This window comes from Scyliorhinus canicula, chromosome 3 (assembly GCF_902713615.1).
Source record: "Scyliorhinus canicula chromosome 3, sScyCan1.1, whole genome shotgun sequence".
NCBI classification, from domain to species: Eukaryota; Metazoa; Chordata; class Chondrichthyes; order Carcharhiniformes; family Scyliorhinidae; genus Scyliorhinus; species Scyliorhinus canicula.
The window spans coordinates 234,311,626-234,383,714 of NC_052148.1; the positions used below are offsets into that span (position 1 = coordinate 234,311,626).

Sequence of the window (72,089 nt, forward strand, 5' to 3'; positions counted from 1 at the left end):
TAGTTAAGAAGGAGTTGAGATATTCATCTTTACCTTGTAGGCGTTGTTTGAATATATAGCGCTCGAAGATTTCATTGGTGTCCACTTCACACTGACTATCAAACTTGTCCAGGATGGTCTGAAACTTTGTCTTGTCCTGGCCTTCGGTGAAGTTAATCGAGTTGAAGAGTTGGATGGCTTGATCCCCCGCAGTTGAGAGGAGAACCATGGTCTTCCTGGCATCAAACGCCCCCACGAGGTCTGAAGCTTCAATATACAGCAGAGACCTATTTTTGAAAGTCCACCAGTTGGCACTGAGATTGCCGGAGGTCCGCAGCTGTTGAGAAGCATGGATCTTCTCCATGGTGCCGGGATACATTTGCTGGTCGTCACGGAACAGATTAAGATAAACCACCAAGGGATAGCAGTCTCCTGGTATCATGTTGTGTTAAGCACACTGAGATAACACGGGCTGCAACTGGATGCAGCTTTAACTGAAAGATACTTCAGACCTTGAAGTTCATTCAATCTGATTCATTGAACCTGTCACATAATCAGCACAGTTCTCTGTGAGTTCGACTCTCTGCTAACCTAAGTGTGATTACTCTGTCTGACTGAAGCAGAGTAGCTCTCAGCCACGTGCTGGAGGTGTTATGTGATATATACACCATGACACACTCTAGATGTCTCCCCGGTGGAAAGAGGCGGAGTGTGGGTGCCTCGTGCCTTTTATAGTGGGAAACCACCCCCAAGTGTTCTGCCTGCTGATTGGTTATGTCCTGTTCTCTGTGTTCATTAGCTGCCTGTCTGAATCTCATTATTTGCATGTCATGACAAAGTGTTGGTTGAGGGAAGTATGTTGGGCAGAACCCCAAAAGAATTTCCTGTTTTTATTCAAATATTGTTATTCGATCTTTTACATCCAACTGAACAAACAGATTAAACATAGGGACATAGGAGCCTTTGACCTTGATCTGTCATTTGTTTAGATCATGGCTGATCTCTATTTTAACTCCAATTACCTGTCTAGGTTCCATATTCCTTCATGTCTTTACCAAACAAAACTCAACCTCAGTTGTTGGATTTTCTGTTGATCTAACCTCTACATATCTGCTACCCTTTGTGAAGGTTTCTTGACATTAGCCCTAACACTTGGACCGCACCTGCGATCGACGCCAGCCAGGTTTCCACTTTGGAACTAAAGAGGAAAATCTCAGGCAAGTACGCTTCAGTTGTCTCAGTGGTATACCATGAGTTGGGCTGTTTAAGGCCACTCGCCTGCTAGTCTTTGCACATGCCACCTACAACATTGGTTGAAGTTTCCATACCATCTTGTACCAAGGCTTCCCAAGATAATGCGGAAAAAATTGCCTCCAGCTACAGCTATTTTTAAGTTTTGAATTGCAAAAGAAGAATTGCTGATCATTATCTTAGTAAAGATATTTAAAATGAATTGACTGCCAGACGAGGAAAGCACATCCTTCAGGTTACTGTTGATAAGGTTAATTTTGTAAAAGGTTTTGAAGTGATGGTGGACAGACATGGGGCTTGGATTTAACTCTCTGTCAGTGAATGGGTTTTGAGTGAGCTGAGGTTAATTATATAGATGCATAAAACATACAGTGCAGAAGGAGGCCATTCGGCCCATTGAGTTTGCACCGACCCACTTAAGCCCTCACTTCCACCCTATCCCCATAACCCAATAACCTCTTATTGTTAATTGTGAGTTATTGGGTGGAATTTTGGAATATGTTACTGGATTTCGTGAGGTTGAGGCGGCTACCAGTGAGGCCTTATTGGGTACAATTTTGGGCCATTGCAAGAACATAAAAATAAATATTGATGACTGCCAAGAAGGGGAATGCAGCAAAAAAAATAATGTGAGGGCAAAATCAGGATATGTTTGAGTGCTGGACTTTACCAATGAACTCTGTAGCAGTACCAGCCTGAATGATGCCATTTTAGATGCTGCTAAGAAACCTGTTGCCTGCGGTACCTTTCTGATGTGTTACACCATAACTTCACTTTCTTCAGTATTCTTGTCACTGTTCATCCAGAAAATCATCTTGTTTTTTTTTGAGGGAATTCTTTTGTGACTAACAAGACCTGACTCCCTGTTTGGGAGTCTATGTTCCCCTGCCGGGGATTCATTGCCTCTGATTTGCGCTCTCTCCAGGAGCGACAACGAGAGACAATTCAGTGGCCCTGCCATGTAAATTTACGCATGGTGGGGATTGCAAGGGATTCCCTCGCAAAACCGGCTATCGGGCTGCCATTTTAAGCAGGCGGCTCAATAGTGTGGTCTGGAGGCTGCCCCCCCCCCCCCCCCTCTCCTCTGCAATGCAATTCTGCCCACCTCCTCCCACCACGGGATTTGTATACCACGAGGAAGGTATTGGTGGTCTGATTAGCAAGTTTGCACATTACACTAAGATTGGTGGAGTAGCAGATAGTGAAGGGGACTGTCAGAGAATACAGCAGAATATAGATAGATTGGCGAGTTGGGCAGAGAAATGGCAGATGGAGTTCAATCCGGGCAAATGCGAGGTGATGCATTTTGGAAGATCCAATTCAAGAGCGAACTATACGGTAAATGAAAAAGCCCTGGGAAAAATGGATGTACAGAGAGATCAGGGTGTTCAGGTCCATTGTACCCTGAAGGTGGCTGCGCAGGTCGATAGAGTGGTCAAGAAGGCATACGGCATGCTTCCTTCATCGGAAGGGGTATTGAGTACAAGAATTGGCAGGTCATGTTACAGTTGTATAAGACTTTGGTTTGGTCACATTTGGAATACTGCGTGCAGTTCTAGTCACCACATTACCAAAAGGATGTGGATGCTTTGGAGAAGGTGCACAGGAGGTTCACCAGGATTTTGCCTGGTATGGAGGGCGCTAGCTATGAAGAGTGGTTGAGTAGATTAGGATTATTTTCATCAGAAAGACGGAGGTTGAGGGGGGACCTCATTGAGGTCTACAAAATCATTAGAGGTATAGACAGGGTGGATAGCAAGAAGCTGTTTCCCAGAGTGGGGGACTCAATTGCTAGGTGTTTCGAGTTCAGGGTGATAGGGGAAAAGTTTAAGGGAGATATGCGTGGAAAGTTCTTTACGCAGAGGGTGGTGGGTGCCTGGAACACATTGCCGGCGGAGGTGGTAGAGGTGGCACGATAGCGTCATTTAAGATGTATCTTGACAGGTACATGAATGGGCAGGGAGAAGAGGGATTCAGATCCTTAGAAAATAGCGACAGTTTTAGATAGAGGATCTTGATTGGCGCAGGCCTGGAGGGCCAAAGGGCCTGTTCCTGTGCTGCAATATTTCTTTGTTCTTTGTTGCGTCACCCCCCCCTCCCCACAGTATGAGGGTGACCCAATCCCCCCCCCACCAACACCCCACCAAAGACCCCAATACCGAGCCACCCCCTACCAGAGACCCTCCCATAACAGAGACACCCCCATAACAGAGACCCTCACCAGAGACCGCATAGCAGAACCTCTGCCCCTCACCCTGGAGGTGATCGGTCAGCAGCTCTCTGGTCCCTCCAGATACAGTGCTGCAGTGGCTGGAAGAGGCACTGCGGGGAGCTGCCTGGCACTAAATCCTGGCAACCGGAGGGCAGATAAGAGACAGGGGTCCCGGGGCGAGGAGGGTAGGGAGCACCTGGGGAGATCACGAGAATGGCGATTGGTGTGTTGGGGGATAGGCCATGAGGAGGGGAAGAGAAGTCCGGAGTTCACCAAATTGGGCTCTAATGAGTCGCCACCCTTCTTGTGCCTGAGATCCAACAATGTTCATTGATATTTCCCTTACCCCGAGCTATCATCCGCCTGGCAGCCTAAACATTGAGGCTGGGTACGACCCTTAAATGGCCATTGAGTGGCCACTTGAGGTCCTCAACTGGGGCAAAGCCAGGCTTCCCTGCCCCCCCCCCCCCCGAGGCTTCCCAGCCCTGCTCCCCTGGGGGTAAAATTGCTATCAGGTAGGAGCGGGTGGGAACACGTCGGGAATCCCATTCATGCCATTACATGATATCGCGCCCCCCCCCCCCACCCCACCAAAGAACCTGCCAAGTTTGAAGCACTACATTCTGTGTTAAAATAAATCTATACTAACTATCCGGGGGTGCATCATTGGTGATGCCGAGAGACATTCCTTTACTGCTTTCCAAATTGTCCAGCCCATTTTGCATTCATATGCTTTCCCATTATAATGTCTTTGTGTTCAGCTGCCATCTTCCTTTCCATCCCGACAGAAAGCAATAAGGAGGAAACGCTGAAATGTAACACCATTGTACAGTCTTATTAGAAGGTCATACATTAAATAATCTCTTTATTTCTTACTTTGTCATATTTTGAACAACAATACAGCACCTCATTTATCATGTCTGGTGACTATAACCATGAAGCTATAAAATAGCCATGCTAATCAAGTAATAAATATCCCATACAGCTAGGTGGGAGGACTGAGAATATGTGCCAGAATTCAACACGTCATTATTTAAACTTGAAAGCAGTACTTTATACCAGACCATTAGAGCAGAACACAAGGTTTATTTCATTCCTGGATCTGACATATTAGATATGAAGACTGTTGGGCTCCAGAAAAAAGCTCTTGTAACATTGCATTCAGGATGAAGCTAACAATGGTCTAAAAAGTATTAGAATGTTCAACGAATAAAAACATTGATGATGATCTCTGGATGTCCCAAAGCCCTTTACAGCCAATAGGTACCTTGGAAGTGTAGTCACTGTTGTAATGTAGGAAATGTGGTCGTCAATTTTTTCACAGCACAAACTGTAAAATCAGCAGATAATCTCTTTTAATGATACTGAACGATGGTTAAGTATTGGTCAACACATCGGTGATAACTCACCTATTCTTCTTGGATATTGTGCCACGACATCTTTCACGCCCACCTTGGAAAGCAGATGGGGGTCTTGTTTAACTTGCCAGCTGATAGAATCATTCCCGGTCTCATTTCACATCTGCAGACTGACACAATGCAAATTTCGCCCTCCATATTTTTGAACACGTTGCTTTTCTTAATGGTTGCGGTGTGTAATAATTTTGATTCCAGCGGAAGGAAATAAACGTGTTTGGCAGGTTCAAAAACTTGGCATAACAATTGAAGGCAGCGCGAATCCAGCTGCTGCTACAATGGTACCACAATAAACGTTAGAAATACAGTCTGGGTCCTGGACGATCCGTGGGAAATACCATTGTGTCTTAACACATTTATACAATAAAATGCAACTGGTGGAAATTAGACAATAGAGTGTAATGGGGTAAAATATATGTAAAGTGACCTGTGCCTAAGTAATACCATATCAACGTTTGATTTGAATAAAACTTGAAAGTCTCCTTGTGTTAAAGTGATTTCAAACAGTTATAGTGAAGTATTAACCATATTAGAGCTGTAGACAGTTCACTATTGGATAAAAAACAGCCAAGTCTCCATTGATTCAACTAATATAGCAACAGTTTTTTTTTAAAAGTTATAATGTCCTGCAGTTATCTGGAGCAATGTTTCAGCTCAGTTAAGCAGACTGATAGAGCATCTTATTTTAAATTCAGGCTTCACATGATGTGCCTTGATATGAAATGTGTATTGTATTGGCTAGCTTAGAATCATAGCATGCAGATTAAATTAATGCCAATGGCATAGGGTTCAGTCAATCGCCACTTGACATTCAATGATGTAGCCATCGCTGACTCCCCCACTATCAAAATCCTGGTGGTTACCATTTACCACAAACTGAACTGGACTACCCATATAAATACTGTACCAACAATGCAGGTCAGAGGCTAGGAATCCTGTGGTATGTGTATCATCCCCTGATTTCCCAAAGCCTGTGCTCCGCCTACAAAGCACAAATTAGGAGTGTGATGGAATATTCTTCTCTCATCTGGATGAGTGCAGCTCCAACAAAACTCAAGAAACGTGACACTATCCAGGTCAAAGCTGCCCGCTTGATGGGAACCCCATCCACAAACATTCTCACCCTTCACCACTGACGCACAGTAGCAATACTGTGTACCATCTAGAACAGGGGTGGGCAAACTACGGCCCGCGGGCCGCATGCGGCCCGACAAAGGTTTTTATGCGGCCCACCAATGAGTTGCCCGGAATCATAACCGGCATTTTTGAAAAGCCGCCGGGGAAAAGCCGCTGAAGTAAATGCGCTTATTCAATAAGCGCATTTACTTCAGCGGCTTTTCCCCGGCGGCTTTTCAAAAATGCCGGTTATGATTCCGGGCACCTCATTGGCGGGCCGCATAAAAACGCGCGTCGTGGGGTGGATGAGTGGGGCTGTCTCATTGGTTGGTTGAGTTGGGTGTGCGATAAATAGGAGTCCAGGTTACAAACAATAAGCCTTATTATTGTTTGTAACCTGGACTCCTATTGGTCGCACACCCAACTAAACCGACCAATGAGACAGCCCCACTCATCCACCCCACTACGCACGTTTTTATCGTTGACTCGGATAGGCTGTGCTTCTGTCAGTGTTAAGGATCAGCACAAGCAACTTGACACCTGATTTCAACAAACTGGTAAATGACTGCAGTCAGATGCATCATTCTCATTGACATTGTTCTGTTACTTACTGAGTTACTTTGTTTTTCAAATAAATGTGCTTTTTTTTCTTTAAAGACCTTTTATTTTGGCTATTTAAAATATTAATTATTTTACTTAATATACTATGCGGCCCTTTAAAATTGTGAATTTCTGAATGTGGCCCTTGCACGGAAAAGTTTGCCCACCCCTGATCTAGAAGATGCACTGCAGCAATTTACCAAGCCTCTGTGGATTAAAAGCAAACTACTGCGGATGCTGGAATCTGAAACCACAGAGAATATGCTGGAAAATCTCAGCAGGTCTGGCAGCATCTGTAGGGCGAGAAAAGAGATAACGTTTCGAGTCCAGATGACCCTTTGTCAAAAGCTCTGTGGACTGCACCATCCAAACTCATGACTATTGCCTCTTGAAGCAGAAGGACAGCAGACACATGGGAAAACCACCATCTTGAAGTTCCCCTCCAAACCACTCACCATCCTGACTTGCAAACACATCATCGTTCCTTCACTGTCGCCTGGGTTAAAATCCTGGAACTCCCTCCCTACACCACATGGACTGCAGTGGTTCAAGAAGTCAGATCACCATCATCTTCCCAAGAAAAATTAGGGATGTGCAATAAATTCAGGCCCAGCCAGCAATACCCACGTCCTGTGAATGAGTAAAATGTCCCTGGCTGAGATAGACCTGCTACCTGACTGCTCACCCTACTCGTGATAGAAATAATCACCCTGCTCAGACGTGGTTCAAAGGGTAATCTGCAATGGCCTGATTTCAGGCAGAGCACTCCAGAAGAAGCAGATAATGCATCAGGCATTTTGTGATTTGGTTTTGGTTTTATTTTTATTGACGTTTTCCCCCCTCTTCTGGCCCATCTTTCTTCTACTCTAGCTGGGGCCTAACCAACATGTTATACAGTTTCAGCATAACTGCCCTACTCTTAAACTCTCTGCCTCAGCTAATAAAGACAAGTATACCATATGCCACCATAACCACTGTATCCACCTGCTCTGCTACTTTAAGGGACTGGTGTACATGCACACAAAGGTTCCTCTGATCCTCGGTGCTTTTCAGGGTCCTGCCGTTCATCATGTATTCCCTTGCCTTGTTTGTCCTACCCAAGTGCATCATCTCACACTTATTTCAACTGAATTCCATTGGCCACTGATCAGCTCATCTGACCAGCCCGCCTATATCCTCCTGTAATCTAAGGCTATCCTCCTCACTATTTACCACCCCACCAATTTTCGTATCATCCACAAACTTACTGATCAACCTTTCTCCATTCATGTCTAAATCATTTATGTAAACCACAAATAGCAAGGGCCCCAACACTGATCCCTGAGGGACCCCACTAGACACAGACTTCCAGTCTGAAAAATGCCCCTCCACCATCACCCTCTGCTTCCAGTTATTCAGCCAATTTTGGATCCAATTTGCCAAATTTCCTTGGATCCTCTGGGCTCTTACCTTCACTATCAGTCTCCCACGTGGGACCTTATCAAAGCCTTGTATGAAGGCCGGCCCGGACAGGGACCAACATGTTGGTAGTCCTGACTGGCATCAGGGAGAGGACCAACACAAGGTAATCCTCCTGACTGCCTGCAGGCCCCCAACCTTAAAAGCCTCATGTACCTGGCCGCCTGGATTCAAAGTCTTTTGATAAATTGGTGGAGTTCGTATCTAACCATTATGACCCAAAACTGTCACTGATTATGCAACAATACAGATTAAATATTGCGGTGTGGACTCCGGAGGAGTCAGTTACAAACTTTCTAATTTAACTCTGCCAGCTGGCTGAACATTCGGAGTTAAGTCCATCCTTTTCAGAAATGTTAAGGGACCGTTTGGGGTGCGGAATTAATAATATGGCCACTCAGTTGAAGCTTTGGCAATGAAGGAACTCCAAGGTTCTGTGGACTACAGCATCCAGTGTTGGGCGACCCTCGTATAGGAATACAGCACCCTCTCAGGGCAGTGCTTACATGACCAGATCGCTGCCAAAAGAGCAAGCAACTGTGCAATAACGCTTCCGAACTCAATGGTTAAGGACCACCACTGACCAGCATGACACCTTCCCAAAGTCAACAGGGAGTACCAGCGACATTGCCATGCTTGCAGTTACAGAACTTACAGCAACCAAGGCCACCAGAATCAGGAAAGAACACGCCGCCCACGGCAGACAAGGAGGCCACCTTGAGCCAGGGCCTTGCACATGGCCCACCCTGAGGAGGATGACTTGATGCAACTGAATTGCATCACAGCCCCTAAAGTGGCACCGATTCAGATCAAACTGCTTGTAAAAAGTCACCCCTCAGTAATTGAGTTAGACACAGTCGCCGTTTCCATCATCAGTCAGCTTTTCACGGAAATTCTGCCATTAAAACTGCGATACCAAGGCCAGTTTGGTGATGCTGGGGAACCACTGCACATTATTGGAATCACTGTGACTCTGGTGACCCTCAGGCAGCAGACAGATACCTCAGAGCATGACCAGTCTCCTAAGCCTTGCTCATGAAGGTGGAAACTGAATTATGAAACCTAGAGAGTTGGGTATCATACGGCCAGTGTGATTTGCAGAGAGGGCTGCACCAGCAATCCTGGTTTTGAAGCCAGATAAGTCTGTTCTCCTCTGCAACAATTATAAAATGACCATGAACAGGGCCTTCCATCTGGACCGATATCCTATGCTGTGTGTGGAGAATTTGTATGTGAAATTGGCACGTGCTACTGATTCACAAAACTAGATATGAGCCACACAGATCTCTAGTTGGAGCTAGATGCCACATCTCAAAAGTAGGTGACCATCAATACCCACAGGGGATTATACGAGTATACTTGACTCCCCTTCGGGGTCTTTTCTACTTGTGCAATATTCCAGAGAGTAATGGAAGAGTAGTCCATCAGGGGCTACCCAAAATGGCAGTATTGCGATTTGGCAGTAATACGACAGAATTAAGATTAGTTTTGGGGCTCGGAAATTATTACGAGAAGTTTATTCTGAATTTGGCCTTGAAGGCCTTATTAAAGAAGAATCAAAAGTGGGCTTGGGGAGCTCCAGAGGAGGAGGCATTTGCCAGGGTGAAGAGACAGCTATTATGCTCCCAGCTGCTGATACATTATGGCCTCACATGTGATGCCTCCCCATACAGCATCAGAGCATTGTTGTCCCATTGATGAGGTGATGGTATGGAGTGCCCTATAGTGTATGCTCCCGGAACCCTGACAGATGCGGACGCCACAACACCCAAATTGAGGAAGACGGCCTGGCCATGATATATCCAGTGAAAACATTTCATCATTATGTCCACGTTCATCATCATGGGCCATAAGCTTCTGCTGGGTCTTTTCAAGGAGGACAATGCCTCCACCCAAATTCGGCGCTGAGCTTTATCACTAATGGCGCACAAATACACTTTTCAGCATCACCTGGAGGTCCGAATAGCACATGCTGAACCCCCTCAGTCGTCTCCCGCTGACTGTAAGCCTTCCATCTCCACCAGTCATGGACAAAGTCATGTTGACACTGAATTTGACGGAAACTCTGCCAGTAACAGCCCCACAGATTCATACATGGACTCAGAGAGATCCCACATTGGCAAAACATCACCATATCATGTTATATGGTACCCCCTGGCAGCCTTGCAGCCCTACATTATGAAGCAGCAGGAAGTTAAGGTGGAGCTTGGCATCCTCCTGTGGGAAGCTCACATGGTCATCCTATTGCCGGGCCAAGGATTAATCCTGTAGGACCTGCATAGTGGGCACCCTGGGGCTTCAAAGATGAAGATGCTTGTGAGGAGCTTTGTCTGGTGGCCAGGGATTGATGGTAACATCAAGAGAATGGTGGAAAGATGGCCGGCATACCAGATGCACCAGAAACTCACTCCGCCGGCCCCGCTTCAACCCTGGGAATGGACAGGGTGCCAGCCACTGGATACGGTTGCACGCTAACTTTGACAGACATTTCATGGGGTTCATAATTTTACATGCCCACTCTAAGTGGCTAGATGTGCAATGGATGGCCTCCATGACCTCGGGAGCCACTATTGAGAAATTACTGCACTCGATTATTACCTATGGGATATCAGAGGAACTAGTCACAGATAACAGGACCTTGTTCACGAGCGAGGAGCTTTGAGCGTTTGTGCAAGCCAATGGGTAAGACACATCCAGACAGCCTTGTGCCACCTGGCTTGGCAGAGTGGCTTGCAGAGTGGGTAGTTAAAACGTTTGAGTGAGGCATGTGAAAGCAGACCATGGGCTTCCTAGATGCATGACTGATGAGATTCTTTTTCATTACTGGACCATCCTGAAAATCACGGCAGGAGTAGGACCAGCAGAGCTTCTGTTGGGCTGGTGCCTCTGAACGCGCTTGAGTCTGACTTTTCCAAGCCTTGGCGGAAAGGTAGTGTCAAAACAGGACAGTCATGAGAAATATGATGACCGCAGGATGCCTGGGAGAAGTTTCCAACTGGGGGACGCTGTATATGTCCGGAATTTCGCGACGAGAAGCATTGGCTTTCCGGGATTGAAAAAAACAGAGCCCGTATCTACAAGGTCAGAAAATTAGGGAAGACGATAAGTAAACACGTGGACCACCTCAAATGTGTAGAGAGCCCACCTTTGAGGAAGCCATGCCAGGGACATTGGTATCTCCACAGCCTATGGGACCACTTTGTAGTCAATGAGAACAACCCGCTGTGGTCCAATGTCCGAGCCGTCAGGATGAAGATGACACAGCTCGGAGATGGACACTGAAGCATCCGCACTTATGGACAACCTTGTGCCCAGAGTTGAATACCTGGCAGTGTCTCTTTGTCGTTTGTTTTGGAAAAGGCAATCAACGAATTGCTACGTGCCGCCCAACCCAGACCCACCGCTGGCAGAAGCACAACAACGTGAAAAGCAGCGAAGAAGGCCTCCTCAGTTGGCTGCTGAAGGAGAATGTTTGGACCTGTAGGGGTGAGGAGTGTAATGACTCCCAGGAGACCCACAGGGATACCCTAATTGATGTCCCCGTGGGACTCCACCCCTGCTAGTGAGTGGAGATCCGCCCATCTGGGGCTCATAATTATCTTGTATAAATTCCAGCCTGGATAGGGACTTGCAAGTTGGTAGTCCCAACTGGGACTGATCCTGTGTGCATTTGCCGCCTTTGCAACTGTTCCTTTTGACCTTGAATGAACCAGCATTCACCCAGCCTCCTGGGTCTTTATATCCTGCCTTAGCTTCTCCTCTTTAACTATTCTGATACTTTCTGTTCATCGTATATGTCCTTAAATTTTTTGATTTATCTCACAATGCCTCAAGTTCCCCCCATACTAATATCACTTTGAAACATCTCCTGTTCTTTACGTAAGTAATTTATAGGCCATCCAATTGCAATGATATCCATGTGGTTCTGTTTTCTGTTAGTTTCCTTTTCTCCTTGTTCCTCAGCAGCACTGTACAAAGGAATCATCAATTAACAATTTAGTTGTTGGAGGCACATGTCTTCAATACTATAGCCAAGAAGTTGTCAGGACTCAATGCCTCTTCTATGTCTTGTGAATTCTGTATGGAGGGAATCAGATTGGCGGAAGACTTACATCTGTGATGCTGGGAAACTCAGGCTGATATGGATTATAGGAACATGGGGATATAGAAGTTAGGAGCGGGAGTAGGATATTCCTGAGGCAGGCGTACAAAACTTTGGGGCAAACTTCCTTGCAGCCATCCATTGTTGTTGACTAAGGAGTGGCTGGTGAGATGGGGTGGCCTTTAAATGGTTACTGCACTGAGGTGATGGTGGGGTGGGCAAATCAGAGGCCGCCCGCCATGCAACCAGTATGAATCCCCTAGCCTAACACTTTTTGTCTAAGTGGCTAACCATATAGCACAAAAACCCGCCATCGCCGCTGGTCGGAGGAAGACCGCTTTACCTGCTCACCATTCGCCGTTGCCAAATTTAGGGAAAATTCCATCCCTTGCTTCCACTGTCTTTTGAAGAAGAGTTCCAAAGACTCACCTATCTCACTGTTTTTTCACTTGCCTGCCCTTTACATCAGAGGTGCAAAAAGCAGTATCTGTTACTGCATAGAAAACCAAAACTACATCACATGGCTTTAAACTCCACAGATCCTTTGATCTGCGATGCTTCTATTCACTTTTAAAGAAAATTAGCTTTTAATAGGCTGTAATTGACAGGTTAATAGCTTCCAGACAGCCAGGTGTCTGGAATGTTTACTTTCATTTCCCTTCTTGATTCAAGGCATCTCAATCTTTCAACTTAACCCCACTGTATATAATTATCTAGCAGTCGACTGTTCCTGGTCACATCAGAACCACTCAAGAGCTTTCTGCTGAGAAAAAGACGAGGTGAAGTGAAAGTACTTAACTCATGGAAATTTATGAACATTGTGGTTAGGTCTCTGCTCGGGGTCTGTGATGCGGGGTTCGGGGGTGATGTGGGCAGGATTGCATTGTGGGGGAAGGGGGACCCTCCGATGGACTTTGGGGGCACCTATGTTAAATACCTACCCCCTTAGCCCACTGTGAGAGCCACCACGCCAGGGCCATGCTGACAAACGTTTGACCAATCCACACCCAGGTAAATCCTAACCAAGAGGGTCAGAGCATTACGCAGGCATGGAGAATCTTCTGTCCATTCCATTAATAGGATGGAAATGGGTTCAAATGAATCCTGGGCCTCACGGTAGCATGGTGGTTAGCATCAATGCTTCACAGCTCCAGGGTCCCAGGTTCGATTCCCGGCTGGGTCACTGTCTGTGTGGAGTCTGCACGTCCTCCCCGTGTGTGCGTGGGTTTCCTCCGGGTGCTCCGGTTTCCTCCCACAGTCCAAAGATGTGCGGGTTAGGTGGATTGGCCATGCTAAATTTCCCGTAGTGTAAGGTTAATGGGGGGATTGTTGGGTTACGGGTATGTGGGTTACGTGGGTTTAAGTGGGGTGATCATGGCTCGGCACAACATTGAGGGCCGAAGGGCCTGTTCTGTGCTGTACTGTTCTATGTTCTCTATCTGGTATGAAAGAGAAAATGCAGGAAAATCTCAGCAGGTCTAGCGGCATCTGTAGGGAGAGAAAAGAGCTAACGTTTTGAGTCCAATGACTCTTTGAGATACTCTGCGGCTAAAACCCAGAAATGCATATTTAATTGAGTTTAACTACTTATATAATATGCTCATCTGATTCACGCCCAGCAAGGATGTGAAGCAGATTGCTCCAGGCGCCATGGATCCCGGAGCATTGCGCTCTGTTTAGTGCCTGCCGCAGATCCTTTTAAGGACTCGCCCACCAAACAAGGAGAGAATCCCTCCCCACCGCCCCCCAGATTTAATGCATAGTATGTGACTTGATGAAGCCAAACAAGAAATAAAAATAGGTTGTGCACTACTGTGATGTATTACCAGACCAGAAAATAGTACAAGACAAAAAATACACTGTTGAATTGTGGGAAGATCATTGAAAGTGTTCTCAGGTCACAGAGACTCTTGAACATAATACTGCCAAGAAATTGGAAATTCTAAATCATTAATATGTCATTTACTGACATTAACAGGAAAGGTAAGGAAGGGCATCATGGTCGGCACAGGCTTGGAGGGCTGAAGGGCCTGTTCCTGAGCTGTACTTTTCTTTGTTTTTGTGCTTTATTCTTTGTAAGTTGGTTTGAATTCCTGCCTGCATCACCAGGCAATACAAAGAGTTTGATGAATACATTTGTCAGTGTATATTAGTTATGGTTGTGTTAGTATTATTATAGCAAATTTCAGAAGTGTACGGTTAAGATATTTGAAAATGCACACAAACAGGAGTGCTGCTTATTATTTCAGTTACTTCAACGTCTATTGCTAACGACCAAATGCCCAAAAAATCAGTGTGTTTATACATTTCACTTTTGAAGGAACTGTTTATAAGCTGGGAAATAGTTGGTGATGCTATTATAGGGAAAGCAATGGATGAACATTCATTCACTGTAACCAATGACAACATTGCTGCTGACACTAAAGTGATGCTGAAGGGCTTGGAAATCCAGCAGGAATTCCTTTCCGTGGATTTCTGCTTAACTTGTTTCTGGTTTATTTAGATTGATGTGAAACCTGCACTTTCACAAAATCTGCAAAAGCAGCTTTAACATAACCTTAAGTAAGTTGCTATTTTCCTTTAGAATTGAGTTTTTCATGTTAATGTGTGCATGAGGACAGCTATGGAATGCTATGTTAATACAAACATAGCTGAATATTATTGACAAAATGATCAAAAAGTTGCAGAAGTGCATTAGAACAGGAAGATTGCAACAAAAAAAACCAGAAACATAGAACACACAGTGCAGAAGACCACCATTCGGCCCATCGAGGCTGCACCAACCCACTTAAGCCGTCACTTCCACCCTATCGCTGTATCGCACCCTATCGCACCCAATGATTTCATGCATGTCCGAACTTTCTGTGAAGGGGCCGCATGGATCCCGGACGTTGTGTTGGCACAGACTGGGCCGATTTCATTTTGGGTATGGCCACAGGGCCTTGAGTCCAATTGGCATGTGGATCATCTACGCGGCCGTGTTGCCGACGTCCCAGACACAGTCCAGAAGCCCCAATATGGAACTCTCTCCCGCCTTTGTTACCGCCACTGCCACCACTTCCTCTACTGCCCCCGGTGGTGTATAAAAACCCTGACCCAGGTGCAAATCAGGGAGGAAGACCCTTCAGGGAGTGGAGAGTGTGATTATATAATTAATAATCCTTGTTCATCATTTTTTATCTGCTGTTTCATGCGTGCTGATTTTTAGAACATAGAACATACAGTGCAGAAGGAGGCCATTCGGCCCATCGAGTCTGCACCGACGCACTTGATCCCTCACTTCCACTCTATCCCCGTAACCCAAAACCCCTCCTAACATGTTTGGTCACTAAGGGAAATTTATCATGGCCAATCCACCCAACCTTTGGACTGTGGGAGGAAACCGGAGCACCCGGAGGAAACCCACGCAGACACGGGGAGAACGTGCAGACACCGTACAGACAGTGACCCAGTGGGGAATCGAACCTGGGACCCTGGCGCTGTGAAGCCACAGTGCTAAAGTGCTAATCACTCGTGCTACCATACTGCCCTAATGAATTTCAGGAAGATTGCTGACGAACAGGACTTCTGAAAGGTGATATAAGATTGAAATTTAACACCTCACTTCAAGGACTACCAAAACATATAGGGCGGGATTCTCCAGGCTCCCAGCCATCTGTTTCTCGCCAGAGGGAGGCAGCACGTAGTTCGCTGGCGACGAGATTCCCTGCTTCCTCCCCTGTCAATCGGAATCCCCATTGAATCCATCCCACTCCGCCGGGAAACTCGCAGGCAAGGATGTGCTGCTGGCGGGACCAGAGAATTCCGCCGCCAGAAAATGGCTGGAGCATTCCGGCCTTCCATAAGCTGGAAGTAGATGGGTTGGTGGTGCCCTCCTGATGGCAGGCCATATTGGCGCGAGGCATAGCCTCCAAATCAGTCCAGGAGCAGGCCACAGTTGTAGCTACAGGTCATTATATGGAGGGGTCATGATGGCCTGGCACCTATGACCATTGTATATTTTGATCCATCCACATGTCTTCAGAGGACTCCTCCATCTTGCGGTGTCCTCGTGATTCCGCACTTACAACAGCAGTCTTTGCCTTTCCTGATTGGGCTGCCAGGCACCCAAAGATGGCCCTTCCGTCTGTGGAGCCATTCTGAGTTGTTGGGGGGACCTGGAGTTGGCCTTTTAATTGTCCACCTTCCTGAAACCGAAATCCAGATCGTGACCCTGGAACTAATATTCAGTCCAATGGAAATGCCAGTTTCTGAGCTACCCTGCAAGATAATAAATTATTCCTGAACAAATCTGTTTCCCAACATATAATTAGTGTGTTTAAGTCAAAACATTCCAAAACAAATCTCTTACAAATAAAAGAATAAGGTACCCTCCCAAACATTTTCTATCTTAAAATGCACTGCTAGAATTACACTGATTCCTAAAAGAAGCTGAGTATCTGCCCCTTAGAATTGTGTAAAGATAACATGAGGTCCAGGGGAAATGAGAGGGTTCTATTCAATTACTATATTTCAATCTGAAAATAACAGGATGCAATAGAAAAAGAATTTGCTGGGGAGTGTTATTATCAAAGCAACAGTTCAGAGATTAATAGGCTGGCGTTGTGCATTGAAGGGCAATGATAATACACTTGGAAATGAAAATTTGTGCTGGTCTATCTTTTTGTTTCAAGCGATAGACAGACAGCCCAGAGTTACGAGGAGGCACACGGCCAAGACCTTTGCTGAAGAGCTGAATCTCAATAATTGGTCCTGATCTCGGTGGCTCTCTCATTTAATCTTTTAGAACTAATCAGTTCAACTGGCATAAGCTCTACCATTAAATCTGTCAAGTTTGTAAGATTGAGTATTGAACTTGACTCTTTGCTTCCAGTAATGAACTAGTTAGCTGTAATCAATGACAGCTTCCAAACATATCATATTCGAGTGCATAACTCCCGTTTTTAAGGCGGTTTCCCAAGAAACATTTAACTGGAATGTCTCAAGTGAGAACATTGGATTGTTTGTGAACAACAATTGCCTGCCAGGACAGTACTATTTGTAGACATTACTATATATATTAACGTGCTCGCCAGTCTCCTGCACCTCCCACACAACTTATCACCAGACACTGCAGCTCTTCTGCATTTTGATAGGATTGCAATAATCTTAAAATGGATTATTTAACAGTAATTAGTTTTATATCATATAAATAAATCTTTTTTGCGACAGCACAGTGGCACAGTAGTTAGCACTGCTGCCTCACAGCTCCAGGAACCCAGGTTCAATTCCGGCCTCGGGTGACTGTATGGAGTTTGCACTTTCTACCTTTGTCTGCGTGAGTTTCCTCCAGGTGCTCCAGCTTCCTCCCATAGTCCAAAGATATGCAGGCTAGGTGGATTGGCCATGCTAAAATTGCCCCTTAGTGTCCAAAAATGTCAGGTGGGGTTACTGTGTTACAGGGATAGGGTGGAGACATTGGCGAGAGTAGGGTGCTTTTTCCAACTGCTGGTGCAGACTCGATGGGCCGAATGGCCTCCTTCTGCACTGTTAATTTTATGATTCTATGATTTTAGAATGATTTTCCAGCTTTATGTGAGAAATACATGATTCCAATTTCACGCTCATAATTTCCCTTAATCTCTCTCTATGTAAACCAATTATTTTGCGGTAAATTTTCAGTACAGTGCAGATGACAGCACAGTGAAGAAATATAACTACTGTACTTGCAATATGGTTGTCGTAGATTCCGCAATGAAGTATTTAATTAGATTATGGTTGATCTGCTCCTCAAATCAATTTGCCCATCTTTGATCCAGATCCCTTGATATTTTAAGCTGACAAAAATGTACCGCTCTTCAATTGAAAATTTCAATTCTTGTGACGTTGAGATCTTTCGGGAGAGGGTTTGGGGTTTATATTACTGTTTGTGTGAAAGAGTGCTTCCTGCTTTTGTTCCTGTATGGCATAGTTCTAATTTTAAGTCTGCTCTGTTATGGACATGAGGGTGAATCAGTTAAACAGCCCTAATTTCCCCTCTCACCACTGCCTGTGAACAAAAAGGTGTTTTTTGATGATATTTTGATTTCCTCCTTTATGAGTGGTGGCATATTTTCCCCAACCTTTCAACTTGGAATGATCCAATCCTCTATTAATGACCCCACAGTACTCCCTATACACACGACTGTGTGCAAATTCTGGCTCCAACTCCATCTACACGTTTGCTGTGACACACCCGTAGTGGGTCGGATCTTGAACAACGATGAGTCAGAGTACAGGAGGGAGATAGAGAACCTAGTGATGTGGTGTAACAACAACAATCTCTCGCTCAACATCAGCAAAACTAAGGCGCTGGTCATTGGCTTCAGGAAACAAAGTACTGTACACACGTCTGTCTGCATCAATAGTGCTGAGGTGGAGATGGTTGACATCTTCAAATTCCTAGGTGTGCACATCACCAACAATCTGACCTGGTCCACCCACGTCGATGCTACAACCAAGAAAGAACAACAGTGCCTATACTATCTCAGGAAATTCAGCATGCTCACATTGACTCTTACCAATTTTTACAGTTGCACAATAGAAAGCATCCTATCTGGTATGGCAACTGCTCGGCCCGAGACTACAGCGAGTCATGAACAGAGCCCAGTCCATCATGCAAAACCGCCTCCCATCCATTGACTCTATCTACACCTCCCATTGCCTTGGGAAAATGGACAGCATAATCAAAGATCCCTCACACCCATTTATTATCTCTTTAAACCTCTTCAATCAGACACTGGGCTACAAAATGGAGAACTGCTAAGGCTGCAGGGAGAAAACAGTCTTAGCAAGGACAAGCAGTTTGCAGAAGGCTAATTAGCATTCTGCACGTACAGAAACCAGTTTATGGCCAGGTGCAGAATCTCAGCTAAAGGTGTAAATGGCAACAACGATTTACATAGTAATGAGGTGATCCAGATCTAGGCCCACACAATAGAAACATTTAGGTTTGAATGGATACTTTGAGTGGACGCCCAGACGAAACGGCACCATAAGTATCCATCACAAAGTACCATAGAGACCGCCCCACCCATCGAGAAGCGACCCTCAGATTGGGGGGGTTTGGAAAATATCGATTGGGAGAACACCCAATCGATATACAGCAGGTAGAGACCGCCCCGAAGAGGCACGGACTTTGGGGGGGACCTATAAAAGTAAACCCCGCACATGGTCCGGTCTGTTGTTTGGCTCCGGCTCTGCTGTTGTTGCTCCGGCTTGCTGTTGTCTTGGCTCCGGCTCTCTGCTGTCTTCATCGCTTGCTGATACATCGCATCCTGACTCCAGTTCCATCACCAGCCGTTGAGCCACCAGCCATCGAACTGTAAGTTTCACCACAACGATCGCTACGTGAGCCAGACTTGCTAGACCCTGACGACCTTAACACTCTGAGAGTTGCAGACCAAGAACGGGACGAAGGCCTCGATCCCTGACCTTGCCTGTTCCTGTTTTAGATAAGTATTTTAGTCGTTTAGTTTAGAAGTAACTTAGTCTCTTTAGCGTATGCATGTGTATTTATTATATTGGTTATAATAAATATCAATCGTTTGAACTTACTAATCGGTGTACAGATTTATTACTTTGAACCTGACCTTGATATACTTGTGAGGTGTCTAAATACGGCACCTGGCGACTCCGAGCAGAATTACATACACAGAGCTGTAGTAGTGTTAAGCACACGGCCTTTAAACGGAGTCGTGTTAATACACTCCAATAAAACTCAAGTAAAATGTGCAACATTGCTCAAAACCTTTTTTCGATGCTTGGGCAGATCAGGAGGTGCTCTGCAATATTCACCTGCCATTTATGGTTGTTGCCTTCTGTACCTTGCACAACGTAGCCCACCAGAGAGGGGAAGTGCCAGCAGAGGACGATTTGATGGAGACAGCTCCGTCCTCTGAAGGCGAGTCTGATGATGAGGAAAGTGAACCATGTCATCCACCTGCGAGAGGGTCTGAATGCCTTAGAGACATGAGATTCTCTTATACTGCAGAGTGGCATGTCAGCATCATGCTGCCTTCGACACATGGGCAAGACAACAGGCATTTCTCATACTGGACCCACATCACACCCTCACATTTTTCCATATAGGTCCATCTCTGAAATGGTTACACACTGACCCTGGCACATTTAAGAGGTACTTGAGCCTTTTCCGGCACCAGGTTTTTTGGATGACCCCATGGTGGCTGACCTCCTCTGTGACATCTATCCAGACTGCTTTGGTCTGGTTAAGAGGTCTGTCAGTGTAGGTACCTCCTGTTTATCCCTCAGAGCTTGGAAGAGGACTCACAGGAAGTCACCAACAGCCCATAGGGATGTCCATGGTCATGGTCCCTCAGCAGCTAGTGGCCCATCAACTCTGCCATCTGTGGGGAAACAAAGAGAGTTAAGGGGTAGAATTTGGATCTTTTCTTCAACACTTGTTAATGGTAAGGGTCAGCGTTATTCAAATGTTGTTTCCTCGCTGGCAGGAATCCTGAATAATTCATTGCAGGCACAAAGGTCAGATTTAGAAACAAGCAGCGGCTGCTACTCCAATTAGTCCAGGGATTTCAAAGCAAAGGTACGGTGTCTCCACCCTTCAGTCTGCAGAGCACCAATTCTGCTGCAGGTGCCACCATCCCTTGCCAGGATCCCTTTAAATGGCTGGCCATAGCTGGCTTCCGGTTGTCAGCCTGCCCGCTCTGTTGCCACCTTAAATGGCCAATTGGGCATGTTGCCCACCATTGCTCACGTCTGTAGTATAGCATCCCACAAGATGCTTTATCTGGCATCTTTAAAGGACAATGACAGGAGATGGTGATTGTGCACTTCTGGGTTGAACTCTCACCTACTGCCCATCGTGCCTATAAAAGTAAAATCATCGTTTTTAAAATTTAAAGTGCCCAATTCTTTTCTTTTTCCAATTAAGGGACAATTTAGCGTGGCCAATAAAAACTACTCTGTACATCTTTGGATTGTGGGGGTGAGATCCATGCAGACACAGGGAGAATATGTAAACTCCCTAAGGTCAGTGACCCAGGATTGAACCCGGGTTCTCAGCACCATGCGGCAGCAGTGCTAACGACTGCGCCACCGTGCCACTAGAAATTCATCGTTTAATAGTAACTATACTTGTCTTTGAATTAATTCAGACTGGGAGATAGCTTATATGATGTCATTTAAAATGTGTGTCTTTTATACACATGATTCATGCCGCACTTGCAGCATTCTCAGAAGAGAATGGGTGGCACAGTGGTTAGCACTGCTGTCTCACAGCTCCAGAGATCTGGGCTCGCTTCTGACCTTGGGTGACTGGCTGCGTGGAGTTTACACGTTCCCCCATGTCTGGGTAGGTTTCCTCTGGGTGCTCCAATTTCCTTCCACAGTCCAACAATGTGCAGGTTAGGAGGATTGGCCATGCTAAATTGTCCCTTAGTGTCCAATGGTGAGGTGGGTTTGCTGGGATAGAGTGGAGGAGTGTGCCTGGGCAGGGTGCTCTTCTGGAAGATTAGTGCAGACCCAGTGGGCCAAATGGCCTCCTTCTGCAATGCAGGGATTCTACAATTCTAAGATTGCTTGCATTATTTCTTTCATGAAGGCTGATATTTGTGTTCAGTTTCAGGAACAAGCACATCAGACAGGCCTGACATCAACCCTTGGGAAATGTTTGACATTTTGAAGTGTATCTAGTCAGCCTCCATTGGTTTGAAGTATCTCTGTTTACCTCAGCTATCCTTGAAACATTTTAAAACATGAACAACCTTGGCATTGCATTAAAAATAGACAACCACCCATTCCACACTCTGTAAAATGGTTGCTTTTGTTTATAAGCCGTCAATAAAATATAAGGACAGTAATTCTGAAGGTCATAGAATTACCAAGGAATTTTTAGTTGGGTGAATTCCCTGAATGGTTGGAAATGTCCAGTCCGATATCTCAGCCCAGAAGGTAATACGTTAGCCCCATGGTAACCAGATTCTGTAATTATATTGAAAATATACCCCAGCAGCTTCTTTATTGACTACACTAAAAATATTAAATATAACTTTATTTTGATTATCAATTATTCTTTTCAAATATATTTTTCAAATGATTCAAGGATATCATTCCATGATCTGTTTGTAAACTTAGTTAAAACTGAGGGATAACATGTGACACAGTTCCTTTTAATAGACACGCGAGTACATGGGGCGGGATTCTCCAACCTTCCGCCGGGTCGGACCCCGTGATCATTCCACCGTGAATCCCGCCCCCGCCGGCTGCCGAATTCTCCAGCGCCGGAGATTTGGCGGGGGCAGGAATTGCGGCGATTGGCGGCCTCTCTCCGGCGATTCTCTGACCCGCGATGGGCCAAGTTCCCGCCTGTTTTTGCCGGGTCCCGCCAGTGTAAATCAGGGTAGGTGCCTACCGGCGGGACCCAGCTCCGTGGCCGGCCTCCGGGGTCCTTGGGGGGCGCGGGGCGATCTGGCCCCGGGGGGGTGCCCCCACGGTGGCCTGGCCCGCGGTCGGTGCCCACCGATCCGCGGGCGCGCCTGTGCCATGGCGGTACTCTATTCCTACGCGCCGGCCGTGTAAGCCTCCGCAATGGCCGGCGCGAAGGTGAACCCCCCTGTGCATACGCGGGGATGACGTCAGCAGACGCTGACACTCCTGCGCGTGTGCAGACACGCGCCGGCCGGCGGAGTCCCTTCGGCCCCGGCTGGTGCAGCGCCAAAGGCCTTCCACGCCGGCTGATGGGACGCAAACCACTCCGGCGCCGTCCTAGCCCCTGAAGGTGCAGAGGATTCTGCACCTTTGGGGCGGCCCAACGCCGGAGTGGTTTCCGCCACTCCACTGTGCCGTTTCTGCCGCCCCACCAATTCCCGGAGAATCCCGCCCATGGTTCATGATTTGGGTTAAAATCCGACGGTGGGCTGGATTCTCCGGGAATTGGTGGGACGGGCAGAAAAGGCGCAGTGGAGTGGCGGGAACCACTCCGGCGTCAGGCCGCCCCAAATGTGCCCATCGCGGGCCGGAGAATCGCCGGGGGGGAGGCCGCCGATCGGTGCGGCGCGATTCCCGCCCCCACCAAATCTCCGGCGCGGAGAATTCGGCAGCCAGCGGGGCGGGGTTCGTGCCGCCCCCGGCAATTCTCCAACCCGGCGGGCGGGGGGGGGGGGGGGGGGGGGGGGGGGTCGGAGAATCCTGCCCTGTGTCATTAGACACCTCCCCTCCCCCCCCGCTACACCCCACCCCCATCCCCGTCCAGCCTCATCTATCTGAAGCACCACAGCTGGTATTTACACAATTTACTATTGGATTAGTGCTATAAGATGAAGACAAAGATAAATTTGCTCCACCTCATTTCTAATCATGCAGTGCACTGGGGCAGGTATTAGGCCCCAAGTGGACCATAAATCAAAAGGGCGACCAGAAAATACCTGGAGGGCAAGGGAGAGAGGTAGGAGGTCTGGAGAGGGAAAGATGGGGCCTAAATTGCCTGCAGAGGTTGTAGTGATCTGCCACAGCAGCAGGATGGCATGGTGGTACAGTAGTTAGCATTGCTGCCTCACAATGTCAGAGGCCCGGGTTTAAATCTGACCTTGGGTGATTGTGTAGAGGTTGCACTTTCTCCATGTGTCTGCATGGATTTCCTCCAGGTGCTCCGGTTTCCTCCCACAGTTCAAAGATATGCGAGTGAGGTTGATTGGCCATGCTAAATTGCCCTTTAAAAGGTTAGGTGGGGGTTGGATTGGATTGGATTGTCACGTGTACCAATGTACAGTGAAAAGTAATGTTCTGAGTGCAGTTTAGACAGATTATTCCATACATGAAAAGAAAATACATAATAGGGCAAACATAAAATACACAATATAAATACATAGATGGGGTTCTGGCGATAGGGTGGAAACATGGGGCTAGATAGGTGTTCTTTCAGGGGGGGGGAGGTCAATGCAGACTCGATGGGCCAAATAGCCTCCTACTGCACTGTAGTGATTCTATGATAACTTACCGCTGTATAATGAGGCAATGACAACACCGGTATAGCTCGAGGCAGCGAGAATGCCAACCAGATCAAATAAATAAATATGACAGAGCCAGGCCTGCATGTCCTCCTAACAGATATTGGGGACATTAGAAACAGACTGTTTGGCCAGTCTCACCTAGCATGTGGCATACAGTTTGTAGAGGGAAGCAGCGGTGGTATTGAGCGCCACCTCCTTGAACGCTGTCTGAAACTGCTGGTAGGCATTGTGCAGACACCAATCTCAGCAGGAGGGCGGAGCCATATATTTCTAATTATATAAAAGCTGACATTCCAGTCAAAGAATATGGACATTCAAACCTCACGAACTCAAGGATTTTCAAGGATTTTGTAGTTTAATAGACACACAGGTAACATGTTCCTTTCCTTAGTTTAGGTATAAATGGTGGAATTCCAAGGCAACACTTTTCCCTAATTTTCCCCGTATTTACATGCTGCATTTCAAGGGAATACACAACATTATCTGTGCACAAAGCCGGAATTTAGCCTACTTCAGAATGGATCTATCTAACTTAAACGCCAAATTCTGATCTTTGCCAGAACTACATCACTGTTTGCATCATTTTTAAAGAAAGTGGGTCTTTTATAGGCACGTTGTAAAAATGTGTATCGAAACATTCAGCTAACATTACCGTATCTTTCAACATGATACAATCAGGCTTTGAAATGGTTGTTAGCTGAGGTGAATAAAATTTTAATGACTGTACCAAGTTTCTGTCTCCTTACGTTCCCATGGAATAGAAAGAGTTTAGTTATAACTAACTCTAATGTTTCCTTCTTTAATCTTTGACAGGATCTTTTGATCTTCGGAGAAAAAAATCTAAGCTTAATGTGAAACAGTAATTCTTAATGTGGGGACGACTCACTCGGGTAATTTTTCTACGTTGAGGTTCTTGGCTTTTATGAGAATTTGAGGCTATACATATCAGAGATAAAGGTAAGTAAACTCTTTCACTTATTGAGGGTACCCCGATTAGTGGAAATGTAAATGTAAGTCGTCAAAAGCGCTATAGGCCCGACTGGGGCTATAAAGTTTCAGGCAGAACTTAGTCTCTCCAGTTAATACACCTGACAGGAACAAAGGACTAAAAAATAATTGGTAAAATGAAACACCTTTATGTTGATAATCGCAGCAAAATTCTGGTTTGGCAGAATTGTGGTTTAAATCAGAGTTAGGGAACTTTATTTTCAATGAGGGATAATATTAAGAAAAAAAATAAAGCTAACGTGTTTTGAAGAGGTCTCTGTGTGAAACAAGGTAGTCCAAAAGATTGAAAATAGAAATCAATGATATTTAAAACTAAAGAAACTATGAGCCAGCAAAGGCAGCAGAGCCCCGGATGCTGTTGTTTAGTTGAAACCGGTTAACCAGGATAATATTAATAAAGACGATTTTCTACAAAGGAACTTTCAGAAAGGTTCAATATTTCTTGCTTCATCAGTTGGAATGCGTTTTGCTTGAGGCCATTTGGTAAATAAGAAAAATCAAGAAGAAATCATTAGCAATAGTGTTCGCATAAATTGAACAATTGTAAAGGATTATGGGCCTGAATGTTACCCTCGGGGTGCGCCCGAAGTCAGTGCAGTCAGAGGCGATTGTGCTGTAGGCCACGATCGCGTTATTACCGCGATGTTAAGTTGGGTGCTCAATTAAGGTCTGCCCAGAGTAAAACGTGCCTGCTGGTGGGTTTGTACGGCGTGGAGGTGTGGTGGGAATGGGAAGGGTGCAAAGTCCAATGGGCACCCGGCAGGGGTGTTTAAAAACTGAAGATACAGCTCCCTGAAGCCGCCAGGGGTGTGTGTGAGGCTGAAGGAGCTGCCTGGAAGGATTACAATAACTGCAGTCATGGCTTCAACCCCTGATGTGCATCGTAGGCAGAAGAGCGAGTCGGCTGGGCACTCTGTCCCCCTGTTTCTCCGATGGTGCAGAATGTCAGTACCAGGTGGTACATTCTCATGCCTAGGGGCAGCAAGTGAAGGTCACCCCACCTGACCAAAAATGCCTGGGCAGTGGTCGCCACCCTCAGATCAGCGGGCACAACATGGTGTGCTGCACTTGGCTTCAGTGCTGCGGGTTCAATGACCTTCCGCAGTCAGCAAGGGTTAGCGCAGACATGGCATGGACCTGTACAGAGATGTATAGTCATGTGCCTGATCCCCTGTGCGCTCAGTGATCTGAGTGTGTATGACTGGCATCGCAGTCTTCCCTGCCAAGATTTGAATGTCAGCATGATTGGCCTCAGTACATTGGAGGGTGAGATGTGCCACAGTGAAATGGCTGACTTAATGCCTGGGTGGATGGAGCTGGAGTGCATCTTCAAGGAGACAGTGAACTACTGAGACTTTCTCTTGTTCCCTGTTAGGAGAAGGCAGGTCATAATTTTGTGGAGTGTCACAGAACCAGTGGGGTAGTTATAAATCTGTTAGTCCTCACAGGGTGTGAAAGCAATGCACCGGAGCTGAAGTGCCACGAGCCAGCTTTCTCCTCTGGTCATGGTGAGGCAAGGATCTCAGACGAAGGTAAGAGTGCATGTCACAGATGCATGTGCTGCGGGTACAGGCAACATTACTTAATTCAGCTTCCGAAAATTCAATTTAATTACCTACCGCCTACAAGCAGTATCTCAGACATTACCCCCCACAATGACTTAGAAATTTACATTAGAGAAGGAATCTTCTCTCGAGAAAGCCAAAACTATCTGCATTGCCCCGTTTTTTCACCATTAATGATCTGTAGACATGAGTATAAATCACCCCATGGGAGTTGGGGAATTTAAATTCACTTAATTAAATAAATCTTGAATAAAAAGATAGCAATGTAATGGTGAAATTGAATCTATGGGATTGTTGTAAAATAATTGGTTCACCTCGGTCTTGAGGGAAGGAAAACTGTCATCCTTAAATGGTCTGGCTAATATCTGGTTGAATCTTAACTGCCCTTGGAAATGGCCTGGCACACCACTCAGCTTTATTCAGTCATTTGGTTTATCATTATCTTCTAAAGGACACCGAGGGGTGGGAAATATATGCCATCCTTGAAAGTGATGTCCATGTCCTATGAATGATTTTTTAAAAATGATCCTGAGATGAGTTTCCAACCACACATCTGTGCCATCACTGAGGCTACGGATTTCCACCTCTGTAACATCACCCAACTGTGCCTGTGCATCAGTTCATCTGCTGCTGAAACATTCATCCATGTCTTTGTTGCCTCCAGACTTGATGATTCCAATGCACTCCGGGTTGACCTTCCATCTTCCATAAAACTGAGGTTGTTCAAAACTCTGTTGCCCATGTTTAACTCATATCAATCCCATGTCACCTATCACCCTTGTGTCCACTCAATTGCATTGAGTCACAGTCAAACAAAGCCTCCATTTTAAAATTCAAAGGCTTTTTTCAAAACTCTCTGCACAACCTCGCCCTTCCCTACTTCTGCGATCTCTTCCAGCACCCTACAGCTCTCTAAGATGTCTGTGCTCTTTAACTTCTGACCTCTTGAACATTCCCCAGTTTTAATCACTCCATCATTGAAGAACACTTTACCGATGTTAGGTAAACTTTTACCTGTTTTAATTTGCACTTTTGTTTCTCGGTCCAGAATCATCGAGCAAAGGCAGGAGACATCGGGAGCCATGTTTGGTGGGTTAATGTTTTATAATATTAATGTTTATAAATATGTTTAAAATGAAAATAAAGTGAAAGAAAGCTATATATATATTTTAAACTTTGGTTTGTCATAAAGCTGTAATTCCATTAAAAAAGCACTTTACTGTGTAAAGTGAGTTTGGAGACATCAAGTGAAAGAGAAAGGTTTTTTCAAGAAGTTGGTTTGTCATGAGAATGTTAATTCCATTAAAGAAACTATAATGAATCGAATGGTTTTGGAGTGTATGTAATCTTCCGCAATTGCTTGCTAATGAATATGATTTTCTTTTAAAATAAATTCAGTGTACCCAATTCTTTGTTTTTCCAAATATGGGACAATTTAGCTTGGCCAATCCACCTAGCCTGCACGTCATGAATATGATTGTCCACCTAAGGAACTCTGTGGTACTGGTCATGGGTTCTGTGGGTCCTGCATGGCTGATGAGCCCGATCTTAGAGTCACAACTCCGACCGCACACTTGGCAGGTGTTTCCGGGAGGTGGGATTTATCCTTGGACTCTACATCATGGGTATTCCTTTCTCAGTCTTCTTTTCCCGGCCTCCTCTTGCCATCAGGTGTCCTTGAAGAATTGTGTCCCTTCCATCAGGAGGTTCTTTAAGTTCTGAGCAAGTGTCACCCAGACGTTGATATCTATGTTGTATTTCTTGAGGTGAACCTTCAGGGTGTCTTTGAAGTGCTTCCTTTATCCCTCCTCTTGTTTGGTAGCCTTCATTGAGTTGGGAGAAGAAGATTTGCTTTGGCAGTTGGGACTCTGACAACCTAAGCATATGGGCGACCCAGCAGAGTTGGGTTTGGATGATCATGACCTTAATACTGGTGCTCTTGGCGTCTTCAAGGAGGCTAATGTTACCAAGCCTGTCCTGCCAGCTGATGCAGAGCTAAAATACTTCTGGATTTTGGAGTCCCCTGAAATAATGTTGAAATTTACAAGCCTCAGTGATGACTTCAAATGCTTTAACACAGGTTAACGCCTTAGCTAATATATAGAAGCCTCCTGTAAGCTAATGTGAGCTATCTCTCTGACAGATATTGCAGAATCCAGAGCAGATTCAAAATCTAACAACAATAAAAATCTTTTAATGTCACAAAGGGGCTGGTTCAGCTCAGTGAGCTAGACAGTTGGCTTGTAATGCAGAACGAGTTCAATTCCCGTACTGGCCTCCCTGAACAGGCGCCGGAATGTGGTGACTAGGGGCTTTTCACAGTAATTTCATTCAAGCCTACTTGTGACAATAAGCGCTTATTATTATTAAGTCGGCTTACATTAACACTGCAGTGAAGATACTGTGAAAAGCCCCCAGTTTCCACATTCCAGCGCCTGTTCGGGTACGTAGAGGGAGAACTCAGAATATCCAAATTGCCTAACAGCACGTCTTTCGGGACTTGTGGGAGAAAACAGAGGACCCAGAGGAAACCCATGCAGGCACGGGGAGAATGTGCAGACTCCAAACAGACTGACCAAGCCGGGAATGTGGGACCCTGGAGCTGTGAAGCAACAGTGCTACCCACTGTGCTACCAAAGCTATATATCTGACTGGTGAGGAAGTGAATCAATTACCCACCTCTTAATGTGTGCAGACAAAGGACATCATATGAAATGATGTCAGAGGAGATGTCTGTCAGGGGACTGCGCTTCAGCAAGAAAGCAATGGGATGCCTATGAGAAATGTTGAAAGAAGACCTGAAAATGAACTCTAACTGCTGCACTGCCCTTACTGTGGAAATGAAACTCGTGACAATTGTAGTTGTTTGTTCAACGTGGACTGGGCATTCATCCAGACTTGCCACCAGAGGTAGAGGAGGGCAATATGGAGCCTGATGCAGTCTTCCCTCCTGGTGCAAGTATGCAAGCCCAGGCTCCAGGTGTTGCAAGTGTAGGAGTTAACAGTTTGACTCAGTTATGATACAGAAACAAAGGATGTACATGCACCTTCACATGAGGTTTAACTTCTGTTAGTGGATCATTCGTTTTGGAACTATCCAATCCATTTGACTTTAATCACTGTGACTGTAGCAACCGGAACTGAATTTGTAAGATATTTTACCCAGCAGCCCATCTTTTATATGTTCACGATTGTAATTCACTTATGTTACACACACTTTGTTAGGAGTTTTAAAGTGTTACCCACTGCGTTATCCTCTGCATTATGTTGCTTTGTTTAAAATTTGTGGTAAACCCCACTAGTGATATATTGCATGTATTACGGCACTGCTCATGTATTACAGGTACTATGGTAAATCCTCGCCTGCTGGCTCCTCCCAGCAGGTGGTGTATAAAAGTGTATGCTCTCCTGCGCTGCTCCCATTTTGGTTCCAGCTGCAGGAGGCACAACATCTTGTGCAATAAAGCCTCGATTGTTTCACCATTCTCGTCTCGTGGTAATTGACGGTACATCAATTTATTGCACAAGATTTTAAAAGATTAACATCTTAATCAAGCCTGATCACCTGGAGCTGAACCCTCACGCAGCCAATGCCACGTCCACCTTCGAGCGCTGGCTAGCCTGCTTTGAAGGCTACCTCAGAGCAGCCACTAAAGAACTCTCGGACCCACAGAAGCTCCAAGTCCTCTACTCACGGGTGATCCCTGAAATTTTTCCCCTCATCCGGGATGCGCCAACTTACACAGAAGCGATGACGCTACTATAGGGACATTAAGTTTAGTCGGTTAATCAACTGTACGCCAGGCACCTCCTGGCCACAACACAGCAACTCCCCGGGGAGACTCTGGACCATTTCTTGTGGGCCCTACAGATTCACAGTAGGAGCTGTGACTGCCACGCAGTTTCAGCAGTCCAACACACCGAACTATTAATCAGAGATGCTTATTTCACAGGCATGGAGTCTATGTACGTTCGCCAGTGACTATTGGAAGGGGGTATGCTCGATCTTGTGGAGACTAGGCAGCTTGCTAATTCACTAGAAGTTGCCTCCCGTAATCCGGAGGCCTACACCCCTGACCGCGCGGTACCCTCGTGGGCATCGTCGGCCCCACCAGCTGCCAACTCCCGCTCACTGCATGCCTGCGCCGCGCGGAAGCCAGCCAACTCCGGGTGGTCCAAGTGTTATTTTTGTGGACAGAGCAAACACCCCAGGCAGCGCTGCGCAGCGCGACCTGCATTGGGTGTGGGAAGAAGGGACACTCTGTTTCCGTTTGCCAGGCAGGTCGGTCGCCGCTGTTTCCAGGCCCGGCATTACTACCACCCATGTGCGATCCAGGGGCGCCGCCATCTTCTCCATCACAAGCCATGTGCGGCCTGTGGGCGCCGCCATCTTGGATGCCGCCCGCCATTTGCGTCACCCAGAAAATCTCCCTGGCCTCCGGATCCCATTCCATTGAAATCCGGGGGGGCTGTGTTGCGACCCTTACCATTCAGGGCGTAGAGTTCAGCAACTTCAGGCTCTATGTCCTCCCCCACTTCTGCGATGCCCTGTTACTAGGCCATGATTTTCAATGCCATCTCCAAAGCCTTACTTTGAAATTCGGCGGACCCCCCCCCCCCCCCCCCCCCCCCCCACTGTCTGCAGCCTCACGACCCTTAAGGTCGATCCACCTTCACTGTTTGCGAACCTCACCCCGGACTGCAAACCCGTCACCACTAGGAGCAGACAGTACAATGCCCAGGACAGGACCTTCATCAGGTCGGAGGTCCAACGGCTTCTGCGGGAGGGGATCATTGAGGCCAGCAACAGCCCCTGGAGAGCTCAAGTAGTGGTAGTGAAGACTGGGGAGAAGCACAGTATGGTCATTGACTACAGCCAGACCATCAACCGGTACACGCAGCTCGACGCGTACCCCCTCACATGCATATCTGACATGGTCAATGAGATTGCGTAGTATTGAGTCTTCTCCACAGTTGACTTGAAGTCAGCCTACCACCAGCTCCCCATCCGCCCGGAGGACCGACAATACACTGTGTTCGAAGCAGATAGCTACCTCTATCACTTCCTTAGAGTTCCCTTCGGCGTCACCAATGGGGGCTCGGTCTTCCAGCGAGAGATGGACCAAATGGTTCACCAGTACGTGCTGCGGGCCACCTTCCTGTACCTAGATAGCGTCACCGTCTGCGGCCACGATCAGCAGGACCACAACGCAAACCTCCACAAATTCCTCCATACCGCCAAACTCCTTAACCTCACCAACAATAAGGAGAAATGCGTGTTCCGCACCAACCGCTCAGCCATCCTTGGCTATGTATTGGAAAATGGAGTCCGAGGGCCCGACGCCAACCACATGCTCCCCCTCCTGGAACTCCCTCTCCCCCACTGCCCCAAGGCCTTGAAACGATGCCTGGGGTTTTTCTCGTATTACGCCCAGTGGGTCCCGAATTATGCGGACAAGGCCGACCCACTCATCAAGTCCACAGTTTTCCCCGTTACGGCTGAGGCCCGCCAGGCCTTCAACCACATCAAGGTGGACAATGCCAAGGCCATGATGCACGCGGTCGACGAGTCTCTCCCCTTTCAGGTGGAGAGCGATGCATCAGACATAGCTCTGGCCGCCACCCTCAACCAGGTGGGCAGACCCGTGGCTTTCTTTTCCCGCACCCTCCATGCCTCCAAAATTCAGCACTGCTCTGTCGAAAAGGAGGCCCAAGTCATTGTGGAAGCTGTGCGACATTGGAGGCATTACCTGGCCGGCAGGAGATTCACTCTCCTCACTGACCAATGGTCATTTGCCTTCATGTTTAACAATACGCAGTGGGGCAAGATAAAAAATGACAAGATCTTGAGGTGGAGGATCGAGCTCTCCACCTATAACTACGAGATCTTGTATCGCCCGGGGAAGCTCAATGAGCCCCCTGATGTCCTATCCCGCGGTATATGTGCCAGTGCACAAGTGGACTGACTCCGGGCTCTCCACTATGACCTCTGCCATCCGGGGGTCACCCAGTCAAGGCCCACAACCTGCCCTACTCCATTGAGGAGATCAGGACCGTAACCAGAGACTGCCAGGTCTGCGCAGAGTGCAAGCCACACTTCTACCGGCCAGATAGAGCGCACCTGGTGAAGGCCTCCGGCCCCTTTGAGTGCCTCAGAATGGACTTCAAAGGGCACCTACCCACCAATGACCCCAACGTGTACTTCCTCAACGTAATTGACGAGTACTCCCAGTTCCCCTTCGCCATTCCATGCCCCGACATGACTACTGCCACGGTCATTAAAGCCCTGCACAGCATCTTCACTCTGTTCGGTTTCCCCACCGACATCCACAGCGATCGGGGATCCTCCTTCATGAGTGATGAGCTGCGTCAGTTCCTGCTCAGCAAGGGCATCACCTCGAGCAGGATGACTGCTGCAACCCCCGGGGCAACGGGCAGGTGGAGAGGGAGAACGGGACGGTCTGGAAGGCCGTCCTGCTGGCTCTTCGGTCTAGAAATCTCCCGGTCTCCCGCTGGCAGGAGGTCCTCCCCGACGCGCTCCACTCCATCCGGTTGCTCCTCTGCACCGCCACAAATGAGCCCCCACACGAACATGTGTTTGCCTTCCCTAGGAAGTTCACCTCTGGCGTCTCGCTCCCAAGATGGCTGACAGTTCCTGAGCCCGTCCTCCGGATGCTTGTGCGGAGCCACGAATCGGATCTCTTGGTCGAGAACGTCCATCTCCTCTATGCAAACCTGCAGTACGCCTAAGTGGCACACCCCGGCGGGCGCCAGGACACAGTCTCTCTCTGGGACCTGGCACCCGCTAGGTCCCCACCACGACCCCCGACTTGTCACCGCTCCTCCCTCCCCCGATTGCCTCATTCACCCCTGTGCCACCCACCCTCCCTCCAGTGAACCTCACCGCAGCTCCCACCCCAGCAAGATCCGTCCTCCCACTGGATCCACTCAGCGGTGACGAGGACAACACGCTCCCGGATTCGCAAGTGACCACGTCAGCGCCCACATCACCAACAGGACTGAGGCGATCGCAGCGGAGGATCAAAGCCCCAACAGACTTAATCTGTAATGTTTTCGTCACCCCTGCCGGACTCTTTTTTAAACAGGGGGTGAATGTGGTAAACACCACTAGTGATATATTGCATGTATTACGGCACTGCCCGTGTATTACAGTACTACGGTAAATCCCTGCCTGCTAGCTCCTACCAGTAATTGACGGTACATCAAAATTATAAATAGCTTTGCAATCTGTCCTAAAAGTAAAACAGCTACTGTAAACATTACAGCCGCAGTAAAATATATCACCCAGCAGGAGGCCATCCAAAGAGCTGACAGACATTTAGAAAGTGATCTAAGCAACAACACTTACTGACAATATATGTGTCTGATTTAATTTGGGAATTCACTCTAAATACGCAAAATCTGAGACAATGAGGTCATCATGCTTGCTAGGGTGGAAGAATTATCATCCGGAGATGACCAATCACTGTACATGTCTCACCTAGCCAACCAGAAACTGATTATGTGCCACATGGACCAATCATAGTTCAGAGATACCTCTGGTCAGGCTGTGATTTGGAAAGGGTTAAGAAGACTTGATTTTGAATGATACAGGAAACAGAAAGAATATAGAAGATAGAAGAAAGATGAACTTCGCTGAGAGAGAGCATCTCAGCAGAATGAGATTCAATATTCCACTGTGAAGTAGCTGCATCGAACATCGGGCATTTCTGCTGTCATTTTGTTAACTCAATAATTGGTGAATCTTGCTTGCACACACTTGTACCCGGAGTGTTCCTGTACTTAGTCAAATCCTGAGTCTAAGTTAAATTTGATTTCAGAATCCTACAGCAGTTTGAGTTCACCTGGCAGCTGCTACATATGGACATTGAAACCTCTCTTCTTCCCCCTCTCCTCTCCTCTCCCTCATCCCTCCCCCCCATTTACAAAAAGGCAACAGAACCATTGTGTCCAAGTAAAAAATATATATTTTATTTATTGTTGTGTTAAAGTGAAAAGATATATTTTATTGCAAAGTGTTTTGAAAAGTTGTGGAAGTTATCAAAGCAAATGTCATCCAGCAGCTGTGAACGTTAAACATTACCTTAAATGTTAACATTGTATCAAAATCATCTGTTTATAACATTATTTTTGTTAATAAATGTTTTCCATTAAACTTTACAAGCTTCGACAAATGACTTACTAAAACTTCAAAAACAACATTTAATTTATGAGATAATTATAAATGAATAAGATAATTGAAGTAAACAATGTAGAAACATAATAACACGGGTATATTAACACGGTTAGCACTGCTGCTTCACAACACCAGAGACCCCTGTTCAATTCGGACCTTCGGCGACTGTGGAGTTTGTATGTTCTCCCTGTGTTTGTGCCTGTTTCTCCGGGTGCTTCAGTTTCCTCCCACACTCCAAAGATGTGCAGATTAGGTGGATTGGCCATGCTAAATTTCTCCTTAGTGTCCAAATGTTAGGTGTGGTTACAGGGACAGGGCAGGGCGTGGATCTGGGTAGGGTGCTCTTTCGGAGCGTCGGTGCAGACTCAATCGGCTGAATGGCCTCCTGCTGAACTGCAGTGATTCAATAAACACCAATCGAAAAAAATCAGATGTTATAAGAACAGTGACAACAAAAAGCCTTGGGGTGCTTTTAAAATCTTATGACCATAATCTAAATTAAAACATACTAACGCTTTTTAAAAAAAAATGTATTTTATTACAAAAATGATTCAAAGCAGATTATAGCCAATAATCACCCCGGGAAACATACTCCCCAACAATCAACTGAACAGTCTGTACGGAAGTTTTCACTTTTTCACCTTCACGTCTCCCCCCACCACCCACCCCCACCCTCCTGCGACGAACAGCTCCTCAAACACGGTCACATAATCCCCCACTTTTCTCAAACTTCCCTGCTGAGCCCCTTAACTCATACTTTATCTTCTCCAACCACAGGAAGTCGTACAGGTCACCCAATCATGCCGCTACCCCCGGTGGCGAGACTGACTGCCACTTTAGCAAAATTCGCCGCCGTGCAATCAGAGAGGCCTTCCTCCTCTCCATGAGCTCCGGATTCTCTGAAACCCCAAATATCGCCACCAAATGGTCCAGGTCCACCTCCTCCTCCACTTTCCTGGCTAAGACCGCGAACACTCCCACCCAGAACCTTCCCAATTTTTTGTAACCCCAAAACATGTGTGCGTGATTCACTGGCCCCCGCCCACACCTTTCACACTCATTTGCTACCCCCTGAAAGAACCCACTCATTCTCGCCCGAGTCATATGCACCCTGTGCACCACCTTAAACTGCATCAGCCTCATCCTTGCACAAGAGGAGATCCCATTTACATTTCACAGTGCCTCACTTCATATCTCCATTCCCAACTCCACTTCCCATTTCTCCTTGATCTTTACCACCCTGCTCCCCCAGCCACTTGTATATATCCCCAATTCTTCCCTCGCCTTCCACATCCGGAAGCAGCAGTCGCTCAACAGGGTGTATCCCGGCAATCTAGGGAACCCGCTCCAGACCTTTCGCTCAAAGTCCTTAACCTGTACATACCTGAACTCATTATCCCTTGACACCTCCACCCTCTCCCTTAGCTCCTCCTCCAACTACAACCTTGACCAGCCGACTTCCGTCCACCTCCTGTAAACACTATCCATTCCCCCAGGCTCAAACCCATGATTCTACGAACGCTTTTAAGCATGTGAAGTAATATAATATAGTGCGGATTTAAATAGTTTCACAGATTTAAAACAAATAACAAAACCTATGTTCCCTTATAAATAAATAATAATCATCATTAGTCATAAAAAACTTTAAATTATTTTTAAAAACAATAACAACAGCAATGCCTGCATAAACGAAAGAGCAAAAAAACTTCAACATACCTTTAAAACTTGTAAAACTTGTTGACTGTTTTTTTGCAGTTTAAATGTCTCCCTTATTGGATGTTCCTGTAGCTTGAGCACCACAAGGGAGCATGGCTACATCAAAGTGGCGCCACGCTGGGGCCTGTGCAGATTGTTGTGTTGGTGGCCGCTGGAGCCGGAAAATGTGTTGCACTTTTTGCACACGGGTATGTGCGCAGTTTTCTCTCCGTGTATCGGCGGACCGTGGCTTTCCGCCGACACTCAGAAGTTACAGGCCACTATCTCCAAATGCAACTCAGTGTCGTATTTTGTTTGACAACGTTCCTGTCAAGTATCCTTAGATGTTTAACTACATTAAATATGGTAGATAAATGCAAGTATTAGAGATAGAGATAGAGAAATACAGCACAGAACAGGCCCTTCGGCCCACGATGTTACGCCAAACTTTTGTCCTAGGTTAATCATAGAATTTTGGACAATTTTTCATGGCCAATCCACCCAACCTGCACAAGTTTGGACTGTGGGAGGAAACCGGAGTACCCGGAGGAAACCCACGCAGTCACGGGGAGGATGTGCAGACTCCACACAGACAGTGACCCAAGTCGAAATCGAACTTGGGACCCTGGAGCTGTGAAGCAATTGTGCTATCCACAATGCTACCGTGCTGCCCTTAAGAAGTTAACCTACACTCCATTATTCTACCCTAATCCATGTACCTATCCAATAGCCGCTTGAAGGTCCCTAACGTTTCCGACTCAACTACTTCCACAGGCAGTGCATTTCATGCCCCCACTACTCTCTGGGTAAAGAACCTACTTCTGACATCCCCTCTATATCTTCCACCATTTATCTTAAATTTATGTCCCCTTGTAATGGTGTGTTCCACCCAGGGAAAAAGTCTCTGACTGTCTACTCTATCTATTCCCCTAATCATCTTATTAAAATCTATCAAGTCGCCCCTCATGCTTCTCCGTTCTAATGAGAAAAGGCCTAGCACCCTCAACCTTTCCTCGTATGACCTACTCTCCATTCCAGAAATATATCATCAAACAGCAATGGAATATTTGCCATCCGATGTTTAATTGATTACGTTATCAAGAAATGATCAAATCTATCATTAACAAATCATTGGTTAATTGAATTCTAGGTTGGGTTTGGCACCATAGAGGTGATGTAACAAGCAATTAATAATACAAGCCAACAATCTGTGCAGACAGTACTATGACTCTGGGAAAAAAGGACTCCACTTCAATAACTTGGGATAGCTGCATAACATTGTTATTGCAAAAAAGCAGAATTAGTAATACTGAACTTTTCTATTCCCCAATGTTATTGTTTGAGCAACAGTATAGGCTGAAATAGGAAACTAGGATATAATGACCAATCTGTTCAAAATAACATAACCTGATAAAATATTGCATTTTCTTTTACTCTTGCAAACCTTTGGGGACTTCTTCACTTTTCAATCATGGCATTAATTATGGGATGGCTTTGCTTACATTCTACAGCAGCTCCATTCACTTTAATGGAATCAAAACTTTCAAGCAGTATGGAAGCCAATTTAGAGCCATTAGAACATGGAAAATAAACGTACTGCTGGCTGAATATTGCTGATTGCTCATCCAGTGGAATGCTGCCTCAAATGGGATTCCACAATGAATCCAAGACCGGCACCTATTAAATCAATTGGAGACAGTCTAACTTAATGGGCCTGATGGCCATCATTGCTAACATGAGTGAAGATCTAAAATGAAGAGTCTATCGATCCTAGAAAATTAATAAATAGAAATATTTATGGCTATATATTTTTCAAACAGCAGTATAGGAATATTTTGAAGGGATGATTCACATTGGGCAATTTTGCATTCATGAATTTAATATCTTTTACTTAATATCTTTTATTTAATTCAATTTTGTTTCATCTATAACTAATGATAGCCAATAACCCGTGAACCAAGCAATGTTACCTAAACAAACAAAATACTTTCTTCCCCTATATATGTTTTGTAAGTTATATCACATTGTATGGATAAAATATTGTTTCAAAGTAAGCTAAGTTAGGAAGACCAGAGGTTGAATACGTGAAATGTAAATTATGTACAATTCAGAATGATGCTTCGTATAGTCATATCATAATTGAAGCAAAACAAATAATCATTCAAAATATATAGATGCTTTGATGGGAGAGATGATTGTTGAAGGTCAAATGGCCTTTTTATATCTTTAATATTTCTAGTGTCTTTATTTATCTCTTGTCCAGATTGGTTCTGTAACCAAATGCTGGGTAATATAAGAGAACAGATCAAGTTGTATGTTTTCTTTTCCTGACTGACTTGTAGGCCTGGATTTTCAATACAGAGACAAGTAACTTGAGTCAAGAACTTTCCCATCGAACCTGCCTCAATAGGAAAACCCTGATTGGCGAGATCTTCACTTGGGTTGGGGTGGAATCGGGCCTGAGACCCCCAGAAGCAGAACATGGGCAGCCACTGAGGCAGTCAGGTATCAAGGTAGGCTGGTTAAAAGATCCATCTCTGTGCTCTGGGACATCATCTCAGTTGCATTGTAACATTTTAGGCTCTCTAGCTTCCACCCCTCACACCCCTTCAACTTCCTTATCCCCTCCCACCTACTCCCCATGCTACTTCTGTTGCTCGTTATGCTTTCCTTAATTTGCTCTGTTTTAATTACCTTTGCTCAAGAGTTGCCAGGTATCTTTTTGATACCACCACAAGGTTCAAAACCGAATACTGATCAATGACTCGATACACCAGTTAGTAAGTTTGAAATCAATACACATTTATTTACACACACAGTCAATTATTACTCATGCACAAACTCTACTCACTAAACAACAACTACTACTAAAAGCCTATACTTAGCTTTGGACGCCCACTCAGTCAGAGGAACAATGGTCGTTGTCCGTTTCTGATACTGCTGGCTTCGAACTGGTATAGAATGGTAGCTAGGAGCGCCTATCTCGTAGCGTGCGTTGACCTTAGACTTAAATGGCTGGTGCTTGGCGGGCCTCTCGTTGCTGAGAGCCAAAGACAAAGGTGAAGAAGAAGAGTTCAAGAGAGCACTCTGACCTTGGGGACTCTGTTTTATACCCCAAAGGGTTTCGCGCCTCTCTGGGCGGTTCCTGAACTTGGTCCCAATTAATTGGACCATGCCCCAATCATTTGTATCAATTCGCTCCAATAAAGGGGCCGTTCCTCGATCACTGGGCAGGTAACCGTTGGCCTGCCTTTGTTTTAGTCTCCACTGGCGCCGGGGAGTCTGCCCTGGTACCGATTGTTTAAATGTTTAAATGTTTCTCTTTTGTCCCCGGAGATAGCTCATTACTATGCTAATGGTTTGTAGTATCAGTTCTGTCTGGGACCTGCAAGTCCCAATCCACAGGCAAACCTTGCACCTGCTTGTTTTTCTAGTACTGTCCAAATTTCCCTGTACTCTTTGCAAATGTCCATTTTGGAATCGGGATGTGGCCACCCCAGATGGCTACACTTCCGTGCCAAATCATGCCAACTCATCTTTATGTGGTTATAAGTTTTTTTTTGCTGTGAGCTCTTTTGTCAATGTCTCAACATTCATTTGCACACGATTAAGAGATGTAAAGTGTTTGAATCCTCTGTTCTTTACTGTCTGTTTGATTAACACTTATATATAGAGGGTTGTAGAAACAGTAGTTTTTGTTCAAATGAAAATATGAGTGGGTATTTTTTAAACAGTTCCACACATTGTTACTAAAGGGTCATTGCTTCTGTACATAGGGTATTCTGGGTATATCAGCATGGAAGAGTCATTAGTTGGCATGTCAAGTGTATAGTGCCATTGACGGTGTGGGAGACATAAGTGGGCATAAGTCGGCATGAGAGGTTCATGGGGCATGGATGGAGCATGGGGGCATGGCTAAGATTATACCTTGCAAAATGTTCCCAAATCCGGACTAAAGCTCATGGCTCTTCTGATATCCGTGAACCACGGGCCATGGAGATGCTGGTCAGATTCCACGTGAATTGTGGGGAACTAGAAGATACAGCAGGAGGAGCAGAGACATCCCAGACAACTGGCACTCGGAGCAATGCTGGAGATCAGGACTCGGCTGAGCCCCTGGTCGATGACATGCCTCTGAGTCCGGTCATCCCAAAGCTTCTGGAACTCCAAATATGGAGTTGCAAACATCGGGAAGGGATGCCAGTACCTCTCGTAGGACTGTAAGGTTGACTGGATAAGTCCTATTGCCTTCTATCCAAGGAGATAGTGCTGTCCCTCTTATGCAATGAGGCCAATACTATGAGGGTGGCATCTGCAGTGGAAACCTTAGTGCAGGAAGTGCACACCCTGGTGAGGACTGTCCACGCCATGGCTCAGCTCACAACCTCCATGGCTGAGGCATGAGCTCCATGGTGCAGGGCTTCAACTGCATGGTGTAGGTAGTGGTGGGAATCCACGAGTGTCAGCGGCAGAGGACAGTGGGGGTCACTCCAGATGCCCCCTGTCCAATGGAGGAGCACAAGGGCCCCAGAGCACCCAAATAGAAGAGGATTGGCAGGTGCACCACCTGTGGCCCTCCAGTAGGGAGCCCTGGGGGTGTCCAGCCAATCTGACACCCCGCCTCCCTGTGAGCGACATCTCCCAGCTCAGCACAGCGAGGAGGGTAGCAGTGCAACACCCATGCTGCCTGAAAGTAGGCCAGGACCGACAAGGTACAGGCCCCCCCGGGGATGTCTACCAAGGTAATGTCAGAGAAGAGAACGTGAAATGCAGCAGGCTGCCTTGATATCAGCTACAGATCCTGGGGATACACCCAGACATAGTGGGAGGGTGAACAAGAGTAAGCAACTGCAGATACCTAATCTGCACGGGTGAATCTAGGCCTAGTGGCAATAGGTCACCATTGTAACACAGAGCTTGTATTAAACACCACTTTGTTCATCAGCAGATCCTCCACGCTGTCATTCCATAACACCATGCTCCACAAACCTCTGTGCACACTCGGTGCTTCACCCCTGTGGTGTGTGAGAATGGCAGCGCTCTGTCTCTCGCACCTCCCACACTGATGACTCAATAAAGACTCACTGCTGCTGCCACAGACCACCACCCCAACCCTCCTACCATCCCCAGCATCAAAGGTCAGGCCTCCAATTTCTGTCACTCTTCTCCAGCGATGAGCTGGAAGTTGGCTGACAAAGTGTAGAGAGGCTGCCACCTCTATGGCCCTGAATTTTGTGCCCGTTGGACGTGTGCCCTCGCCGGGCTGGATGCGCGTGCAAAATGTGCTTCCGGCCGCGATCAACCCTGAAACGTGATTTCATGCTGGCTGGCCAAAGGCTCACGCTGCTGGGGAAGGTGAGAAGAAAGCAGGTGCTGAGAAAAGGGAGGGTTTGGACTGGCATTTCTAATGGGCCCTCTCAATGGGACAGGTACTGTGGAGCTGTCCCAGGGAGCTGCAGACCTGTACAAAATAAATGCTTCTGGAAAACACTGCAAACAGTGTCTAGGCAGCACATTCAAACACAACCCTCAGTTCCCAGACACCTTTAAAAATTTTATTTTGGGCCTGACATTTCATTCTGCCCTGGATTGAGGTTGCAGCTGTTATAGGCAAGGGTTTAGAAAACTCCAAAGTATATCATGGAGTCCACCTGACCTCCAACTGTTTATTGATTTTGGTTACGATGAGCACAAGGGCCTGCCTTTCAGATGTTATTCAACAGAGGCCTGAAGCATTTTAAATCAAAAACAAGCTTTATTGTACGAATTTAGTTAACATTTTTATAAAGACACACAGTAAGCATTTTTATCAACTACAAACATAAATACCTCACACAGCTACAGTAATCTATGTATCACCCTTAATAAATTCCCCCTTTAACTGTTCCAATTTAATAACAAGATCCCATAAACCAGAAACCCCTTTTCAAAGGTGTGATCCAACACATGGCACTCTTACTATCTTTAAGACTTGGTAAGGATACACCTATTTCCTTTCCAAAACAGCAGGTTTGAATTCCTTCCAGAAAGCAATTATTTCTTTTCAAGTTATCAAGCAGTTTGGAAACAGCTTTTAAAATGAAGATAGAGAGACAGGCCAAGATATTTCTCTTTCTGAGTACAGCAGCCAAATGTGAAAATGAAAGCAAAAAACAAACAAGCGCCAAACCAAAGCGAATTTAAAACCAATTCCCAGAGCCACAGCCCAACTCCACCCACACAATGACATCACTGAAGCCATGTGATAAGACAAAAATATTTTGTAAAGGGATACTCCCATGACACAGCTAAAACGTAAAAGCCGCCTGATCATAAAAGTAGACAAGTCACTTAAAATTACATTCAATTGGCAGCTCAATGGACTAAATTGGCTGTTTTATTATCGGCAGGCGGAACGGTAGCACAGAGGTTAGCACTGTTGTTTCACAGCGTCGGGGACCTGGGTTCGATTCCCGGCTTGGGTCATTGTCTGGGTGGAATCTGCATGTTCTCCCTGTGTCTGCGTGGGTTTCCATTGGGTGCTCCAGTTTCCTCCCACAAGTCACAAAAGACGTGCTGTTAGGTGAATTGGACATCCTAAATTCTCCCTCAGTGTACCCGAAAAAGCACCGTAGTGTGGTGACTCGGGGATTTTCACAGTAACTTCATTGCAGTGTTAATGTAAGACTACTTGTGACATTAATAAAGATTATTATTATTCAACTCTTGCGCATGCCCACCGACTGAAATATCACGCAAGTGTGTGATTACTTTGGGGTGTGCACGCGACGTCTTCCAACACAATTTCACGTGCTTCTAGGTTGGGCACGCGTGCCTGCCCAAATAATGGAAAATTCTGGCCATAGTTATATATCAATAGCAATAGAGCAAAATCTTTATTTTACATGAAGGCTTTTTGTCAGCAATAAAAATAAATCTGCACTGTTACTTGTGTTTAGTTTGTTTTCCACCCATTGTTGTTGTACTGTTCTTGTGCCATTGCTGGTTTGAAGCCAAATTGGTGTGAAATTATGTTTTTGGTATGGTCTCATGCTATTTGCATAAATTGGATTTGGATCGATGTCTGCCAGTCTTTTTGCCAAAGTCTTTCTTTTGAGGAGTGGACAGGCTGGTCACGTCGTTGTGTGGGCAGGGAAGGTAGTCAGAATAAGGAAGGCAGTGCTCCAAAGGGGGTGGCAGTCGGGAGTTTGGCCCTCCCGAACCTGTTTCACTATTATTGGGCGAATGCGGAGAAGGCGCGGGGCTGCAGTAGAGTTGTTGGAGGGGGTGCTGTCGGTGGGGGTGCTGGACAGTGGGTCGTTTTGGTTTGGCGGTTTATGGTAGGATAATGGAGGAGGACAAGGAGTCCATTGACGGGATTGAGGCCAACTGGTAGGAAGAGTTGAGGATGATGATGGCGATAGGATTCTAGTGTGAAGTGCTGCAAAGGATTAATGCCTCGACATTGTGTGCAAGGCTGGGGTTTGTTCTATTAAAAGTGGTGTATAGGGCACACTTAATGAAGATGAGGATGAGCTGGTTGTCTAAAGGGGTGGAGGATCGCGGTGAGCGGTATAGGAGGGGTCCAGCCAATCATGTCCATATGTTCTGTTCCTGCCCGAAGTTGGAGAGATTTTGGGGGTCGGTTTTCAGCACCATGTCTGAGGTTCTGCACGTGGATTTGGAGCCGGGTGCCCTGGAGGCCATATTCGGGGTGACAGACCTGCTGGAGTTGCAGACGGATGCGGTGCAGAAATTTTAGCCTTCGCCTCATTGATTGCTTACAAGCAAGTTACTTTGGGGCAGCTTCTCCCCCCGGTGCAGCGACGTGACTGGAGGATCTAATGTAGTTCCTATATTTAGAGAATGTGAAATTTGTTCTGAGAGGGGCAGATGAGGGGTCCACCAGAGATGGGGTTTGTTTCGTCTTACATTTTGGGGATCTGGTTGCCGTCAAATGGTAGGGGGGGCGTTTTTTTTGGGGGGGGCGGGGGGTGGCGTTGGCGATGGCTTTGTGTATTGTAAAAGTGTTGAAAATATGAATAAAAATATTTTTCAAATAAAAAATTGGATTTGGGTAACTTCACACCTGAGATATGTCATACATTTTTCATAGATGCAGAACCCAAATTGTTTTGGGAGGGAACTTTTGTCTGCCTCTCCTTTGTTCCTAACATTCTGATTCTTCACCTGCATTTTGTGATATTTGAGCCAATGCCTTCCATGGGCCAACTCTGACCATTTACTTCCTCACTTTGAAATTCCCCGAATAATAAGATGAAACGTTATAGGAACATAGGAATAGGAGTAGTCCATTCAGCCCCTTGAGCCTATCCCACCAATCAATAAGATCATGGATGATTTGGATCGGACTTCCATCCTCTTAACTTGGCTCCATATCCTTGTCTGCCGTTGTCCAGCAAAGAAATCTGTTGACATTGGATTTAAAATTATTAAATTAAAATTACAGTCAACTTTCTATAAAATCCGAATCAAAGTGACAGATTTACATAAGGGGCAGTTAAGTATAACTGGAGCATCACTCTCCCCATGTCTGTGTGGGTTTCACCCCAACAACCCAAAGGGGGGCAGGTTAGGTGGATTGGCCATGCTAAATTGCCCCTTAAATGGAGAAAACTAATTGGGTACACTAAATTTATAAAAGAAAAGTATAACTGGAGCACCATGCCCGAGTAAAACTTGGACTTAAAGCAGAAGGTATCGAGTTATTGGAATCCTTCTGCAAAGTAGTGGCTGGATAGTCTAGTTGGCAGCAAGGAACAAACAAAATTTAAGCTGACACACCACTGGTACCTCATTTCTGGCAGAACATGTTTGGCAGCTTTAAGGTTAACATCTTGATTTCTCACACATGCATGGCTCTGAGGAGAGCGCAAAGCAATCCGTCGAATGTGGAAAGAATCCAGTATCCTTATTGATTTTATGATGGGTTTTCTTTGAAGCAGGGACTGGTATTTCTAACTGTCATGCCCTGAAATCCATAGTCTAATTACGCAACTGCCTGTGTAGTTTTATATTTACTCAGGTCACCAACTGTCTCATAAACTCCAGAGGAAAGTATTCATTGATTGAAAGACAAACGCTAGCTATTACACAGTGTCATTTATCTAACTAAAATATATTTGGCCTCGCAAAGAAACAGTTAAATTGTCACATTATGTTTTTATATTTTTGCCAAGATAAATAGCAGGTCATGTCGATCAGTGCTCAAGCAGAGCTCCTCCCCCAACCAAAATTCAATTTTAGAAAATGCAACAGCCCCAGAGGACAACATTACAAGTATCCAAATGAGGCAATGGGTCCTCTCTCCTGAACTCTTTCTTTATAAGTACATAAAGGAGCCAATTAATACTTTCAAATTCATAGATATACTTTCAAATTCATAGATAGGTGACAGTTTCAATCTCAGCCTGAGCTCAATACCCTTGCTTGTGGGTGGGTACCATTCCGTCTCCAACCCAGGCTTTTGGAAAATGGCTCAGGGTGGAGCAGTGCCTGCAAATCGGCCTTTGTCCACCTCCCACTCTGCCCACATCGGGTTTCAAAAATCTGGCCAATATCTCTGTATAATATTAAAAATAACAAAGAATTACGAATTGCTGCTATGTAAAGATGAAAACATGAAAAATCAGGTAATGTTGATCAACCACTTGAGTTCCTCTTACAGTTTTCAATGTATTCTGAATCTATCACACAGTGTTATTTCCTTTCTAACTCTCTAGTCTGTATGTTATCTTATCTATAAAGAATAAGACCTGGAACATGACAATGTTCCACTCAAAGCATCCAAACTAAACAAACTGGTTGAAATTGGAACCTGAGAATTCAAAAATTATTGAAGTTTTGGACAGGGAGGTCCTACTTAGTGTGATAAATGTGATGTTACGGTTTGGGGGGATTTGTGGGTGTTATGGGGCAGTTAGTTGCATGTTATTACTTGTTGTTATATTTTTATATTTTCTGTAAAAAATTCCAATAAAAATTATTTTAAAAAAAATAAAATTATTTGAGTGGAAATACAGAGGACATTGCAGCAGGGTTGGTGGGGGTGTGAAGTGTCAACAGCATAGTGCAGAGGGAAAAGTGGACAGCACGGCAGGGCGCGGAGCAGAGGTGATAGGATTACACTGCAGTGAAGTGGGGACGTGAGGACATTGTAGCAATAGACAGGCGTGGTCGATGGGTTAAGGTTCCACTTAACCTATTTGATGGTTTAACCCCTGACTTTAGTGATGGGTTAATTTCCATTTACTGAAATGGAAAATACATTGCTGTGAATTTCTATCTTATTGTTTACAATATCATGCAGCCGTTTTTTAAATTCTAGTATAATAATGCAAAGTGATAATTGACAGAGGGCAGGAGTGAAGTAATGAACCATCAGAGAAAAGCACCATTAATTATTAATATCTGTATGATGCTATGATGCCTAACAGTTTGGACACAACAGGGTTGATCTGCAAATGATAGAGAAACACAGTAATCTTATAGCTTCATCATTTTGTTGTCACTGGCAAGTAGAGGGCGTAATGACGGCTAATACATTTTAAAGCTGGAATGATACATTGTGTTGTTATACTTTTATTTTATATTGCCCTCTCTCTTCCTCATTTAGGTGCTGTCCCTTGGCAACATCATTGGAAGACATGAGATCAGCTAGCACACACGTGGTGATGACTCCCATTTCTACCTGACCCCTGACAAACCAGCAAGACTAAATGAGGATAAAACCCCATGCACCCATGTGTATTCAAGGAAATGATAGGAGAGGCACTAATTTATATATGCAAAGTTTCGATAGCTAAAAGCGTAGCACCAGAGCACTGGTGCACAGCGAATATGGTTTCTAAACACAAAGCAGGAGATAGAACAAAACCTGGGAACAATAGACTCATCGGCTTACTGTCAATGATTGAAAAGATACTGGAATTTATACTCGTGAAGTGGTGGAAGAGCATCTAAAGTCAGAAAATAAAACAAAATGTAGTCAGCATGGATTCAAAAATGGTAAGTCCTGCTTACCTAACTGATAGAATTGGGCAGCACATTGGAGCAGTGGTTAGCACTGCTGCCTCATGTCGGCGAGTTCCCAGGTTCGATCCCGGCTTCGCGCCACTGTCTGTAGGGAGTTTGTACATTCTTCTCCTGTCTACTTGGGTCTCACCCCCACGACCGAAAGATGTGCAGGGTAGGTGGATTGGCCACGTTAAATTGCCCCTTAATTGTAAAAATATATATATTTTTTAAATGACAAGAACCAAACTGATAGAAATATTTGAAGGGAAATAGATGAGCGTAGACAAGCATAATGTAGTAGATATCATATACGTAGGTTTTCAAAAGGTTAATGATAAAGTATCATACTGGACTCACTGGAATCAAGGGTCAAAAACTTGGATAGGTGACAAATTGGCTAAAAAATAGTAAGCAAAGATTATGGGCAATTGGTAGCAGATTGGAGGAAGGCAAAAAGCAGTATTCCATAGGAATCAATGCTGGAACCACTGTTAATCAAAATATACATTGGACTGAGGGATAAGTAACTTAATGACAAAATTTGTAGATGTTACCAAACTGAAGGGTACAGCTAACACAGAGAAAGAATGCAATTTCATACAAGAATACATCAGAAAGCTTGCAAACTGGGCAATTAAGTAACAAATTAACTCTAACATGGACAAATGGTAGGAAAAATAAACATATCAGCTGTGCATTAGAAAATCAGAAACTGAATGGGGTCAAAGAGCAAAGGGATCTAAGGACGCAGGTCAGCTAAGCAAGTAAAAATGCTAACAAAGCACTTTGATTTATTTCTATCGCTATAGAATTCAAATGTAGCACAGTTATTTAAAACTTGTGTAGGATCCGAGGTCAGGTGCACTTCAAGAGCTCTGCTGAATTCTGGTCTTCATACTGTAAAAAGGACATAGCAGCACTGGAGAATTGCAAAGAAAGATTCACAAGAATGGTACAAGAACTGAGAGATTGCAGCTATCGGGAAAAATTGAACATGTTGAGGTTTTTGTCTTTAAAAACTTGGAGGAGAGGTAATACAGGTCTTTAAATACGTATCCCTTAAACAAATTAGAGCACATGTGAATGCAAATTATGCATGGGTGGTAGGAAGAAAGTAGGCTCGAGAGGCCAGATGGCTTTTTCTCATTGAATGCCTATTATAAGGCGAATGTTCATCTTTCTTTGAACCTAAAAGCCAAAAGTAGTTTACTGCTAGAATTGGCGTGTTGTAGATTTCTTTGTAACACAGTTCATTTTGAATGCTTATTTTAAGATGATGACATCCTGTGGGAGGAATGGCAGATTGTGATTGTCTCTTCTTGCCTATTAGCACTGAAATTGACAATAACAAGATTCCCTGCAATCTAAAATAAATGGTGCTATTTGTATTCAGTCTGGAGATTGGTGTTGCCTCCTTTCTGACTTCTTTAATGAATAGGTCACTGGAAAAGCAGAGTGGATAACCCTGCCTTTACATAGCATATTGAACATACTGAATCTGATCATTTACACAGCATCTTCATGTCCCTGGAGTAAGGCATGTGGTGGGTTGTATCAAATTACTGTCTGGTGAACGCACTGAGTTGTACAGCAGGGACAGCAATCTTATGGGGGATTAAAACCAGGCTGTTTGCACAGATCTGACTCCATTTTTCAGTGATTCACAATTGCTTTGAACCCAACAGAGTGCAATTCTCCCACTTTCCTTTCAGAGTAAAATGAAGCATTCAAGTTTACATTTTAACAGGGAAACAGATGTAGGTTGAGTTGAATACCAAAAACAAATTAAAAGCGACTATGTTAATTGATAGATTGCAACTTTATTGCTTGAAGTGGACAACATCAGCTGCTGGGCAGTTTAGATTGAAAAATCTCTAAGTGCAAAGCGTATGGAACAATATTATTCATGATTTCACCCCTAAAATTGGAAACTAGAATGAAATTAATTCATGTAAAAAGCTCCAAGGATTTCAGGTTTCAGAGAAAGTCAGGTTTAATTTATTGAGGGAACTGAATTAGCTGTCAGGCGTCGCAACAGCACCCTCCAGTGTGCCATGATATGTACTGAGGCCGAAGAAAATGTGCGTCACTCATATAAGATATCCATTCCATCGAGCCCTTTCTGAACATCATGGTACTTCGGTTTTTTTGAAACTTTGTTTTATTTTAGGTGAATTAGTCTCAATTTTTAAAAAAATGGTGAGAATTTTAATTTCTCTACATTTTTAAAACGATTTCTGAATACGGACTTTTCACCTTTCATTTGCAAGAATGGCATTCTAATTATTTCTGAGATTTATTTCAATATTATTTCTTTTTCAAGCCTTTTTCTCTCGCAATATTCATTTTTTATTGTTCTATTCTTGGGAGATCAAACTCACATTTTGAAATTATGAATTACTGTTCAGTCTTATGGACATTAAGCAATTTTGTTGCTCCTTTATGATTGAATGGATAAGGGCCTAGCTTTGCAGGAGATTCAGCTGTTCAACACCATACAATCCAAGGGTCACCCTCTATTAAATTTGCTTCAGACAGGGGAAGGTCAAGAAATGTATCCATGTGTGTCTGCCTTTGTCTGTGCGTATAACTTTTAGAAATTCCTGATTACATTTTTCCAGAATAATTTTTCGATATGCTTCTTGTTCGTGTTTTCTTAATTATTTTGTTCGTGGCTATTTAAATTTCCATTTTTCTTTTAATTAAATGCCTTGGTATTATATATTTGCTTATTTTCCACCATTCTTCAGCAACCACTCCCAGAGTTAAGGAAATATATTTTTGTGTATTCTAATAGAGCCTGCTGTGGTTTACAAGGTTTCCCAAGTTTTTTCAGTTTCTCAGTAACACAATAAATCCATGTAAAATTCATTTTTGAAAAGCCCTTTATGTGCAGTTCCCACTTCAAGAAAAGCATATGAAAGGAACAATGTTGTCCTTTCCGCTGACGATGCAGTGGATAAATTGAATCTCAGGATGCAAAATGTCTCACCTTACTGGATGATTAACTTCCTTGCTCCATCAGACAAAATCAAAGAATCTTTTGTCTATAAATTTACTGCTGTTGATACCAACTTGACACGTCTGTGTCACATTGCCCCATCCACAATTTTAACAGAGGCACCAGACCATTTATTTTAGATAGGTTCATACCTCTTTAAAATAACACATAAGAATAATGTAATATGAATCTATTAAACACTCAAAGTAATATCACCAAAAATAGTTTTGAGATTTGAGTCTTAGCTTGTAAAATGTCTTGTGACACCTTAAAGATGCAAAAAAGATCATGGCCGAAATGTTTTGGTCCCGTCGATGGAAACCCCTGCCATGGATTCCACAGCAGCGGAGGGTGCTGACAAGGGGAAAACCTGTTGTCAGTGGCAGACCGGAAGATTCCGCCACCGCAAAATGCCGCCTAAATGCATGTTTTTTCTTTTCTTTGCATCCTCAGATTTATTGTGATCAATTTTAAATTTGTGAAATAATGTAAAACAGGTGACAGTCTATTTTAGATCTCTGCTCATTCATTTTAGACCACCATGCAAAGTTAATCTACTCCAGTTGTTTGACTTTTTAAAAAAGATTCTGGACTAAGATGATTGACCTCCAACAACCACAAGTGTTTTCCTTTGTGCTAAGCATGACTCCGGAGGAGTGAAAGTAACAGGGTCGTTGTTATGGGGGACTTTAACTTTCCAAATATTGACTGGAAACACTATAGTTCGAGTACTTTAGATGGGTCCGTTTTTGTCCAATGTGTGCAGGAGGGTTTCCTGACGCAGTATGTAGATAGGTCAATGAGAGGCGAGGCTGTATTGGATTTGGTACTGGGTAATGAACCAGGACAGGTGTTAGATTTGGAGGTAGGTGAGCACTTTGGTGATAGTGACCACAATTCGATTACGTTTACTTTAGTGATGGAAAGGGATAGGTATATACCACAGGGCAAGAGTTATATCTGGGGGAAAGGCAATTATGATGCGATGAGGCAAGACTTAGGATGCATCGGATGGAGAGGAAAACTGCAGGGGATGGGCACAATGGAAATGTGGAGCATGTTCAAGGAACAGCTACTGCGTGTCCTTGATAAGTATGTACCTGTCAGGCAGGGATGAAGTGGTCGAGCTAGGGAACCGTGGTTTACTAAAGCAGTTGAAACACTTGTCAAGAGGAAGGAGGCTTATGTAAAGATGAGACGTGAAGGTTCAGTTAGGGCGCTCGAGAGTTACAAGTTAGCTAGGAAGGATCCAAAGAGAGAGCTTAGAAGAGCCAGGAGGGAACATGAGAAGTCTTTGGCAGGTAGGATCAAGGATAACCCTAAAGCTTTCTATAGATATGTCAGGAATAAAAGAATGACTAGGGTAAGAGTAGGGCAGTCAAGGACAGTAGTGGAAAGTTGTGCATGGAGTCCGAGGAGATAGGAGAGGTGCTAAATGAATATTTTTCGTCAGTATTCACACAGGAAAAAGACAATGTTGTCGAGGAGAATATTGAGATACAGGCTACTAGACTAGAAGGGCTTGAGGTTCATAAAGAGGAGGTGTTAGCGATTCTGTAAAGTGTTAAAATAGATAAGTCCCCATGGCCGGATGGGATTTATCCTAGGATTCTCTGGGAAGCTAGGGAGGAGATTGCTGAGCCTTTGGCTTTGATCTTTAAGTCATCTTTGTCTACAGGAATAGTGCCAGACGACTGGAGGATAGCAAATGTTGTCCCCTTGTTCAAGAAGGGGAGTAGAGACAACCCCGTTACTATAGACCAGTGAGCCTTACTTCTGTTGTGGACAAAGTATTGGAAAGGTTTATAAGAGATAGGATGTATAATCATCTAGAAAGGAATAATTTGATTAGAGATAGTCAATATGGTTTTGTGAAGGGTAGATCGTGCCTCACAAACCTTATTGAGTTCTTTGAGAAGGTGACCAAACAGGTGGATGTGTTTAAAGCAGTTGATGTGGTGTATATGGATTTCAGTAAAGCGTTTGATAAGTTTCCCCACGGTAGGCTATTGCAGAAAATACGGAGGCATGGGATTCAGGGTGATTTAGCAGTTTGGATCAGAAATTGGCTAGCTAGAAGAAGACAAAGGGTGGTGGTTGATGGGAAATGTGCAGACTGAAGTCCAGTTACTAGTGGTGTACCACAAGGATTTGTTTTGGGGCCACTTTTATAAATGACCTGGAGGAGGGCGTAGTAGGATGGGTGAGTAAATTTGCAGATGACACTAAAGTCGGTGGAGTTGTGGACAGTGCAGAAGGATGTTACAAGTTACAGAGGGACATAGATAAGCTGCAGAGCTGGGCTGACAGGTGGCAAATGGAGTTTAATGCAGAAAAGTGTGAGGTGATTCATTTTGGAAGGAATAAAAGGAAGACAGAGTACTGGGCCAATGGTAAGATTCTTAGTAGTGTGGATGAGCAGAGAGATCTCGGTGTCCATGTACATAGATCCCTGAATGTTGCCACCCAGGTTGAGAGGGTTGTTAAGAAGGTGTACGGTGTGTTAGCTTTTATTGGTCGAGGAATTGAGTTTCGGAGCCATGAGGTCATGTTGTAGTTGTAAAAAAACTCTGGTGCGGCCACATTTGGAGTATTGCGTGCAGTTCTGGTCGCCGCATTATAGGAAGGATGTAGAAGCATTGGAAAGGGTGCACAGGAAATTTACCAGGATGTTGCCTGGTATGGGGGGGAAGATCTTATGAGGAAAGGCTGAGGGACTTAAGGCTGTTTTCTTTAGAGAGAAGAAGGTTAAGAGGTGACTTAATTGAGGCGTACAAGATGATCAGAGGATTAGATAGGGTGGACAGTGAGAGCCTTTTTCCTTGGATGGTGATGTCTAGCACGAGGGGACATAGCTTTAAATTGAGGGGAGATAGATATAGGACAGATGTCAGAGGTAGGTTCTTTATTCAGAGAGTAGTAAGGGCGTGGAATGCCCTGCCTGCAACAGTAGTGGACTCGCCAACACAAAACGCATTCAAATGGTCATTGGATAGACATATGGATGATAAGGGAGTAGTGTAGATGGGCTTTAGAGGGGTTTCATAGGATGGCGCAACATCGAGGGCCGATTTTGCTAAGGCTCCTTGATGCCATCCTGGGGGTTGGGGAATAATATGCATAAGAGGATGTCGGTGAGTTTGTTTATACTTGTCAATATCTCAAAGCCTAAAAATAAAAAAGGACAAAATTCTCATCAATCCGCAGCTTAGATATTAGCTTGGACTTGTTCTCATTGCCAGACTAGGCATTGTACATCCAAGGTGTATCTGGGCCTTTAGGTCCAAGGATGTTTGGATATAGATCTTCAGGATTCATAATCATGACCTGTTTGAGCAGCCAGATCTGTCAGACCTCTACGGGCAACTTATTGCAGCAAAGACACCCATGTTGGATGACTTGCCTTGCTGCCATGGTTCTCAGATAGTAGCAGAAGTGCAGATGTTATTGACATAGCTGACAGTATGGGGGATGATCAGCCCTCCTATGGAGTTACTGAAGCAATCCTGCTTCACCAAACAAAAATCATTTTACCTGGGATTCGCCGTTGCCAGCCTGAGAGATGGCTGGCCCAATGCCTGCCATATTCATCACTCACTAATCTCATGATTGGATTCTTGAACAGGAATTAGGACTTTCAGTTACTTACTTAATAGGCTTAATGTCTGTTTTAAGATAGTCCTGAAAAAATGTGCCGACACTTTTAGCGTGACCTGCTCTTTGCATCGCTTCTGGCCGGAAAACTGCATCGTTCCATTTAAAATCTGGTCGTGGTCAGCATTCTCAATTTAAAAGCCAGTCGTGGCGGTTGGACGCTTCTCCCATGATCAGGAACACCGCGACCAATTGCTCTGTGACCCTCCCGACACCCAGATGGGTCACGACCCCGCAGTTTGAACAACCCTGGTTTAAGGGATATTACCATGCCATGACTAGAGGGGAAGTATGTGTCATGTGATCCAACTCTCAGTTTTACTTTGGGCTGTGAGCAGAACACAGGACACACAGCTCTGCTGCTGATCTCTACAAATCTTCAATCCACAGATATATGTTCTCGTGTGGCGAGTTTAAATAATAATCCCACGATATGTTCACCTAATCCCTTAGGAGTGATCAGTGAGTGTCATTATGTCATTACAAAATCAAGACACTTCACACCTGTTTTACACCTTAAAAATGCCGGCAAATGAATTTCTAACTCACCAAAAGGTTTGCTGCAGGATTCTCCGTCGGCAGGATCCTCTGCTTCGCCGGCAGTGCTCTCCCGTCCCTGGATTTCCCGATGGTGTGGGGGAGCCCACAATGGGAAGCCCCATTGGCCGGCTGCCGAGGCGGAGGATCCTGCTGCTGGTGAGGGCACACCGCACCAGGAAACGGATGTGGCTGGGTGGAGAATCGCACCCTTGACTTTTAACCCTAACCAGGGGCGGGATTCTCCCCTACCTGGCGGGGCGGGGGGTCCCGGCGGGATGGAGTGGCGTGAACCACTCCGGCGTCGGGCCGCCCCTTTAGGGGCCAAGCCCTAACCTTGACGGACAAGGCCCGCACCGGAATGGTTGGCACCCCGCTGGCCGGCGGGAACGGCCTTTGGCGCCACGCCAGCTGGGGCCGAAGGGACTTCGCCGGCCGCGGAAGTCCGCGCATGCGCCGGAGTGTCAGCGGCTGCTGACATCATCCCCGCGCATGCACAGGGGAGGGGGTCACTTCCACGTCCGTCATCGTGAAGACTATGGCCAGCGCGGAAGGAAAAGAGTGCCCCCACGGCACAGGCCCGCCCGCCGATCGATGGGCCCCGATCGCGGGCCTGGCCACCGTGGGGGCACCCCCCGGGGCCAGATCGTCCTGCGACCCCCCCAGGACCACGGGACTCGTCCGCGTCGCCTGGTCCCACCGGTAAGGTAGGTTCACGCCGGCGGGTCTGGCATGACAGCGGCGGGACTTCTGCCCATCGTGGGCCGGAGAATCGCCGGGGTGGACGGGGCCCGCCGACAGGCGCGGCGCAATTCCTGCCCCCGCCGAATCTCTGGTGCCGGAGACTTTGGGAGACGGCGGGGGCGGGATTCACGCCAGCCCCCGACGATTCTCCGACCTGGCGGGGGGTTGGAGAATCCGCCCCAGAACTTTATATAAAATCCCTCAGTCGAATAAATATTCAACACTGTAGCTTTACCATTTTTTTCACTGTGCTTATATTAAATTTATGCTTCACTCATTTGGTAAATACTAACCTATGAAGAATTCATGAATCTTTGATTAGGCAATGCATCATGTATTATGAATTTGCAATAAGCATTAGATATAAAAGATTTAAAATGATACAGCTGTGACAATCACATTCACCGTCTGCAGCTGGCCCGCTCATTCCAAACCGTGATGAAAAGTAGAAACATCACTGAGTAACGAATAATCATCATTTAGGCACACAGGAACAAATCATTCCAGAAAGAGAATCCATCATTTTAATTGTCTAATATATTATCAAAATCAATTTACAATGTATTAAAATAAAATCTATAACCTGGTATCCAATTATTTGTAATAATGTATCTGACACTTAACATGAATAGATTTCCTTGTCTCTTGATTTCATGGAACTATATTTTAATAATGGATTATTAAATATGTGAAATGGTGCCTCAGTTCATTTTTCCCTGGATTATTTTAAAGTGTGACAATATAGGAGGTGTTTTTGAACTCGCACCAGCCGCACACTGATCAGCGGCAAGAGCAGCAGATCAGGAAGCTTGATTCTCGGTGGAGAGATCGAGTTTCCTGAGTTTTCCTGCCCTTCACTGGCTCTGTCACCAGGTTCATGCCCACAAAGGACAAGAACTAATTTAAATACATTTGCATAAATTTACATCTTATTAGCAGCCCCGCTACATGAAACCCACCAATAGACATTCAGACCTTGCAGACAGGACATCACATCAGCAAGGTTTGCAACAAGTTTGGCCAAAACAGATACAGACGAGGGGATGTCGAGGTAAGTATAGCCCCAAGTAGAGGGACATGCAGGTACTTGTGGGAGCCCCATGGGTTGGCGGGGGAGTGCATTGATGTGTTGCTGGGGTGGAAAAGGTGGCACTGAGAGTCGGGGGGCGATTATACTTCTACGGTGTTGGTGGTGGCAGTGTATTGCTGGGGAAGAAGACTGGGAGGGGTGGTTGTTGTAATGCCACGGGGATTGTTGGGAGGGGTGAGATGCTGGTGATGCAACGTGGTTTGCAAGTGTCATTGGCAATTGGAGGTGTGTAGGTGTGAACCGGTACGGGGCTGTATAGGTGTGTACAGACCTGAGCGATTGCCACAGGTGTGAAAGGGCATCAGGGTCTGCAGGTGTGAACGGACATAGGGACACGCAGGTGTGAAGGAGCATGGAGGAAGTGCAGGTGTGAATGGGCAGGGGGGGGTGTGCAGGTTTCAATGGGCATGGGGGTGATGTGCAGGTGAAATGAAAATCGCTTATTGTCACAAGGATTATTGCCTCAATGGGCATGGAGGGAGTATGAATGTCAGGATGGGCATGGGAGTGATGGGCAATGTGAATGGGCATGGGGCAATGTGAATGGGCATGGTTGTTGTGCAAGTATGAACTGCATGGGGTGTGTGCAATGTGAATGGACATGGAGGATGTGCAGGTAAAAATGGGCATGGAGGCTGTGCAGGTGTGAACGCGCATGGAGAGAGTATGCATGTGAGGATGGGCATGGGAGTGATGTACAGGTGTGTACGGGCACGGGGTGATGTGCAGGTAAGAATGTGCGAGACGTATGCAGGTGAGAATGGGCATGGGGCTATGTGCAGTTGTGTACGGGCATTGAGGGAATATGCATGTGACAATGGGCATGCGGTGATGTGCAGTTATGAATGGGCATGGGGGTTGTGCAGGTGTGAATAGACATGGGGGGAGTTGCATATGTGAATGGGCATGGGGTGTGTAAATGTGAATGGTGCATGGGGGGTGTGCAGGTGTGAATGGGCATGGGTGAGTGTGCAAGGGTGAATGGTCATGTGGGGTGTGCAGCTGTGAATGGGCACGGGACATATGCAGGTGTGGATAAGCATGGGGAATTGTGCCCATGTGAATGGACATAGGGGATGTGCAGGTGTGAATGTGCATGGGAGGGGGGGGTTTGCAGATGTGAAAAGGCATGGGGGAGTATGCAGGTGTGAATAGACATGAGAGGAGTTGCATATGTGAATGGGTAGTGTAGGTGTGAACAGGCATGGGGGAGTCTGCCTATGTGAATGGACAAAGGGGATGTGCAGGTGTGAAGGGGCATGGGAGGGGTGTGCAGGTGTGAACAGACATGGGGGAGTGTGTAGGTGTGAACGTGTATGGGAGGTGTGCAGGTGTGAATGGACATGGGAAATGTGCGTGTATGAATGGGCATGTGGTAGTGTGTAGATGTAAACAGGCATGAGGGAGTGTATAGATGTGAACGGGCGTGTGGGCAACATGCAGGTGTGAAGGGGCACGGGGGATTGTGCAGGTGTGAAGAGGCATGGGGGAGTGTGGAGGTGTGAAGGGGCATGGGGGAGTGTGCAGGTGTGAAGGAGCATGGGGGAGTGTGCAGGTGTGAAGGGGCATGGGGGAATGCAGGTATGAATGGGCATGGGGGTTGTGCAGGTGTGAATAGACATGAGAGGAGTTGCATATGTGAATGGGCATGGGGTGTGTAAATGTGAATGGTGCATGGGGGGTGTGCAGGTGTGAATGGGCATGGGTGAGTGTGCAAGGGTGAATGGTCATGTGGGGTGTGCAGCTGTGAATGGGCACGGGACATATGCAGGTGTGGATAAGCATGGGGAATTGTGCCCATGTGAATGGACATAGGGGATGTGCAGGTATGAATGTGCATGGGAGGGGGGGGGGTTTGCAGATGTGAAAAGGCATGGGGTAGTGTAGGTGTGAACAGGCATGGGGGAGTATGCCTATGTGAATGGACACAGGGGATGTGCAGGTGTGAAGGGGCATGGGAAGGGTGTGCAGGTGTGAACAGACATGGGGGAGTGTGAAGGTGTGAACGTGTATGGGAGGTGTGCAGGTGTGAATGGACATGGGAAATGTGCATGTATGAATGGGCATGTGGTAGTGTGTAGATGTAAACAGGCATGAGGGAGTGTATAGATGTGAACGGGCGTGGGGGCAACATGCAGGTGTGAAGGGGCACGGGGGATTGTGCAGGTGTGAAGAGGCATGGGGGAGTGCGGAGGTGTGAAGGGGCATGGTGGAGTGTGCAGGTGTGAAGGGGCATGGGGGAGTGCAGGTGTGAAGGGGCACGGGGGATTGTGCAGGTGTGAAGAGGCATGGGGGAGTGTGCAGGTGTGAAGGAGCATGGGGGAGTGTGCAGGTGTGAAGAGGCATGGTGGAGTGCGCAGGTGTGAAGGGGCATATGGGGAAGTGTGCAGGTGTGAAGGGGCATGGGGGACTGCAGATGTGAAGGGGCATGGGGGAGTGTGCAGGTGTGAAGGGGCATGGGGGAAGTGTGCAGGTGTGAAGGGGCACGGGGGATTGTGCAGGTGTGAAGAGGCATGGGGGAGTGTGGAAGTGTGAAGGGGCATGGTGGAGTGTGCAGGTGTGAAGGGGTATATGGGGAAGTGTGAAGGGGCATGGGGGAGTGTGCAGGTGTGAAGGGGCATGGGGGATGTGTGCAGGTGTGAAGGGGCATGGGGGAAGTGTGCAGGTATGAAGGGGCATGGGGGAGTGTGCAGGTCTGAAGGGGCATGGGGGAGCGTGCAGGTGTGAAGGGGCATGGGGGGAGTGTGCGGGTGTGAAGGGGCATGGGGGAGTGTGCAGGTGTGAAGGGGCATGGGGGAAGTGTGAAGGTATGAAGGGGCATGGGGGAGTGTGCAGGTGTGATGGGGCATAGGGGAGAGTGTGCAGGTGTGAAGGGGCATGGGGTGTGTGCAGGTGTGAAGGGGCATGGGGGTGTGTGCAGGTGTGAATGGGCATGGGGGGAGTGTGCAGGTGTGAAGGGGCATGGGGGAAGTGTGCAGGTGTGAAAGGGCATGGTGGAGTGTGCAGCTGTGAAGGGGCATATGGGGAAGTGTGCAGGTGTGAAGGGGCATGGGGGAGTGTGCAGGTGTGAAGGGGCATGGGGGAGTGTGCAGGTGTGAAGGGGCATGGGGGAAGTGTGCAGGTGTGAAGGGGCATGGGGGAGTGTGCAGGTGTGAAGGGGCATAGGGGAGAGTGTGCAGGTGTGAAGGGGCATGGGGGTGTGTGCAGGTGTGAAGGAGCATGGGGGAAGTGTGCAGGTGTGAAGGGGCATGGGGGAAGTGTGCAGGTGTGAAGGGGCATGGGGGAATGTGCAGGTGTGAAGGGGCATAGGGGAGAGTGTGCAGGTGTGAAGGGGCATGGGGGTGTGTGCAGGTGTGAAGGGAGCATGTGGGAGTGTGCAGGTGTGAAGGGGCATGGGGAAAGTGTGCAGGTGTGAAGGGGCATGGGGGGAGTGTGCAGGTGTAAAGGGGCATGGGGGAGTGTGCAGGTGTGAAGGGGCATGGTGGAGTATGCAGGTGTGAAGGGCATAGGGGAGTGTGCAGGTGTGAAGGGCATGGTGGAGTGTGCAGGGTGTGAAGGAGCATGGGGGAAGTGTGCAGGTGTGAAGGGGCATGGTGGAGTGTGCAGGTGTAAAGGGGCATGGTGGAGTGTGCAGGTGTGAAGGGGCATGGTGGAGTGTGCAGGTGTGAAGGGGCATGGGGGAAGTGTGCAGGTGTGAAGGGGCATGGGGGAAGTGTGCAGGTGTGAAGGGGCATGGGGGGGAGTGTGCAGATGTGAACAGGCATGGGGGAGTGTGCAGGTGTGAAGGGGCATGGGGAAGTGTGCAGGTGTGAAGGGGGCATGGGGGGAGTGTGCAGATGTGAACAGGCATGGGGGAGTGTGCAGGTGTGAACGGGCATGGAGGAGTTGGGAGGTGTGAACAGACACGGGGATCTGCAGGTGTGACAAACATGGGGGAGTGCGCAAGTGTGAATAGACATGGGGATGTGCAGGTGTAAACAGACATGGGGATGCGCAGGTGTGAATAGACATGGGGGAGTGTGCGGGAGTGAAGGGGCATGGGGGGAGTGTGCGGGTGTGAAGGGGCATGGGGGGAGTGTGCGGGTGTGAAGGGGCATGGGGGTGTGTGCAGGTGTGAAGAGGCATGGGGAAAGTGTGCAGGTGTGAAGGGGCATGGGGGGAGTGTGCAGGTGTAAAGGGGCATGGGGGAGTGTGCAGGTGTGAAGTGGCATGGTGGAGTATGCAGGTGTGAAGGGGCATGGGGGAGTGTGCAGGTGTGAAGGGGCATGGTGGAGTGTGCAGGTGTGAAGGGGCATGGTGGAGTATGCAGGTGTGAAGGGGCATGGGGGGAGTATGCAGGTGTGAAGGGGCATGGGGGAGTGTGCAGGTGTGAAGGGCATGGTGGAGTGTGCAGGTGTGAAGGAGCATGGGGGGAGTGTGCAGGTGTGAAGGGGCATGGGGGAAGTGTGCAGGTGTGAAGGGGCATGGGGGGGGGGGAGTGTGCAGGTGTGAAGGGGCATGGTGGAGTGTGCAGGTGTGAAGGGGCATGGTGGAGTATGCAGATGTGAAGGGGCATGGGGGAGTGTGCAGGTGTGAAGGGGCATGGTGGAGTGTGCAGGTGTGAAGGAGCATGGGGGAGTGTGCAGGTGTGAAGGGGCATGGGGGAGTGTGCAGGTGTGAAGGGGCATGGGGGGAAGTGTGCAGGTGTGAACGGTCATGGGTGGAGTGTGCAGGTGTGAAGGGGCATGGGGGAAGTGTGCAGGTGTGAAGGGGCATGGGGGGAGTGTGCAGATGTGAACAGGCATGGGGGAGTGTGCAGGTGTGAACGGGCATGGAGGAGTTGGGAGGTGTGAACAGACACGGGGATCTGCAGGTGTGACAAACATGGGGGAGTGCGCAAGTGTGAATAGACATGGGGATGTGCAGGTGTAAACAGACATGGGGATGCGCAGGTGTGAATAGACATGGGGGAGTGTGCAGGTGTGAACAGGCATGTGGGAGAGTGCAGGAGTGAAAGGGTGTGGGGGAGTGTGCAGGTGTGAACAGGCATGGCGGAGTGCAGGTGTGAACAGGCATGGGAGAGTGTGCAGATGTGACGGGGCATGGGGGGCATGTGCAGGTGTGAACAGGCATGGGGGAGTGCAGGTGTGAACAGGCATGGGGGAGTGCAGGTGTGAACAGGCATGGGGGAGTGTGCAGGTGTGGACAGACATGGGGGGAGTGTACAGGTGTGAGAGGGTGTGGGGGAATGTGCAGGTGTAAACAGACATGGGATGTGCAGGTGAAATTGAAATTGAGGTGCGAACAGGCATGGGGGAGTATGCAGGTGTGGATAGACTATGGGGGAGTGTGCAGGTGTGGATAGACATGGGGGAGTGTGCAGATGTGAACAGGCATGGGGGAGTATGCAGGTGTGAACAGACATGGGGGAGTATGCAGGTGTGAACAGACATGGGGGAGTGTGCAGGTGTCAACGGGCATGGGGGAGTGTGCAGGTGTGGATAGACATGGGGGAGTATGCAGGTGTGAACAGACATGGGGAGTGTGCAGGTGTCAACAGGCATGGGGGAGTGTGCAGGTGTGGATAGACATGGGGGAGTGTGCAGGTGTGAACAGGCATGGGGGAGTGTGCAGGTGTGGATAGACATGGGGGAGTGTGCAGGTGTGAACAGGCATGGGGGAGTGTACAGGTGTGAAAGGGTGTGGGGGAGTGTGAAAGTGTGACCAGACATGCGGATGTGCAGGTGTGAACAGGTATGGGCGTGTGCAGGTGTGAATAGGCATGGGGGAGTGTGCAGGTGTGAACAGGCATGGGGGAATGCAGGTGTGAAGATGGGGGAGTGCGCTGGTGTGAAGGGGCATGGGGGGAGTGTGCGGATGTGAAGGGGCATGGGGGAGTGTGCAGGGACATGGGGGAGTGTGCAGGTGTGAAGGGGCACGGGGGGAGTGTGCAGGTGTGAAGGGACATGAGGGGAGTGTGCAGGTGTGAAGGGGCATGGGGGGAGTGTGCAGGTGTGAAGGTGCATGGGGAGTGTGCAGGTGTGAAGGGGCATGGGGGGAGTGTGCAGGTGTGAAGGGGACATGAGGGGAGTGTGCAGGTGTGAAGGGGCATGGGGGGAAGTGTGCAGGTGTGAAGGGGAATGGGGGAGTGTGCAGGTGTGAGGGGCATGGGGGGGAGTGTGCAGGTGTGAAGGGGCATGGGGGAGTGTGCAGGTGTGAAGGAGCATGGGGAGAGTGTGCAGGTGTGAAGGGACATGGGGGGGTGTGGAGGTGTGAAGGGACATGGGGGAATGTGCGGGTGTGAAGGAGAATGGGGGAGTGTGCAGGTGTGAAGGGGCATAGGGGAGTGTGGAGGTGTGAAGGGACATGGGGGAATGTGCGTGTGTGAAGGAGCATGGGGGAGTGTGCAGGTGTGAAGGGGCATAGGGGAGAGTACAGGTGTGAAGGGACATTGTGTGAGTGTGCAGGTGTGAAGCGGCATGGTGAGAGTGTGCAGGTGTGAAGGGACATGGGGGGGTGTGCGGGTGTGAAGGAGCATGGGGAGAGTGTGCAGGTGTGAAGGGACATGGGGGGGGTGTGGAGGTGTGAAGGGACATGGGGGAATGTGCGGGTGTGAAGGAGCATGGGGGAGTGTGCAGGTGTGAAGGGGCATAGGGGAGAGTACAGGTGTGAAGGGGACATGGTGGGAGTGTGCAGGTGTGAAGCGGCATGGTGAGAGTGTGCAGGTGTGAAGGGACATGGGGGTGTGTGCAGGTGTGAAGGGGCATGGGGGGGTGTGCAGGTGTGAAGGGGCATGGGGTGTGTGCAGGTGTGAAGGGGCATGGGGGGTGTGCAGGTGTGAAGGGGCATGGGGTGTGTGCAGGGTGTGAAGGGGCATGGGGGTGTGTGCCGGTGTGACGGGGCATTAGGGAGTGTGCAGGTGTGAAGGGGCACGGGGGGAGTGTGCAGGTGTGAAGGGGCACGGGGGGAGTGTGCAGGTGTGAAGGGGCATGGGGGAGTGTGCAGGTGTGAAGGGGCATGGGGGGAGTGTGCAGGTGTGAAGGGACATGAGGGGAGTGTGCAGGTGTGAAGGGGCATAGGGGAGAGTGTGCAGGTGTGAAGGGGCATGGGGGAGTGTGCAGGTATGAAGGGGCATGGTGGAGTATGCAGGTGTGAAGGGACATGAGGGGAGTGTGCAGGTATGAAGGGGCATGGGGGGGAGTGTGCAGGTGTGAAGGGGCATGGGGGAGTGTGCGGGTGTGAAGGGGCATGGGGGAGTGTGCGGGTGTGAAGGGGCATGGTGGAGTGTGCAGGTATGAAGGGGAATGGGGGGAGTGTGCAGGTGTGGACAGGCATGGGGAAGTGTGCAGGTGTGAAGGGGCATGGGGGAGTGTGCAGGTGTGAAGGGGCATGGTGGAGTATGCAGGTGTGAAGGAGCATGGGGGAGTGTGCAGGTGTGAACGGGCAAGGGGGTGTGTGCGGGTGTGAAGGGGCATGAGGGGATTGTGCAGGTGTGAAGGGGCATGGGGGGAGTGTGCGGGTGTGATGGGGCATGGGGGGGAGTGTGCGGGTGTGAAGGTGCATGGGGGAGTGTGCAGGTGTGAAGAGGCATGGGGGAGTGTGCAGGTGTGAAGGGACATGGGGAGTGTGCAGGTGTGAAGGGGCATGGGGGGAGTGTGCGGGTGTGAAGGGGCATGAGGGGAGTGTGCAGGTGTGAAGGGGCATGGGGGAGAATGCAGGTGTGAAGGGGCATGGGGGGATTGCGCGGGTGTGAAGGAGCATGGGGGAAGTGTGCAGGTGTGAAGAGGCATGGGGGAAGTGTGCAGGTGTGAAGGGGCATGGAGGAGTGTGCAGGTGTGAAGGGGCATGGGGGAGTGTGTAGGTGTGAAGGGGCCTGGGGGGACTGTGCAGGTTAGAAGGGGCATGGGGGGAGTGTGCAGGTGTGAAGGGGCATGGGGGGAGTGTGCAGGTGTGAAGGGGCATGGGGGGAGTGTGCAGGTGTGAAGGGGCATGGGGGAGAGTGTGCAGGCGTGAAGGGGCATGGGGGAGAGTGTGCAGGTGTGAAGGGGCATGGGGGGCGTGTGCAGGTGTGGACAGGCATGGGGAGAGTGTGCAGGTGTGAAGGGGCATGGGGAGAGTGTGCAGGTGTGAAGGGGCATGGGGGGAGTGTGCGAGTGTGAAGGGGCACGGGGGTGTGTGCAGGTGTGAACAGGCATGGGGGATTGCGCGGGTGTGAAGGAGCATGGGGGAAGTGTGCAGGTGTGAAGAGGCATGGGGGAAGTGTGCAGGTGTGAAGGGGCATGGAGGAGTGTGCAGGTGTGAAGGGGCATGGGGGAGTGTGTAGGTGTGAAGGGGCCTGGGGGGACTGTGCAGGTTAGAAGGGGCATGGGGGGGAGTGTGTAGGTGTGAAGGGGCCTGGGGGGACTGTGCAGGTTAGAAGGGGCATGGGGGGAGTGTGCAGGTGTGAAGGGGCATGGGGTGAGTGGTGCAGGTGTGAAGGGGCCTGGGGGACTGTGCAGGTTAGAAGGGGCATGGGGGGAGTGTTGCAGGTTTGAAGGGGCATGGGGGGGAGTGTGCAGGTTGTGAAGGGGCATGGGGGGGAGTGTGCAGGTGTGAAGGGGCATGGGTGAGAGTGTGCAGGCACGTGAAGGTGGCTGGGGGAGAGTGGTGCAGGTGGTGAAGGGCATGGGGGGGCGTGTGCAGTGTGGACAGGCATGGGGAGCGTGTGCAGTAGTGACCAGCATGGGGAAGGTGTGCAGGTGTGAAGGGGCATGGGGGAGTGTGCAGGTGTGAAGGGGCATGGGGGGAGTGTGCAGGTGTGAAGGGCATGGGGAGAGTGTGCGGGTGTGAAGGGCATGGGGGGAGTGTGCGGGTGTGAAGGGGAATGGGGGGAGTGTACGGGTGTGAAGGGGCATGGGGGGAGTGTGCGGGTGTGAAGGGGCATTTTGAGAGTGTGCGGGTGTGCACAGGCATGGGGAGTGTGCAGGTGTGAAGGGGCATGGGAGGAGTGTGCAGGTATGAAGGGGCATAGGGGAGAGTGCAGGTGTGAAGGGGCATGGGGGAGTGTGCAGGTATGAAGGGGCATAGGGGAGAGTGCAGGTGTGAAGGGGCATGAGGGGAATGTGCAGGTGTGAAGGGGCATGAGGGGAGTGTGCAGGTGTGAAGGGGCATGAGGGGTGTGTGCAGGTGTGAAGGGGCATGAGGGGTGTGTGCAGGTGTGAAGGGGCATGGGGGGAAGAGTGCAGGTGTGAAGGGGCATGAGGGGAGTCTGCAGGTGTGAAGGGGCATGGGGGAGTGTGCAGGTGTGAAGAGGCATGGGGGAGTGTGCAGGTGTGAACAGGCATTGGGCAGTGTGCAGTTGTGAACGGGAATGGGGTGTGTGGGTGTGAACGTGCATGGGGGGGGGGTATGCAGGTTTGAATGGGTATGGGGACACTGTGCAGGTATGAACAGGCATGGGGAATGTGCAGGTGTTCATGGACATGGGGTTGGTGTGCAGTGTGAATGGTCCTGGGGGATGTTAATGTGTGAACAGCATGCGTGGAGTATGCAGGTGTGAATGGGCATGCGTGTAATATGCAGGTGTGGATGGGCATGGTGGTGTGCAGGTGTGGATGTGCATGGGTGGAGTATGCAGGTGTGAACGGGCATGTGGGGGGAGCTACAGTCACCTCAACTAAACAACTGAGGGGGAAATCAGGCATGTCGTTCTCACATGCTGTGATAGATGAGAGTGTGCAGGCAAAAGGCTCAGCATGTGTGGGAGACCTATGCATAAGGCTCGCAAAGACCCTGACAAAAAACTCTGTCTCCCTGTACATGATGATTCTGGGAAAAAAGACCCAGGGATCTCCGTCAGAAGATATTGGTGCAGGGGCATGCACAGGCTCAAGGACTGCCTGTGCAAATAAGCCACGTCAGACCTCATTAATGTGCATGTGGACTATTTTTACAGAAGTGTCATCAAAGTTACCACTATCATACACACATGCAACCATATGCAAAATCAAGTCTTCTTAATGTTGCACCTCTCCTCGGTGTTACCCTGACACCCACAGCATGAGTGAAGGCAATCTGCTGGCCAATTTGTCCTGTTGTCTTGGATGACCTTGACAGCCGTCCTCTGGAGGCCTGAAGCCTGGGGGCCCACCACTTACTTTTGCCATCCTGATGTGGGGCAGCTGCTCCCTCTGTGGTGACGGTGGGCAAAGCTGAAGGAGTACCAGGTGAGAGTGCTGCAGAAGGCCGGACACCCTCACAGAGTCCTGAGTGGAGATCCCAGGGTTATCCAACAGCCGCTCCTCTTCCCTTTGGTGCTCGAGACCCCGTGCCAGGCTCCTGAGGGATTGCAGCACAAAACATGATTGGGAGACAGAAGCAGAGATGCGGTAACAGTGGCAGACAGGTGAAAAGCGATAAGAGCAATCAATTTGAAATTTTGCTGTTAGATTATCAGGCCAAGAACGCTTTTGCATTCCTATTTTAATAAAAGCATTATCCAATTTAAAATGAAGGTGAAATTGAGAACAGCTAAATTTACACCCGCCCTAATTATCTTAAAAAGTGATTTATGATCACTCCATTACTTACTCCTCCCTTTGTTGGTGATAAAGGCAGAACCAGAATCCTGTTGTGGAATAGAACCAACCTATTTCCTCATAAAAATTGCAAGCCACCACTGCAAATACTGAAGAAAGTCAGGTTTAGAAATGTGGGGCACGATTCTTCGAAAAAATCTCTAAGTGTGGTATCGAGCGGGAATTGCTGCGAGCTTGCCGCTGTTAGGCCCAGTAGGCTGGCTATTCAATTCAATGTTAATTGGTCCACTTAATGAGGCCACACGGGCTTCCCGCCGCAAACGAAGGCTGTTATGGGCCAGGGTTTAGAAAACCCCAAAGTGTATCATGGAGTTCACCCGACCCACAATTATTAATAGATTGTGGTATAGGGAGCACATGCCCCACTCTACAGGTGTGGTACAGCAGAAATGGAAAAGTATTTTTTAAAGCAAAACAATGTTTATTCTATGAACTCAAGTTAACCTTTTTAAAACATACAGTGAACATCTTAGCAGCCATCAATTCAAATACAACCCCCAGAAGAATACAACACTAAGTAATCCTTAATAACTTCCCAACCAAAATCCAGAAAACAAAATAAACACCTTTTAACAGAAGCACATTAGGTTTACATTCACTACGTTTTTGACCTCTCCCGCTATTCACCGGTCTTGGTATGCTTGAGAGAGAGCGTAGCGAGGCTGGAGAATCGCGCCCATGGAGGATTACATTTTAGCAGAAAAGTTGTTGCGATTTCTAGTTGGATAACCTCAAGACTTTCCAATACTAAATGGAGTTCTAAATTCAAACACAAGCCAGTATAATAAAGTAAAATAAAACCCAAAGTTAAAGAGAGCTGAGATTGCAATTTGTCTCAGATTTCCTGTCTGTGCAACTCACTGACTACACTAATGGGTATGGAAACCATTTAACACTGAGATGTATATGTTTAGGAACAACAAATATTTAATCCTAAATTTTAACTTTGTATGAACGCTCAAAGTATAGAACACTTGTGAAAATAAAAATATCCTTGAAACAAATGCAGAGGGCAGAAATGTCCCAATTCTAAACCCTGTTGCTTGCAATGTGTAAAACTAATTCAGTAAGAAGTCTTACAACACCAGGTTAAAGTCCAACAGGTTTGTTTCAAACACGAGCTTTCGGAGCGCAGCTCCTTCCTCATGGCTCCGCCTGCTGGAGTAAGTGCTGCAATTCAATAACCAGTGAGTGTTGGTTTCACTGCAGTTCCAATCACTATTCAATGTGTTTTACAGGATGGAATATTAATCTTTAGATCATACTATAAAACAATGAATCCCTGTGCCTCATAAAAATCAAGCACTGAACACGTTTGTTTGAAAAAACATTCAAATGAATGTCATTTTGTGGCAGTTTTAAGTAGCTCAGTTTCTTTACATGCAAATTGTGCTGGCTATACATTGGTATTTGATATAAATGTTCCTCTTCAGGTGACATTCAAAGTACAATATAATTAATGAAAGGGGCTATGGTCAAACTATGAGATCAAACTTAATTGTTTAATTCAATGGCCATACGTTAGGAGAGGGGAATGTGCAACGAGACCTGCATATAAGAACTAGGAGCAGAAGTAGACCGTCCGGCCCTTCGAGCCTGCTCTGCCATTCTATAAGATCATGGCTGATCTTTTTGTGGTCTCAGAACCACTTATCCGCATTCTCGCCATATCCCGTAATTCCTTTATTTTTCAAAAAAACATCTACCCTATTCAATGAAGTAGCGTCTACTACTCCTTTCGGTAGGGAATTCCATACTTTAACCACCCTCTGAGTGAAGAAGTTCCTCCTTGATTCAGTCCTAAATCTGCTCCCCCTAATCTTGAGGCTATGCCCTCTTGACCTACTTTCACCTACCAGTGGAAACATCCTTTCTACTTCTATCTTATCCATTCCCTTCAAAATTTTATATATTTCCATTAGATCCCCCCTCAACCTTCTGAATTCCAGTGAATATAATCCCAATTTACTCAGCCTCTCCTCATACGATAACCCCCTCAACTCCGGAATCAGCCTAGTGAACCTCCTCTGCACCCCCTCTAATGCTAGCGCATCCTTTCTCAAGTGTGGAGACCAAAACTGCACACTACTCCAGGTGTGGCCTCACCAGCACCTTGTACAACTGCAACATTACCTCTCTACTTTTAAACTCAATCCCCTTCGCAATGAAGGACAAAATTCCATTTGCCTTCCTAATTACTTGTTGCACCTGCAGACCAACCTTCTGTGACTCATGCACAAGTACACCCAGGTCCCTCTGCATAGCAGCATGCTGCAGCTTTTTACCATTTAAGTAATAATCCGTTCTATTGTCACTCCTACCAAAATGCACAACTTCACACTTATTGACATTATACTCCATCTGCCAGACCTTTGCCCACTCACTCAATGTGTCAATGTTCCTCTGTAAGGTTTTACAGTCCTCAGTACACTTTGCTCTGCCACACACCTTCGTGTCATCTGCAAACTTGGATACCTTACACGTAGTTCCCAACTCCAAATCATCTATATAAATTGTAAATAATTGTGGTCCCAACACCGATCCCTGAGGCACACCACTCGTCACTGATTGCCAGCCAGAATAGCACTAATTTATTCTCACTCTTTGTTTCCTGTTAGACAACCAATCCTCTATCCATGCTAGTACTCTACCCTTAACACCATGCATCCTTATCTTATGCAGCAGTCTCTTGTGCGGTACCTTGTCAAAGGCCTTTTGGAAATCTAGGTACACCACATCCACTGGGTCCACTTTGTCAACCTTGCTTGAAATGTCTTCATAGAATTCCAAGAGATTCGTCAAGCGTGACCTGCCCTTCATGAATCTATGCTGCGTCCGTTCAATGGGACAATTTCTATCGAGGTGCCTTCCTATCTCTTTCTTGATAATAGACTCAAGCATCTTCCCCACAACAGAGGTTAAGCTAACCGGTCTATAATTCCCCATCTTTTGTCTACTTCCCTTTTTAAACAGTGGCATCACATTTGCTGTTTTCCAATCCTCTGGGACTGCCCCAGTGTTCAGTGAATTTTGGAAAATTACCGCCAGTGCATCTGCTATTACTCCAGCCATGAGTTTCAGTACCCTGGGATGCATTCCATCAGGGCCAGGAGACATATCTGTCCTGAGCTCCATTAGCTTGCCCAACACTTGCTCTTTCGTGATAGTAATGGTTTCCAGGTCCTCACCTACCTTCTTCTCTCGGTCAATTGCTGGCATGTTATTAGTGTCCTCCACTGTGAAGACCGATACAAAATATTTGTTCAATGCCTCCGCCATTTCATCATATCCCATAACTAAATGACAACTCTCATCCTCTAACGGACCAATGTTTACTTTAGCCACTCTTTTTAGTTTTATGTAATTTTAAAAACTTTTGCTATCTGTCCTTATATTCTGTGCCAGTTTTTTTTCGTGTTCTATTTTACTTTTCTTTATAGCTCTTTTCGTGGCTTTCTGCTGACCTTTAAAGTTTTCCCAATCTTCTAGTTTCCCGCTGATCTTGGCCACTTTGTAAGCCTTCTCTTTCAATTTGACAGCCTCATGTATCTCCTTAGACACCCATGGTAGATTACCTCTTGTTTTACAATTCTTCCTTCTCACTGGAATATACTTTTGTTGAGCACTATTAAAGATTTCTTTGAAAGTACTCCACTGCTCCTCAACTGTCCTAGCATAAAATATTTGTTTCCAGTCTACTTTAGCGAGGTCCTTCCTCATTCTATCGTAGTCCCCTTTGTTCAAGCATAGGACCCTGGTATTGGATTCTATCATCACACTCTCCATCTGTATACTAAATTCAACCATGCTATGATCACTCCTCCCAAGAGGATCCCTAACGATGAGGTCATTAATTATTCCTGCCTCATTACACAGGACCAGATCTAGGATAGCTTGCTCTCTCGTCGGTTCCATTACATATTGTTCCAGAAAACTATCCCGGATACATTCAACAAACTCCACTTCAAGGCTACCCTGACCGAGCTGATTTGACCAATCTATATGCAGATTAAAATCTCCCATGATAACTGCTGTACCCTTTTCACAGGCATTAGTTATCTCTTCATTTACTGCCCGTCCCAGTGTGATGCTATTATTTGGTGGCCTATAGACTACGCCTATCAGTGTCTTTTTCTTCTTAGAATTTCTAATTTCTACCCAAATGGATTCAACCTCATTCTCCATAGAACCTATATCATCCCTCAATGCCACCCTGATGTCGTCCTTGATTATTAGTGCTACTCCACCTCCCTTACATACCTGTCTATCCCTCCGAAACGTCTGGTACCCCATGATATTTAACTCCCAGTCGTGACCATCCTGCAACCATGTCTCCGTAATGGCTATCAAGTCATATTCATTCGCGATGATTTGTGCCGTTAATTCATCAACTTTGTTACGAATGCTACGAGCATTCAGGTAAAGTGCCTTAATTCTGACTTTCTTATCATTATTAGAGAAATTGGACATCATGAGATGTCCTAAGTTATCCTTCCTTTTTGCTTCATTCCTAGTCTGCCTTGAACTTAAACCCACCTGCACAAATGCTAACCTGCTGCTTATCCTTCCATTTAACTCCCTACTCCCTGTCGCTTTCCTTTTCCCTTCCCCCCGACTCAGAAGTTTAAAGTCCTACTGACCACCCTATTTATCCTTTTCGCTAGAACACTGGTTCCAGATCGGTTCAGGTGGAGACCGTCCCAACGGTACAGATCCCCCCGGTTCCAAAACTGGTGCCAATGCCCCATGAAATGGAATCCCTCTTTCCCACACCAATCCCTTAGCCACGTGTTTACTTTCTTATCCCTATGCCAATTAGCACGTGGCTCGGGCAGTAATCCGGAGATTATGACCCTCGAGGACCTGTTCTTCAATTTCCTTCCTAGTG

The 72,089-nt window shown here is 47.0% G+C and overlaps 1 long non-coding RNA gene across 1 annotated transcript; it reads left to right on the forward strand.

The window, feature by feature from the left end:
- The first annotated feature begins 27,767 nt into the window (after positions 1–27,767).
- Positions 27,768–47,337, forward strand: LOC119963760. Its single transcript, XR_005460155.1, has 3 exons — positions 27,768–27,800; positions 38,946–39,116; positions 47,219–47,337. It is a non-coding gene; the product is annotated as an uncharacterized LOC119963760 (long non-coding RNA).
- Positions 47,338–72,089: the final 24,752 nt, after the last annotated feature.